The 72,089-nt window shown below is 42.7% G+C and overlaps 1 protein-coding gene across 8 annotated transcripts; it reads right to left on the bottom strand.

The window, feature by feature from the left end:
* Positions 1–19,450: 19,450 nt before the first annotated feature.
* LOC147254091 (cholinesterase-like) lies at positions 19,451–50,330 on the bottom strand. Of its 8 annotated transcripts, none has more exons than XM_086215608.1 (14): positions 50,128–50,330; positions 49,035–49,322; positions 47,342–47,576; positions 45,885–46,017; positions 45,614–45,765; positions 44,873–45,059; positions 43,400–43,710; positions 42,541–42,750; positions 42,298–42,455; positions 39,832–42,123; positions 25,075–25,191; positions 24,713–24,895; positions 24,235–24,622; positions 19,451–19,637 (listed from the first exon to the last, which is right to left on the bottom strand). In XM_086215608.1, the coding sequence occupies exons 2-10, from the start codon at positions 49,312–49,314 to the stop codon at positions 41,939–41,941; spliced, it is 1,851 nt and encodes a 616-aa protein (XP_086071734.1). In that variant the 5' UTR covers positions 49,315–49,322; positions 50,128–50,330; the 3' UTR covers positions 19,451–19,637; positions 24,235–24,622; positions 24,713–24,895; positions 25,075–25,191; positions 39,832–41,938. The 8 variants fall into 8 exon arrangements, with proteins under 8 accessions (XP_086071734.1, XP_086071732.1, XP_086071733.1 ...); XM_086215606.1 differs by having other exon boundaries at positions 19,598–19,647; positions 21,520–24,622; XM_086215607.1 differs by lacking the exon at positions 19,451–19,637 and adding an exon at positions 21,465–23,432.
* Between the last annotated feature and the right edge of the window lie 21,759 nt (positions 50,331–72,089).

Here is a 72,089-nt window from a genome sequence, read left to right as displayed (position 1 = left end):
ATATAGTTGGTTATGGCTGACTGAATGTGGGACGAGTCTTTGCAGCTTTACAGCAGCTTCTCTTAATCCTGCTGACGTCACACAGAAATGACTAAAAGGTAGATGTATAAATGTGCTATTGTCAGACCAAATAAGTGCATCAGCGAGCTCAGGATATATGCTGCTGTTTGAGAGAGTGTAGATGCACATAAGTTAACCTAAAGGGCCCACGGTGAAAAGTACAGCAATAACCAGGTGTGAGTGTGCAAGCACATTTTTTGGCTGAATGTGCTTGGATGCATGTGGAGCATGCACTATTTCCTGTCTTTATATTACCCTTTTTTTTTTTCCTAAACCAAAAGTGTCCAGTGTGTAAGCTTATTCCCCACGCCAAGCAGTGACCTGTTACCTCACACTGCTAATCTTTTCGCCGTCCATAAAGATATTCTTAGACTATATTGTTCTATTAAAGTATTTATGCTACATTAAGAATCTGCGCTTCCCTCAAATGAGCGACCTGTTGCTATATGAGCAATAAGCTTATGTCAGAGATGGACTCTAATCCTATTTTTCTTTGGCTGCTTTGAAGAATTTTTCAGGGTTTTAGAAGATTTGGTGTATGTGATTTAGCTGCAAGCTGGATCAGTGTTATTCCACAAACAACAGTGATAAATGTTATTTCCAAAATGTTTTTACATGCGTATGAGTGTGTGTTGGTAATCTGTGGGATGATGTTTATATTTCCAATTGTACATGAGAGCACGTATGAGATTTGCCAAAGTCCTTGAGACAACTGCACCTGAAATGCCTTTAAAGTGGAGGTTTATATTCACTTCTAAACTCGTACCTGAAGGCCGCCTGCAGAGGAAATAATTCCAGTCGTGGAAAAACCAAATGAAAGGCTTGGGGGTAAAGTGTTGTCATCAAACTACGCTTGTGCCTCCATATTTTCTGTATGCCCACGACAACAGAAATTCACTTTGAGCTCTTGCTGCTGCAGAAACAAATAAATCAGTCCACCATATTGTCAAGCAAATCCAGCCGGGTGCCATGGATGTGTGAGCACAGAAAATCTTTTGTTATTAACACAGCAATGTTGTGAGCGGCCTCGGACAGACTGTGGCCAGCAACGAGCCCGCTGTCGCCTGGTTCTGGTTCTACAGGTTTGCATGTTTTCACTGCACGGATACGAAAAGACGTGCTTGTCACTTTTCCCACAAAGCATTCGAACAAGTTGTTGCTATTTTAAAACTGGCTCCTCTTTCAACTTCTGATAATTATGATTAAAATATCATTTGGCAACGGCCTGTTTGAGGTGTTTATTTGTTGCCATCTGCACCTAAAAAAAACATGGCGTGGGATTTACAAGTAGGCCACACATCGCTGAAACTGCATTCTGCCTGCCACAGCAGCACAAAATATTTGCTCTGCTCATGAATTCATGGGAGGGTTCCGTGCAGGAACATGGAGGGAGATGTGCAAGCAAAGACAGAATATATATTTGGCCATTTGTGTGAAAACACACGTGTTTGCAGTGAAATATCTCTGCTGCCTAAAAGCATTTGTAGATTGCACATTAGATGTTTGAAGAGGAGAAATTCCCACTGTGGACTCTCTACCTTGATAAAGGCAACTTTTCTTCTTGTTTGCCTTTCTTCGTCTTGTCTTCTCGCTCCATCCGTGTCTCTGTGTGTAGATTACAGTGGAACTCGTGACACTTTTAATCCAACTTGAACCCTGACAAATTTTCTAAATCTAAATCATGAAACTTCTTGGTGCTTATCAGTTCCATGATCTTCTTGGGTTGTGCCCGAGATGCAGTTCAGCCGTGGGAACCGGAAGTTACACTCACATTACATTTGTGTACATCAAGCACAAGCGCGCTCCAAGATGCCGTCTGCACTCTTCAGCGTCCTTGCACGCTGACATGACATCTGCACATCAGTCAGAAACTCAGTCAGCATTGCTGGTAAACCTACTTGAGACCATTTGATTCGAATACTGGAATCAGCTTTGAGAATCCCGTACTTGTCAGAGTGAAGGCTCTCCTAAATCACTGGCTAAACACACCTCAACATTTTGTTCTCCGCTGGAAACTGTTGGTCGTGCCTCTGAGGCACATCCACTTAGCATTTACACACACTCACACATACGTATACATATATGGGTCATGTTTGTCTTCATTGTACACTGGTTATTTTAATGCCAGTGAACCTTTAAAGCCCTTGAACTCATCATTTATTTAAGTGCCTCTTGTTTGCCTTGTCAAGCTGCCGCCTTGCTTCTTGTGCCAACTTCTCCACTGTCTGTTTTTGCATCTCATGAGGCTACCCTGTATTAATATTTCACATCAGGGAGGCAAACGGGCCTCAGACCTCTCTGTGATTGCCAGTTGAGAAGACGCAGCATCAAAGGATCACTGATGATTATGTAGGTTGTTTGATACGGGCTGTTACAAACTGAACTCACAGTTCACTTTCACATATGGACCTCCACCGAGGCCCTCAGGACACTCTTCTATTACATGCAAATCCAGAACTGAAACCATGATATGCTGGGAAATATTTCCACAAAGACATGTCTGCAAGAAATATTCTGGTGGAATACAATGAAAATATCAAAAATATCAGTCTTGCCAAGTTAAGAAAAGTGGAAAACAAGATGTTTTCTGTCTTGGCCCGTGCTGCACCACTCCACTGAGTTACACTGGAATCAGCCTGGCGGTGTAATCCTGTTTAAACACACACAGACTAACAAACGTTAATCACAACACCCCTTGGCAGATGTACAGCACTATTCAAATACTCTTTTTTTTTTTTTTCAAACAGTTTGAAACTGGTGTGTAGAAAATTGAAACGCCAAAAGTAAAAACCCCAGTCGACCTTTGTGGGTTTTGATCTCAGAATTGAGTTGCTGTGATGAAGAATGTTCCCTCATTTATCGTGGTTGTGCTGATGGAGCTGATTCTGATCACCTTTATGAGTCACACACACTCACACACGCACACAAAGATACAATTCACACCTTGTGTATCGACTGACTACATCGTATATCGAGGTTATGCTGTGAGTGGCAAATTTGCTGCAGTACTACGGAGAACTACATAACTGCTACAAATGAGTTCCATTGAAAAAGGATTATAACAGCCAGCTTGGAGGGCTTTTGTTTGTTTGTTGTTTGTTGTTTTGCACAATGGTGGCTATAATTAGTAGTGAAAACTGTCATTGATGGGAAGCAGGGATTAGGGAGGACCTACATTTGGTTTGGAACTTCATCTTGGATAGCATATAATGAAAGTTAAGCTCTAATTCAAGTTGTAAACATTTTCAGAGTCAAATTGCAAATTGAATACGTCAAATACCATTTAAATTCAAATGAATTGAAATAAAGAGCTGTTATTTTGCCGGAGTGTGTTATGGAAAAATGACATGCCAGGTACAATTTGTAACAACTGAATTAAGCACGGAGGCATACATCACAAGAATAGAAAACATATGAAATTGATTTATTTTATTATTTCTACAGCGATATTTTTGAAATAAATAGCTTTTAAACTGAGGTTAAAGATGTATTTTTGGTCTCATGATGGATGCAAAGAACAGCGTGCAAGCACTGCATTCATGGGGGCTCATGGGATATGCAGGAGCCAGGGCTTGTCGTTTGGATGTCAGGGCTTATTCAGGAATATATACTCCTTTTTCTTTTTTCTTTTTTTGTATGTGTTTTCCTTTGTTTACCCAGAGAACTGCTGACAGTAAGAAGTGTGTGGCCCTAAATGAATCATACGCCAGGACATGAGATGTGCCAGAGTAAGTGGAACAAGGAAATAGGACAAGAGAGTGGGAGAAGAACTGTAGATTAAGACTGAAAAAAGTATGAAGGATGAGGGGAAAGTGAGAGAAGAATAGACGAAGAGGGGAGGAAATGATGTTATCAGGGTGTCAGCCTATTTATATATTGGTAGAAGGCGGCTTCTTTCAAAACAAAGCAAAGGGGGGAAATATTATTACATCCACATAGAGTGAGATATCAGTGTAGGGAGGAGGTCAGGCTGCTGGATGGACTACAAAACACCAGATGTGTTTTTCCTCCTTCTTCCATCTTCTGGTTTCCAAATGTTTGCTTGTTTCTGCGCCTGAACGCACACTGTTCTTCAACAAGGTGCACAATTACGTTGCACGTGACTGAAAAGCTCATCAGTGGCAAGGAAAGAGTTAATCAAGTTATTATTGCTCATCTATTTCATGCCACTCTACCAGCCCACGCCACTGAAGACTGCCTGCCCTGTTCACTGTCTGCCAATCTGCCTGTAAACTAGTCATCTACTTCAGAGCCCACGACTCATCTAGCACAGCCCTGTGGGATCCATCTCAGAATTAAATCATACCAGGCTGCAATAAAACTCATCAGCCATTTCCCGCGTCACGCTGCTATTCGGGCCAATGAGGATCCACACGAGCCTCACTGAGGCGTTCGTGCTGGTTCTCTCATCTACCGTTAACACTATCGTAGCTCATTACTGTAGCTTTGTTGCGTCAGTTTTATTTAAACCGCCCTTGTCTGAGTAACTTCATCCAAGCCTCTTGAAGCAGCTATTTTGAACGGAATGATTTCATTCTGCCACCTCCTGTGGTGACATAAAGTTAATTTATTAGCTAAGTGTAGCCCCTCTTCTGATCAGCCGTCCCTCATCACACCCATTCACCGTCACCCTGAAACACCACCCACAGTCGTCACGTCCATCCTAACCCTGGCTTCCATTATTCACTCCATCATCCAATTCCACCTCTCCTCATTAAACCACATTGTTGTAGCGTTGTCCTTGCCAGTGAAATTGTGCAAACTGCAGCCAATTAGAACAAAAAGCTGAGCTATACTGAACAAATTTTGGACTTCTTCCATTCTGATATGCATTTTTTTTTTCTCTGCACACAAACACAACAGGAATTCTCCCCTCACAAACTCATGTTGGCATTATCTTCTACTCTACTGTTCTTTCTTTCTCTCTGCTGCTATACTGGGACAGAAATAGTAATGTTTGGATTTGTTCATGCTGTTTTGTGGTCTATTTCCAAACTAATGGAACCTTGAATCCTTTTTTCTTGCGTCACTATTAGCGCAACACATTTTTCCAAATTACGACACCTCATCCTCAGCCTCGTTCATCTGGAGGGAGGGAAAATGATGATCCCGGTGCATTTACCATTACTTAACAGTTACCCTTTCAATGAAACTGCACGGTTATTTATGGTGAGTGTTGTTTATATCAGCCAGGCAGGAAAATGCTGACAGGTGCTGAAATTTCCATGTGTGGATGTATCGTGAGTTGGAGTGAATGTCGGTGCTTCCTCACATGAAGCCCATGTTGTTTGCGTGCATCTGTGCAGCACTACGAGGAAAGATAATCCTCTTAAACTGCACTGTTTGTTAATTGTTGCCTTCCTCCATGTCGCTGTATAATCTTATCACTTTATGACCAAATCAGTATCAGTCAACAAACATACAGACAATTTATTTCCTGATCAATTAAATTTGAAGAGAAATGAAATCTCCTCATTTTACTATCACCTTTTCCAGCAAGTTTTCAGTCTGTAAAGTAAAATGCTGGCTTTAGTTGGCTTGAACCACGCATTTTGAAGTTATAGGTGTGCACATGCGGCTGTGTGGCATTTAGCACAGCTTAGCCACATGCTAAATGCCACATGCTAAATGCCACATGCTAAATGCCACATTACATGACTGCCAGGAAAGTTTACAGTTCTCTCTGCCTCAGGAAAAGTCACAAAGACGACATAAGACACACCGATTCAAGAATAGGGAAAGAGTCACAGAGTCACATGATAATCAGCATCTCTCATGTTCTTCAAAAGAACCATATGGTTCCCTCGGGGCGTTGAACGTACAGCAGTACATCAGAGGGTTCGAGGACAAGGTGACTTATTGGGAAAACCCATCTGTTTGCTCCTCTCTCTGTTTTACTGACTCTGCATCACATTTGTCGACGTAAGCAGCAGTGGGAATCCTCAGTATGACCTCATCCGCCAGCATTTGTATTTGTATAATTGCCACGATGAATAGTAATTGTGTAGGCCTTGAGGTCTGTTATGCTAAATCTGCTCTCCAGTCTTGTGTTTCTATACGTTTTCAGCTCGGAGGATCAGACCAAATGACTTCTTGTTGCCTGCGTCAACCTTTATTTGACAGAAGAAATGGTAATTAATCATCTGGTTGAAAGCCAGCAATGCCTGCATTAAATGTTGCAACATGCATACATGAAGCATTTGTATTTAAGGAGAATAAAACCATCATTTAAATGTTTTTCTCCTTTCTTATTACTTCCAGAGATCAATAGTTGAATAGTGCATAAATCAGCTCGCACAGACAAGTTGATCGTTTAGATTTGGCGTTTATTCGGCTGCCGAGGTCGATGTAAGATCCTACGCTCCTTAGAAACTGATAAAAATATCCAAAGACATGAGTCAATATTTTTTTACATGATTTGCTGTTTGATCAACATATTTACGTTTGGGGAAGATGGAGGTTTTTCCTGTCCCTTTTTTGTGAAATTAGACAATTTTTTCCTGTATTTTGGCAAAAATTGTGCCAAAGTTTTGGCTGTGAGAAATGCCTACCACCTTCTTTTACTTAACCTGCGTGGTAAGTCAGCCACTAGATCCTCTGGACGTTTCATCGGAAAATGTCCAAATTTACGAAGGCAAAATATAATTTGTTTAAGTCAATCATTTGGATAGCACACAAAATTGAATGGGCTCCTCCTTGCGCCACCCCTCCAAGAGGCAGGGTAGTTTGTGTAATCCTGCCAAGATCCAAGCACACCACCAGGACGTTGGCCGGTGAAAGTAAAAATATAAACGAGGCTAAAGCTGAGAGAAATTGTGCTGATTTGTTTTGGCATTATCTGAACACACACACACACACACACACACACGTACCACCGATCTAACCTGTGACATGTTCTTCACCCCCTCACTTCAGTTGGGCGATCTTTCCTTGAGTGCCTCTGTGTGTCAGTCTTTGACTGCTGTGTTATTTCATGACAGACTGTGGAACCCAAGTTGAGTGAATAAGCAGGTTGCAGCGTGAGCAGTTATCAGCATCACTGGGCTCAATAAGCCCAGCAACAAGCCAAGAGTCACAAAAATACTGTCCTCCCACTTTCTCCACGTCTTTGTCCAACCAGACATCTCATCCTGTATTAGTCTAAATATCTCATTATCTGACTCAATTAGGCTTTCATTTTGACGGATAAATGAGGTGCACTTCCTGTGTCTGTCACAGTAAAAGCCAGGATAATGTGCCTTGCCACTTTATTTGGGTCCTGTAATCATTGCACCCATCAGCCAGCGTGCCTGTTGAGCAGGATATTGAGAATGACAGCACATTTTTATTACCGTCACCACGGAGGTTATATTTTCATCCGGTTTATTTGTTCATCTGTCTATGCAGGATTACACCAAAACTGGTTTTGATGAGGCTTGTTTGGCGTGAGGCAGATAAAAAGTCATTAAACAGGGGCTGATCCATTTAACATGGCTCCAAACAGGCAAGTGAGATGGACACCTCGATCAAGCCGTTGTAGCAGAGACGGGTACAATTACTGGTACGAGGCATTAGGTGAAACAACTGAAGAGTGTGAAATGAGAAATAAGAGGCAAGCCGGTGCATGTGCATCCAGCTTAATGCGTGCTTACCTGTGAACATGCGCCAAACAATATTTTATCTTCAGCATTGTGTTTTCAATAGTAATGAATAGCCCACTGAAAATGTAATTAGAGGCAATGTTAACTCCTGTTACTCCATGTGAGAAGAAAATAAAATCTTTATCGCTGCAATTTGTAGTTGTTGTTTTTCTTTGTGTGTGTGTGTGTTTTTTTGATTCTGCTTATCGGCATTTTCTGTTTTTAACATTTGCAAGCCAGATATTGAATCAGGTCGCACAGTACATCACTCGTTCCCCCCACCAAAGTGTCTCACAGGCTTCCTGCGCTAATGTGCCATCACTGCCTTTCCGGAAGATTCATTTTGGTGTCCAGACATTTGAGCCAATGCCGTAGGTTGATTAAAATCAATGCCACGAGTTACATAAGTTGCTGGTTTTAGTTGTGAGGGAGAGCACCCGAGGGAAACTCTTGAAATATGCTCGGTACATGTTCCATGACTCATGCTAGCCAGGGGCCTCAGGCATGAAGCTGCACATCCTGCAATGAAAGACTGAAGACTTGAAATGTATTGGGTTTTCTAGGATGAATATTAAGTTAGCAGTTGCTACTGTTGTTGTTTTTTTTAAATAATTGTTTTGATGTTTCTTTTGGGGCCTTTGGAAATGAAATGAGCAGACAAAGGGCAGGGGGTGTCTCCGTCATTTTACATTTGGAAAGCTGCATGTATTTGACATTCACAACCCCTGCAGGATAATTACAAGCACAGCACACACGTTTCTGTCTGCTGGTTTTGAATTGAGGATTCTATTTTGTCCCATGAACCAAAAATGCAACAAAAAAAACAAAAAAATCACAAGGGAGAGCCGAACAGGAAATTAAACATGTAAGCAACACAGATGAACAAAGCTGACAATCCTGCAGATCTGAAGACAAACTATACCACAGCAACTGCTCGAATTCACTAAACGTCGAGGAAATGTACCTCCTGTCTTATCTCCTTCACCATAAGATAAAGTGAATCCTCCTATATGGATGGAAAAGAGAAAATGCCGTCCAACAATTCTCTGCAGCAGCAAGATCTGAAGTGTCAAACCATTCAACCATTCACGGAAAAAGACACCATCCATGTGACTGACAGCTGATATCATCGTATAGGTCTTCCATGTTTCCCATCAATGAATTGCATGTTCTCAAGATGCAGCATTTTACCTTATAATTCTAGGGTTGTGTACAATCAATAACAAAAAACAATCGGTGAGTGTCATTGCAGATATTTGAAAGCTCCTCAGGGAGCTGTGAAATACCAGAGCACCCAATTACAGTTTGCCTCTGTTCCTCACCCTGCTGAGGACCGACGTGTTTATGGGGGAGAGTTTTGCTACCGTTTACAAATCAGGTATGTTTGACTGGAAGTGGAGTAACTGTCTCCCTGGGACAGTTCATTAAAAACAGAGGTGACATCTCATCCACAAATGCTTGCTTACAGGTAAAAAGAAGAGCAACCTAAACACACAAGAGCAGATGACAAATATATTAAGTCCAAAATAGGAAAAAAATTCGAAAAAGAAAAATGCACGGCACTCTTCTCTAAAAACATATAAATAAACTTTGGTTCCCTGTGTGACAGTTGCTCTGTTTTAACACGTCTGAAGGGTTTTTGTATATTTACCTGTCAGAAGAGCGCAGTTCACCTTCTTCTGTTTTCTGTTTTTAACTCCCCTTCTAAAGAGCGCAGTTGCTTGAGCTTTCATACACTCATTGCGACCCACAGACCTATTTTTGACCTTTTTCGTGTATATAAAGGAAGAAATCAGAAGCGCATCGTTCTTATTGCATTCTATGGATTTCAAATCACCTTAAATGTGGCGAGACAGTCAAACATTAAAATTACTTCCAACATATCAGTGAGTAACTGAAAAAAATCTGTGTCCTCAGGTCAGAGATGGGAAATAAAGTCATGGACTCCTGCTGCACTTTAGTCTCTCTCTCTCACACACACGCACACACGCACACGAGACTTGAGAAAACGTCTGTGCCAAATATCTCCACCACCTCTTCTGCTTTTTGATTCCATCTATTCTTTTCCCCACCCTCCTTTCTATCTGTGCCTCTCTGAAGTGAGGACAGAACAGTGCCTCATTTCACCCTGCTAACCACTTGTGATAAATAGATCCTGCATGTGTCTTCATGGAGGCAATTGCTCATCTCTGGCTTACGTCTGCGTAGCGAGGATGCGCTCCATTGAGCGATCCCCAATCTTCAAAAGGACACTTCGTTCATCAGCTCAGAACCCGTCAGTCTCTACTTATTGTGGCATGATTATCCTCGAATCAGTGTCAGGTGTGTGGCATTTGTGCAGACTGTTGAATGGGAGGTTTAACAGATGCAAATATTGTATGTGTTTGCATGGATTAGTGTGTGTTTATGTGTGTGCTGATCTTCACTTTTCTCCATAATTACATGTGAGGCGGATCATGTGTGCTCTGAGCATGTGAACGCACACATGATTTAGAATGCATTTATTCATAGAAACAGTCCTCACCCTGTCTCTTGCAGCCTCTATACATTCCATACCTCTTGTTTTCTTCCTCATCCTCTTCTCTAGATGCAGCTATACTCTCTTTTTTTCCATCTCCTCACGTGTAATTCCTCCGTCTAACAGCTCTTTGTTATTTCTGCAGCTGTAAATAGCTGGAAAAGATCACGTACGCTGGCATTCTTCTCCCTCATGGATTCTGAATGGCTGCACTTCAGCAGCTTTTAAACAATTTGTATTAACCTGTTTTAACTTTAAAAAGGAGAACAGTAAAGTATTTGACCCTCGACAGCAAATGCAGAAGGTGCTTTGAAGATTTATATCCTTTAACATGCAAAGCCCACTTTCACCCTGTAATGATTTGCATTTCAGAGTGGCAGACTTACTTGAGCACACTGTGTAAAATGCAAGAGTTCATAAAGCCATAATTTGATAACGGGAAGAGTTACTAACTAAACCCCTGAACCACTTTTTGGAGCAGCCTCTTGAACCGCAGTCACACACAGCTTTTGTTTTGCATGCTCTCTCTCTCTCTCTCTCTCTCTCTCTCTCTCTCTCTCTGAGCGGGTGTGTGAGCGTGTGAGAGTGCGATTGAGGTGGAAGTTTCTTCATAGATTTCTAATTTTCTATGCTCTTTTTCAGACTTGTTTTTTATGTTTATTTGAGTTTAGTTTCACTGATTATCACTGCCAGGGTCCGTGTTTTTTTCGGACTGTGTGTGTGTGTGTGGGGGGGGGGGGGTGTTTGTAAGGGATTTCGTGGTGAGCCTGGTGGCTCAGTCTGCTGGCTCCGGCCTGGAGAGGCTAACTCGTCGGCACGCCATCAAGATGGTGCCGACGGTTAGCTGCTCGGTGGAGGAGTGCGGGCTGGCCGTTGGTCAGGTAGTCGGTTATGACAGCGTGAAGTCGGCCTCCAGAATGAACAGCGCGGTGGTGATCTTTCTGGACAGGGTCAAGAAGGTGAATCAGGTGGTGCAGAGCGGGGTGGTGATCCAGGGAACTTTCAATCCAATCCATGTTGATGTGGAAGATGTGATGATGGGTCCTGTCAATGTCCAGACTTGATAGATTTTACTGCTTTAAATATCATTTAAATGTTTTTAAGAGTTGTCATATAAACCCAGTTGGGTTTTCGGATCACTCATTAGTAGAGTGTTGTATTTATATTAATAGTGTCAGGTGAAACAGTGCATATCGGCATTTTAACACATCACTCCTGGCTGATAATGGTTTTAGAAGGGCTTTTACTGTATTTTGGAAGGATTTTAGAATGACAAAATCCAGTTTTACTTCATTGCAGCAGTGGTGGGATATAGGAAAGAGCCAGATTAAATCTCTGTGTCTGGAATACACTGGCAATGTCTCCAGGGACTTGGCAAAATCTATCAGGAATCTGGAGAGAGAACTGGTGGAGTTGCAGGAGTTAGCAGACTCCACCGGAGAAACAAGACATATTGATGTCTTCAAAACAAAAAAGCGTGTGTTGGCTGACCTACTGGGTGTGCCCACCAGGGGAGCTGTGGTGCGCAGTAGGTTCCAGTATGTGGCCATGATGGATGCTCCCTCTCACTTTTTTTTGGGACTCGAGAGGAAGAATGGGCTGAGGAGACTGATCCACTGTCTGCGCTCCGGTGATGGGCAGCTGCTCCGTGAATCGGCAGAGATCCGTCAGCATGCAGCAAGCTTCTACCAGGAGTTGTTTGACTGTGGTTACAAAGAGGAACCAGACAAGTTGCTCTCCTTTCTCAGTGGTGTGCCAAAGGTGTCAGCAGATGCCAACCAGCGTTTGGAGGCTGATGTCTCTCGGGAGGAACTGTTGGAGGCGCTGCAGAGCCAGAAGCCTGGGAAAGCCCCAGGTATAGACGGCCTGCCAGCTGACTTTTATAAAGCCTTCTGGCCCGTAATTGAGGAGGACCTGCTGGATGTTCTCAGGGACAGCCTGCTGAGGGGACAGTTGCCCCTGAGTTGCAGGAGAGCTGTACTCACTCTACTGCCAAAAAAGGGGGATCTGCAGAACCTAAAAAACTGGCGACCAGTGGCCCTTCTTTGCACTGGCTACAAACTCCTCTCCAAGGTCTTAGCCAATAGGCTGAGGGAGGTGGTGGAGCAGGTGGTCCATGTGGACCAGACCTGTTGTGTACCAGGCAGGCTAATCACAGACAACGTTCACTCAGTTCGTGATGTTTTGAGCCTCTCCAGTTTATTGGGTGCTAAACTTGGTCTTGTTTCTTTAGACCAAGAAAAAGCATTTGATAGGGAGGAACATGGTTATCTCTGGCAAACGCTGGAAGCTTTTGGGTTCGGCCCAGGTCTTATTGCTAAGATTCAAGCCTTGTATGGAGACATTGAGAGTGTTGTTAAAATTAATGGTGGTTTGAGCGCTCCTTTTAAAGTGAAGAGGGGTGTCAGGCAGGGCTGCCCTCTCTCAGGGATGCTGTATTCCCTAGCAATTGAGCCTCTCCTCCACAAACTAAGAATGGGCCTTTCTGGTTTTAATGTTCCCAACAGGAGCTCAGTTTTTAAATTGTCTGCTTATGCAGATGATCTGATTATTGCTGTTCAAAATCAGAATGATGTTAACTTTTTGACCAGTAGTGTTCAGAGTTTTGGTGAAATCTCTTCAGCCAAAGTGAACTGGGGAAAAAGTGAAGCTCTGCAGGTGGGAGATGAGCTGCAGGAGGTCAAACTACCTGGGGGGCTCATTTGGAGGGAAGGAGGGATCAAGTACCTGGGTGTTTACTTGGGTGATCAAGATACCGTAGCGAAGAATTGGGACAATGTTTTAGAGAAGGTGGAGGGGAGACTTAAAAAGTGGAAGTGTTTTTTTCCAAAAATGTCTTTTAGAGGTCGTGTTTTAATAATCAATAATCTGGCTGCTTCCATGTTGTGGCATCGGCTCTCCTGTGTGGACCCCCCAGCGACTCTGCTGGCCAAAATCCAAGCACGAATTGTAGACTGTTTCTGGGACCGTCTCCACTGGATCCCACAGAGTGTCCTCTTCCTCCCTAAAGAGGAGGGGGGGCAGGGCCTCGTACACCTGGCTAGCAGGGGAGCAGCTTTTCGACTGCAGTTCATCCAAAGGTTACTGACTGGACCTTCAGACCTGGTGTGGAGGCCGCTGGCTCGGGCTGTCCTGGCTCAGTGTTGGGGATTGGGAATGCAGGAATCACTGTTCTTAATGGACCTTGGAAAACAGAACCTAAAGACTTTTCCAGATTTTTATCAGAGTCTTTTTAAAATATGGAAACTTTTAAAAAAAGAGAGGACTAAGACTTGCAGTTCATTGTTCTGGTTTCTGAAAGAACCCATCGTTTTTGGAACTCGCTTCGATGTGAGTCAGATTTCAGGCCCCTCTGTTGCAGAAAAGTTTCTGAAGGCTCACATCGCCACTCTAGGACAGGTGATGGAGCTGTGTGGCCCACAACTGGAGGATGCCTCTGCTCTGTCTGCTGCTGTGGGGGTCACTTCAGTGAGGCTCATCCTGAACATGTTAAAGATCTGGAGAAACCAGTTCACCACTGAGGAACTTGAGCGTTTTATCTCCCAGTCACACAATCTTTTAAACCAAAGTGACTCTGGAGCTTTTCCTGTGGAGAGTCTGTCTCTGGAGCTCAAAGAGAGTTCTGGCTGGTTTTTAGAACAGGGTGTGTCAGATGTAATACACCTCTCTGTTGCTACAGGAAAAGTCATGTATAAACTGTTGGTGAAAGTTACAAACAAGGAGAAGTTGAAAGGTCGGGCTGACACTCTATGGAAAGTACATCTGGGTTTAAATCCAGGAGTGGAGCCCTCATGGGGGACACTCTACAAACCGCCAGTAACCAAGAGAGTGGGGGACCTACAGTGGAGAGTCCTGCATGGGGCAGTGGCTGTCAATGCCTTTGTGTCCATCTTAAATCCCACTGTGGATGAGAAGTGTCCTTTTTGCCCTCTTAGAGAAACGGTCTTTCATTGTTTTCTAGAATGCAACAGGCTGCAGGTTCTTTTTATCTTTCTAAAGAAGCTCTTCTGTATGTTTGATGTGGTTTTTACCAAACACGTGTTCATCCTAGGTGTCAGATACAATCAAAAAAAGAAAGCAAAGTGTGACCTCCTTAACTTCCTCCTAGGGCAGGCTAAAATGGCGGTGTACCTGAGCAGGAGGAAGAAGTTGGAAGGGTCTTGGGACTGCGATGTGAAACTGAGTTTCCTCAGAATGATTAAGAGCAGGCTGACTCTTGACTTCAACTATTTTAGTCTGATGAAGGATTTGGGATCTTTTGAGAAGGTCTGGTGTGTGGCAAATGGTCTGTGTGCTGTGAAGGAAGATCAACTGTTTTTAGGAAGTGTACTTGGTTAAAAATCTAAAAAGATGGGGTGAGAGAAAACGAGATGAATGTGTTTTTTTGAAAATGACGTGTGTGGGTGTGGGTGTGTATTCTTTTTTATTGTAGTGTAAGTAAAAGATTTGACTGAATTGAATTAAAAAGACTTTAAAATCTCTCTCTCTCTCTCTCTCTCTCTCACGCCTTCGCCTTGGCACCTTTCAGCCAGGGAGCGATCGCTGCCCTTCATCCTGGACCCTCCACAATTCTTGATGCTTCTTTCGTTGGATGGCGCAGCTCTGACTGTTGCGCCTTCTCTCGTCAACTCTCCAGTGCCAGTCAGACTGTTCAGAGTTGCAGAAAAGTGATATATTTAACGGTGAGTTGGGACAGCATAAGTCTTCCACTTTTGGGATTTGTCGCTCTCCATTTTGGTGACGTTATCATGTCAGTGAGCAATTCATGCCTCATACATACCCAGATCCTGCCCCCCTCCTCAGCCCTGCAGCTTTCCCAAATTATTCAGAGGGTGGGGTTAGGCTCAGACCAAGGGGATGAAGTTACACTTTAAGCTGTTTATCTTCAACAAATGAAGGTTTGACATGGCAGGAGCAAGTCAGAATACCCCCTTTTAGACTCACCAATGTACCTCCAAGGGATGATAGTGATTCCACTTTCTGTCGTCTCTTTTCACGGACATGCTGCCGCCTGGCAGAGGACAGTCGATGTCATCCACAGAAGCATGTGGGTGTAGCAGAAGATGGAGGCGTGTCAGTGCCATTTAATGAGCTCTGGTAATCCCAGAAGTTGAACTCAGTGTTGTTGGGGTGGGGGGGTCAGCCTGGTTGTGTGGAGAATGGAATGGTAAAGGATGGTAAGCCCACTCGAATGACACAAGGCAATCTTGTTCATGTTCAAGGGCTGTCAGTCTCCCACTGGTGGCTCCATGTGCTCAGCCCTGATACATGGTGGCACTGGAGCATTTCCTCTGTCCCTGTCTGGTGAAAAACATATTCATTAACAGATATTTGCTTCCATAATTGTTAATGTTAAGGGTTATCAAGAATTTGAACAGGTTTTTAATTAAAAAAAAAAAAAAAAAACTGACCGTCTTAGTCAGCTCCAAGCATGGATGTTTTCACTGTCGTGTTCAACAGACAATATAAAAGAATTGGATCAATAAAATGTGTCATTTGTTGTTGAAATTGATGATCCTGGAAGACAAAGGCTAGATAGGCCACAGCAGACGCAACTTAGCCAAGATGAAAGTGAAAAATGAAAGGAAACACTAAAATAATTGAATGCAGTTTTTTGTTTTTTTCAGATAAACACATCTCTGTTACCTGTCAGCTGATTCATTATGAATCAAACATCCTCACATATCATGACCATGAGGAGTGTTTCAACTCTTCCCTCTATGACCCACGGTGACGATAATGTCCCTCATCCCCCCAGTCGGAAAGTCACAGAACAGCAGCACTGAAGAACCATTTGGCCCATATGGCTGAGTTGCATTCAGGGAATAAATCGAGCCAGAGCCCCACTGCAGCAGCAGTTTGGTAGAATTACATCCCGAGAGATTTCAATCATCTAGTTTAGTCCTTGAATACCAAACAATGCGAGTGAAGCTGTGGGCCCACCATTCCTCCTTTAGTGTCCCGTAAATACATTAGAAGCCAGATCATCATTTCTGATTACTCCCTCATGAGAGATACGTTGAGTTTATTTTTTTGTCCTATGAACGTCAGCTCACACAGGCCTGGAAGCATGTATGGAAATCAACCCTGCCTCATCGGTGATGTCATTAACCTCCTTCAACAGAACCTCAGACAATGCTTTCAGACCTGCTCTAGTCTGGGGGACGCTGATGAGCTGGATGATAATCATAATAACAATAATAATCGTGATAAACCACTGCAGTTTATCTTGCAACCTTCTTAACAAGGCTGCAAAGGATTTTACAGTTAAAAAGAACACCTAAAAAAAACAAACCACAAGACAACAGGATCAAACAGCATAAGAAAACAAAATCAAAAGTTTAAAAAAGTAGCAGATGAAACAGAGAAGATGAAACCAGCTCATTTCAAATATTCCAACTTTCATAACAAGAGCAAACTGTGGAGGTACTTGAACGATGCCAAAGAATCGGCCTGTCTAATTTCAACAGCGTTCCAGAGGTTTGCCGTGAGTCACACGCCGGGATCGAGGAACGAGCACAGCTGCAGCCACCGATCTCTGAACTCAGCATTTACATGGGCTGCTAGTCGCCATTTAGGGTGAAAGGTCATGACAGTTATTTCTTTTTGTATGAAGAAAGCAAAACTAATAATATATCACCAAAAATGTTTTATTTGTTTCGCTTTTTGCCTCTAATGCCAGTTTTTCATGAAACCAACCCTCACTGAGTGTCGGTGAAAGAATGAACGAACTTTTGGATTTTCCTTTTTGTGAAGAGGGCCTGCACTCGTTCTTCTGATGTCGTGATTCCTTTTTTTCTTAATCGGAGCACAATACACTCTGGGGTCTTGAAAGACGAATAAGATGTTCAAAAACACTGGCGATGGCTGTTTTATTTCTTTCTTTTAAAAGTTGGGGGTGAAAGAGTTAATTCAGCCTCAGCTGCAACATTCCAAACCAACAATGGAGGAACGTCTCCATCAACAATCACTGGATTTGGTTGAGGCCCTGCTTCGTGCTACACTCTTCTATGAATGAAGAAAAAGATAGTTGTTTTCTCAGTACACTGCCTCTCATTGATTCCTTGTTCTGTGGTCAAGGAACTAGAACAGAAGCTCAGTGCACTGTAATTTCACACTCTGTTGTTTAAATAACAAGTGTTTGTGTTGCTATTTATTAAAGTGTGCGTGAGCATGTGTGGACTCGGTGTGTATTTTGTACTGGTGTGTGTGGGCAGGCTCGTGCAGCGCTTGTGTGGTGGTGGGCGTTTGTGTAAGAGATTATCAGAGTGAGGCTGTGTGTTATCAGAAAGATTTGTGGACACGTGTGTGAGTGTTTAATTCCTGTTTTGTGCAGATGGTTAATTCCCTCAGACTTTGCAGTGATCGTGTGATTAATGACACTGAGCCTGATTTAAAACAGCAGGTGACAGGTTGAGGGCACAGACAATGTCTCCCTTCCTCTGTCACTCTCTTTGTCTTTTTCTTCTCCCTTATTTTCTTTCCACCTCTGCATCTCGAACCGTTGCCATCCTTTACCTGTCTCAATGAATCTATGTCTGTTTGCGTTCCTACCACTTCCCCCTACTAAATCAATAGCTGTACTCACTCTTTTTTGTGCTCCATCACATTTGAGTCCCCCCAAAAACGATCTGCTCTCTTTGTCCTGTCTGTCTGTACCGCTATCTTTTTTTTTTTCCTTGTCAGGTTTGTTGATTACCGCAACTTTTTCTTTTTCAGAGTCTGCAAGTCATTTTTCAGAAGACATTTGGCGGACTGTTGTGCATAAGTCTCTGCAGGGGAAAATAAGATGGGACTCAGTCATTGCAGTCACTCCCTATTGCATGATGACATCACGTGGCACAGCTTTACAACACAATTACATAAGTTATCCCCCAGTCTTACTGGGAAAGTGTCCCTGGCAAACCGTGTACGCCAGGTGCCAGTTTCACAGCACATGAACTCTGAATGACTTCCACTGATGAGTTTGAGTTTGTCAGCCCTCAGTGGTTCAGAAATCCAATGCACACAGGTTTGGTCCACCACCTAAGCTTATAAAGCAAAATTGATTAGTTTTCAGAAGTGGTGGGAAGGAAAAGGTGCTCAACCAACTGTCCTGTTTGAGCAGTTCTGTGCTGTTTGTTCCTCCAGCTTCTGATTCAGAGAAGCATTTGTGCGTCATCATTTTGCACAGGTCACTTCTTTTGGAGAGAAAATCAAACATGCTTGCCCGAAAGGACAACTGCCAACGTCTTTCTCCGAAGAAAGTCTTGATGGAGGGTCTAAGGAGACAGGAACTTGCATTGTGCTTAGGTGATCGATTGCAAACCCATCTGTAAAAAACAAAACCCAAACATTTAAACTCAACCTAAGGTTCAACTTGTGTGCGGTTGGTATCTGTAGGACTTTACAGTTGGGGGCTCATATCACACATGGTGGCATCCATGTGTGACGCTTAAGCTGGTTGGGTTGAAATTTCTGTATATTCTACTGAAGTAATACTACCGTCATACCCTAAATAAAACTACAATTTACCCCAAAAGCCCAACACAGCTTGAGCTACATAATCCCCCCCCCCCCCCAAAAAAAAACTCTTCTACTTGATAACTTGGCTCCAACATGATCTAAAAATACCAAAAGAACCAGTGGTGTGTTTCATGATCAGAAACGTGTTCAGGTTGTGGCCTTGTGCGCTACAATGTCACTGATTGTAGTGTCTCGCTGGTGAACGTGTGTTGTTTCTCATAACGTTTGTCTTCATCTGTGTGATTTGCTACACCACTTTCTGTCTTTGTACTCACTTCATTCTCTTCCCCTCCCCCCCCCCCCCCCCCACCCAGAATATTTTACGAATACGTGCTGGTGTCCCAGTTGCACATCAGTGTTGAACCAGTGTAGTGCGATGCCTGAGGATCCAGCTAAGGCTTTTCACTAGACAGCAGTTTACCCATTGTTTCTGTGTTTGTATTCTAATGAAGCCACGTTTGTCCAGTTTGCGTGTGAATGTCAGTACATCGGTTCACATGTTATGCTGAGGTGGGCTGCAGAGAAGTGCTTGTGGCGTGTTGTGGTTAGTTTTCCTCTCGCATCCTCTTTGCCTCTCCATTCCCATCACTTCAACAGGGGATGGGGTGCTTAAAAACAAGTAGGTTCAAATCTATTTTAAAAAGGTGGGAAATGAGGGTTTTCATGTTTAAATCAGGCAGAGAGTGGGGTGACACACCAGGAAACACACTATAAAAGTGGTACCATTAAAATATTTAATGGCCTAGGAAAATAAAACAACTCAAACCAGGTCTGCAAATGACAGAACAGTTCTGAGCATGGAGAGCAGAGTCTTGTCTCTTTGAACTAAGCAGGCAGAGCCATGCCTTCGGCGGAGGGGTTGGCGCCGGCTCCTTAGGGCCCATTTGCCCTTGCTGCCCCTCTCTTCCAAGGGACCCTTTCTCTTCCTTCGGGCCCTGTGAAACACTCACAAAGGGAGAGAGAACACAGTGGCAGTTAACGCTCTTGCTCCTCACCGCAAGCTGCACATGGCTAAGAGGGCTTTTGTAAGGCTACTCATCCAACATGGCAGCGATCACTCTGTTGAATCACCACTTCACTGGATAGTACAATCACTTAATCACCGCACACACACACAAACGCATGCATGCACATCTTTATGGTGACCAAAATTTCATTGCTTCACCAAAGACACAAAGTGAGTGCAGAAAAACTGTTTTACACAGATGTTTTTTCTCCATTTGTTCTGTAGCAGGGACACAAATAAAAAAATGGAATGTTATTTATGATGCTACCCTCTGAAGGCTACAACAGATTTCCTAATTCATCATCTTTAAAGTGACTGACAAGATAACTACATTACTTAGACCTAATCTGCAGGCTGTAGTGTAGCTCCATGACACGATTGTTAGGTTCTCCATAAATTATGCACGAGAATTCAGCGACTGACAGCTAACCTTATCTCTCATCTTTTACTAAATGCCCCATGACACATTCATGTAAATAAGCCCATGTTTAAATATCATCTTGTAGGGATTGGTAATCATTTCAAGCAGCGGCGTCTGCATGCACCCGGAGTTCTCAGGGACCCAAGAAAGAGACGCTCCATGCATATGGATTAGGTCAGATTTGAAGCTGCTCATCAGATGAGTCGAAACTCATTGACAGTTTGGAAATGGTGAAACTGGTTCCCTGGAGAATTTTTAACACTGATGAATAAAAAAGAGGCACAGGAGAATAGGAGTGCGACCTGCAGTGTTCTTAACGCGTTGATCCAGCGAAGTAACAAAAAGATTAGGGATGTAAATGTTGTTGAGGCTATTCAGCACAGGCACCTGGGTTTAAATCACAACTTTCATCAAGATGCAATATAAATTCTGAACAATACATTTGCTGATATCTCAAAAACATGTTCTTTCAATCTGATTAGATTTAGGGGCCTGTGAAAGAGGATACACGCACATTAATACACTCAAGTTCAAGTTATCAACCCACAGAGACACAAAACACTACAGTGCATCTTCCTGTGGAGATTCACTGAACAATATATCTTCTATCTTTCTTTGTTGAATATACCAAACATTGAAGCAACTGGCTATACAAAGAAAATAAAACTCACAAGAAAACTATCTCAAATACAGTTTCCTGTGTGTGCAGGGGGCTGGGATGTTTGAAGGAAGTTCCACACTAAAGTTACATATCTACAGTGCACGCTGCATTAATTTCACTCATTCCAAAAACATCCAGGAATAAAAATATATATGTACCATTACAACCCCTCAGTATGTCCTACACTATGTGGTCTATACGAGAGGAAAGCAAAGTATTCACTGCCCTGAAATACTGCTCGTGATTTATGACATTCATTTTGTGGACAGTGCAGACAAAGAAAAGTCAAACAAAGCAGAAATGACAGTTTGTGATGTCACTGCTGCACTGCCTGAAAGTCGATGGGAATCTAACTTTGTGTGTCATTTTTGTTGATGGCCAGGGGTCATCGCTCCACCACCGAGTGAAAGTGGAGAAACAAAGCCCATCGGACATGTCAGGATTCCATCCTGCGGGGTGGGGTCACAGCTGGGAATTCAAAACAAAAAAAATTAAATCCCCCCCAAAAAGTTACACCATTTTAAAAGTTATGCACAAAACCAGTCAGGGTCACTGCCAGTAAAATAATGTCATTAGAATCCTAGGAGATGAAGGCAGCAAACCAAGTTTAAGTTGGAATCCAGCATGAAGTGAATAAAACTTTGCTTAGGGAGGTAAAAGGGGGGGGGGGGGGGGCAAAAGAAAAATTGTAGATCTGTGCAAACCATTTAGGGATTTGAAGCAACTTACCCCAACTAACTTGATGTCGCTATCTCAGTTCCACAAAGCAGATGATCGCGTTCGGACTCAGTGTACCATTGGAGGAGAATGTGGGTGATTCTCCTCGTAGGAGAGGTGGATGGTCACAGATAATTTCAATTTTCAGTATTTATTGTTAGCTCTAATAATGTTAAATGTGGAGTATAGGGAAGTGTATCAACATGAAAACAACCCTGGATCCAGAGGGTTCGGTCAAATACAGACCAATATCAAATCTTCCTTTTCTCTCTGGAGAAAGCAGTTGCTAAACAGCTCTGTGACTTCTCCACAGCAACAGCCTATTAGAGGATTTCCAGTCAGGGTTCAGGATCCATCATAGCACTGGTCAGAGTTACCAGTGACCTCCTACTAGCATCAGATGAGGGACTCGTCTCTGTGCTGGTCCTATTAGATCTCAGTGCAGCTTTTGATACCACTGACCACCATATCCTTCTACGGAGACTGGAACATGTCATTGGTATTAAAGGAACCGCACTAAATTGGTTTAGGCCATATTTACGAGGTCCATCTCAGTTTGTACTGACTACAAACCACTTCAGTCAGTTACGGTGTTCCACAAGGGTCTGTGCTTGGACCAGTCCTCTTCACCCTAAACTATCTTCCTCAAGGTCACATGATAAGGAAATACTTGATTAATGTTCAGTGTTATGCGGACAATACACAGCTGTACTTATTAATGTCCACATGAAACAAAATAACGTAACATTGCTCAGATCAGGCATGCCGTCTCAAGAAGATGCAGAAAAACTAGTCCATGCTTTTGTCACTTCCAGGCTGGATTACTGCAGTTCCCTCCTATCAGGCTGTACTAATAAGTTCCTAAGGACTCTCCAGCTGGTCCAGAACACTGCTCCCTGCATGTGGTCTAGAACTGGTAGGAGAGACCATTTCTCCTGTACTGGCTTCTCTGCATGGCTCCCTGTCAAATTTAGAATAGAATTCAAAATTCTCCTTCGAACATACAAAGTCCTCAACAGTCAGGCACCTTCATATCTGACAGAGCTCATAGTCCCCTATTATCCAAGTAGAACCCTTTGCACCCAGGATGCAGGGTTATTTGTGGTCCAAAGAGTTTCTAAAAGTAGAATGGAAGACAGAGCTTTAAGCTGCCAAGCTCCCCTCCTGTGGAACCGTCTCCCAGTTTCGGTCTGGGATGCAGACCCCCTCTCTATGTTTAAGAGCAGACTTAAGACCTTCCTTTTTGATCAGGTTTATAGTTGGGCTGTTTAGGCTGGCCCTTAGATATGCTGCTATAGGCTTAGGCTAGTGGGGGGTCTCCCATGGTGCACTGGGCTTCTCTCTCCTCCTCTCTTTCCTCCTATATGTGTCATATATAAATCATACTCATGTGTTACGAACTCGTCTTCTTCTCCGGAGCCTTCAGGCTCCCCACATTCCAGATCCGGGTGCTGCTGGAGGAGGCTGCAGACCTGAAGAGGCTCAAGCTGCCACCCTTAGCACCACCTGCTCACATCCCAGTCTGTCGATCAGTCTCTTCCCCTTTCTCTCTTTCTTGATCTCTGTCCCTCTCTTTCCTCTGTATATCTGTCTTCCTCCATTATCTGTCTTTGTCTCTTCCCTGCTCTCTTTCCCCAAACAGTCAAAGCAGAAGGCCGTCCCCACTGATCCTGGATCTGCTCCACGTTCCTGCCTGTTAAAAGGAAGGTTTTCGTCGCCGCTGTTGCAGGATGTGCAATTGTTGGGTGTAGATTCATTGAAGGAGTGTGGTACTGGACCTGCTCTACTTGTAAAGTGTCATGAGACAACTTTTGTTGTGATTTGGCGCTGCACAAATAAAACTGACTTGACTTGAATCGCAGGGTCTCCATCTGACACCAGCTTCCTGCCATGCAGATTGAGATGGTCTGTATGTCCTTACATACCTAGGATGAGAATATGTTTAGATACTCGATATTTTACCATGGTCAGGCTGAATACTCGTTTCTGATTGGTTGGCTGGGTGTTGACTAACCTCTGCTACACTCAGACGTAGTTCGGTTCAAGCTTAATCACTTGTGAAATTACTTGACCAGCAATGATGTTACGATGGCAAATGTAAATTGTCAAAGCTTCTCTTCTAAAGGAGTGTTCACACCAAACGCTAAAACGAATTCTTTTGTGCGATAAGATTACGTGTGAAGTCAATGTAGAGAGGCAAATAGGCGCAAGTTGGCAAGAATACAAAAACTTTGAAGAATAGGGCACAGCTGAGGAGAGAGAACTGGAGAAGAAAAGTAAAACAAACTGAAAAACAGCAAAAAGTCAACTGACAAGTGAGGAACTTCAACTCATAGAGGAAGAGAGGAATGAAATAAACACTAAACGGCAACAAAATGGGCAATTAATATATTCAAAAATTATTTAAGACTAAAAAAATGAGCACTGATTTGAAAACATACTCGATTTAAACGACATGTTTTGTTAATTACATGCCTCGGTCCAGTCCAAGCTTGGCACAGACTACGGTGTGGCAAGTCTCATTAGCATCAGAGCTGGTACCAACTATCATATGCCTCAGTTTAATATAACAAGTGATGCAGAATTTTAATCTGGCAATGCTGTCTTTGAAATCTATGATAAAATCATACACAAACAGCAGTAAAGACAGACACATCCATCACCCACGCCTTCATGAGTCTGACCCGCAAATCATCAAATATTCAGTTGCGCTATCCCCTGACACACCTGCAGGCCTGGTGAGAAAGGTCTGGTTTGACATCCAGCTGTGCTTTGCATGGAGGGGCGGAGAGGGGAACCGAGAGCTAACGAAATCATCCTTTGTGGTGCTGCGTGAAGAGGATGGTGGGAAATATGTCGGTCTGGCGCACAATCCAGGGACGAAACATCACAAGGACCTCACTGCATCAGAGAAACCCTGAGTGGTTTAATGTTCGCCATGCCTGGGACTCCCTTGTGTCCATTCAAAAGTTTCAAGAAGTACATCCCCGAGTGTCCGGACAACACCAGCACAATTTATCTTCACCCAAAGCGCATCTCGGACTCACACCTCACTGTCAGCCAAGTATGGTACACCCAGGAACCAATGGGTGTTGATTAACATCCTGACAATGATCTGCACAGAGGTAAAATATCAAGGGTTACACTAAATGTATCGTTAAATTCTCTGTCCTCCAACTAGTATTCACCCAAATGAATGTCTTGCCTTCAGGTGAGTCTCTCCGCACCCCTCTGTCACATCTGTACGAACCACAGCCCGAGGAGCACTGTGATGGGTTGTCACGGTCTTCATCCGTTCCTCCACAACGGCCTTCAAGTAGGAAAGACTGAGCATCACCTGGTTCTGCCGCTCCATCAGAGCTTCCAGGGCAGGGTCATTGGGTGTCGCCTGTGATATGGACAAAGAAGACGCTTAGCACACCGACAGGTGAACAGTTAAAAACACAACTGGGGCCATAGTGATAGACAACATTGATTTACTTTTAATGAGCCAAACAAGTGCTTCACCGATAAAGTTCAACACAAATGCATGCACGATTGTACCTTGAGTGTGTGTGGCTGTCCTACCTCATCGCTGGGGAGATCATCTTCAGACCTGGCTTCATTCAGGTGAATGGTCTGCACAGGAAGTAGGTTTTGAGGATCCTCGTCCTCCATGGGATGACGGACCTCCACTGTGTGGATCTGATGGAGAGGTTGGAAAGTAGGGAGAGGTGGAAGTCAGAACTGAGCACGTTAGAGATCGTCCAGACAGGTGATTGGAGGATGGACGCCAACAGAGAAAAAGTCACTAAAACTGAGAAGGTGAGAGGGAAAATCAGGGTGTGGTCAAAAGTTGTGATTTACATCCATCGTCATCGTCATCGTCATCATTAATGGCGTTTCCCAAGGAAGCCTGGCCTGGCTTGGTCAAGGAACTGAAATGATGGGTGTCTGCCTCACATCGAGACATCTGCTGTTCTTCGTTCACCATATAGTCCTGTTTTTGACCCCCCAAAAAAGTGAAATGCAGCTGTGAGATGATGATGGCACTTTGTGAATTCGTTAGTAGTTGGACAGTCAAGAGAGATCAAGCGGTGGAGGATGGATGCAAAGAGACAAATGCAGGAACAGACCAAATCTTAGAAGGTGAGAACAAAGTGGAAACTCAGGGTGTTGTCTAAAGCTGTGACGTACCTCATCATCATTTCTGGGAGGGACACAGCATAGAAACTTTCCTGCCTTCTGGGTCAGGGAATCCCAAATTAGCATGTTCAAGCTGGTTTGGTGGATTTATCACCAACGAGTTCTGGATACTGGTGAATCTGTGAAACGTCACTCTTAAACAATCCGGTGTTGTCTCAAGTTGCTCATGGTAACTTCACCTTGTACATATGTGTTCCTATTCAGTGACTTGACTACTGCTACGCTATGATCCAGCACAGTTGTGTTAAGGGTTCTGATCCTGGTCCCAGACTGACAGATTTTGCTGGCTCTGTCTTTAAACGGGAGAGTCCAAGTGATTAAAATAATAATAATTAGCATTGCTTTGCTAAAGCATTTTATGCCATCTATCCAACATGGGTTACATTTTAGCAATCACTTTCCTGACAGGGGTCACGGCAGTGCACACAGCTGCAGGGCAGAGCTTACTGATCTCTACTCTAACTCTCAATGGTAGGCATTTTCAAAACAGCCTCCGAAGACATGAGTTACAAACCCAGAAGAGTAGGGAGTTTAGGATGTAGTTGATATTATTGATGGGCTGTTAGGGCACCAAGAGCCTCCAAGATAAAAGATGTGTCAAGCCAGATAACCTGAGCGTGTTCTGGAGAGGAAGACAAGTGGAGAGGTAAGTGATGGCGACGGACGTCACCGGAGGAACAAGAACCGTGACCGTCAGATCTGTGGTCTCTTCATCCCAGACTGGAACAGGTTCCCCCAGCACACAGCCACCGCACTCATCTGACTCCTCTCACCTCTCCCTTCCTGAGAGGTTTGTCTCTCAAAATGACACGCTTCATATTCAGTCACAAAGTGATTCTCACAGATACAGAAGAGCATGCACCCCCAATCTCACACGCTTTCAAAAATTAGCCACTCAAAGCAATTCACTTGCTTTGACTCTGTGTGTTCTATTATTCCTCACTTCTTTCCCACTTTCCCGAGCCCTCTTTAGAAACCTTTGCTCAGGGAAACTAAATCTGTAATCAGCTTAGTCGTGTTGATGCATCAGACATTTTTAATCAGCGGTATTGAAAAGAGAGCAGCTCAACGCTAAGGCGCTTGGCAAAAAGAAAGCACTGAGAGGAGAGGAGTAATGGAGAGTGGGAGAGCTTGGATGGAGGGATGAAGAGAGGAGGGCATATTTGTTTTATTATATAAGTTTTATTAGAAATATCACTGAAAACCATCTTTACAATGTTGGAGTGCTGGATTACAGTTGGTAATGCAAGGAGGCTCTCTGGAGAGGCACATGAATATTGAACTTAAGTGATTGCAGTTTGATTTGTGTTTTATTTTTCAATAATATGCAGGTTTGAGATGAGCATTAAGACACAATGTTACTCAAACAGCAGTCCCATGAAGTTATTGTTGGCAGCATGTCCCAGTGTGTCCCAGTCGTTTGTAATCGTCAACAAACTGAATGTATTGATTCCTGCTCATGGACATGGACTTCCCATTTTGCTTGTGACAACAAGACTTGCAAACTAATGCATTTCATTTGAAAGTGTTTATTTTTTTTAAATTCCTTCCTCGTGACCTTCTTTTTTTCCAAGTTGAAAAAAAATGTGGTGGACACATGCAATCCCTGGTTGGAACAACTTATTATTGGTTTACTTTTTATTTTATTTTATATGATTGTATTTTATCAAAATTCACTGACAAACTGATGTTTATTTTGTCTGCATACTGTTTTGTTTGTTTTTGGATCAAAAACACTTCATTGAGGTTCAGTTTTGGTTGCAGTTGTAAAATGCAGTGTTGTACATGAGACTTGAATGCAACTCAACCACCAGTCTGTTGCTGCAGAATTTGGCTTCTATCGTCAACATATTGAACCCAATACATTACATTTTTTGAGTGTTACACAAACTTCAGACACTGGGGTGGGATGTCATGTGATTATATATATAGGATAGGATGAAATTATCAGAAAGATTCAAATCTTCAAGAACATGAGTTGCTTTCTTAAAAACAAGACACTAATAAGCTGTTTGTGCAGACATGAGCATCAGTCAGATTGTTTACTTTTGCTTACTAGTTACTTTTTCATTCCTGAGCAGTGGTTATTTATTTCCAGGAAAATGCTAAGTAATGCCTCTGAATATGCTGCGGATGCAGGTTTATCTTCCTTTTTATTCGATTTAAAGATGCACAACTTTGGAAGCAAAAAAAAAAAAAAAAAGCATCATTCTCAAATCCCTAGCACTGAGTTCTAATATGACCACATATGTTGAAGGAAGTCAACAACAACTCACGCGTGTTCCTCTTGGCATTGTAAATGCAGAAGGGGGGCTACCACCCTGACGGGGAAGCTGCTGCTTCACACAGCGTCTCAGGGATTGACTTCTGCTCGTGGAGCAAATTATTCTTTACCAAAGTTATCCCACCATCTAGACTTTATTTAAATTAACCCAGAATCATCAGTTTCTCACTGACAGGCTGTGATCCATGATCATTATTTATACACGAATATTTAATATATCACATTTTTTTTAATTGCTTCCAACATGTTTTGATATTAACACAGTATTAACCAGCCATTAAAAAAAAAAGTTATATTCATAATTTGTTCAACTAATGCCTTATAAATGACCCATTTAGAGTTATTATTATAAAGTGACACCTATAATGTTCTTTTTGGCACAACTCAATTTAACCTTGGTGCCCCTAATAAAGTTGTAATCATTACTAGTATAACATAATATAAAACTCATTTTCAGGTGTATTTTTTCCCCTCAATTTGAAGCTCTACTTCAATAATAAAACTAAACAGGTACTGATGTCAAGCATCCATCACAGCCATGTGGTCGTTTGTTTGACAAGACAAGGACACATCACCTCCTCATTAAGCTGAGGCCAAGAGAAGCAGTTCAATCAGGAAAGAAATGACAAGTGAACAAGAATATAGAAGCTTTATTTGGTGTCGACCCTCAGGAGTATTTGTTTATTACTCAGGGACACTTCAAATTGATAAACTTTACTGTAAATGTGCCTAAATTAGTCCAAAGGCCAGTTTCAATCTGTAGTCGCTGGCCAAATGTGAAGTCAGCAGCCTAAATTCAGGAAACAATTTAGTAAAAGCCTTGTGCCTCGGATCAAAACAGAGATGGATTGGGCTTGGACACCAGTGGACGTGAGATCATGAAGGGGTGAAGCAGAGACGCAGTACGGACTGCAAAGAACGAAAAAAAGTGATGTAATTTCTTGAAGCTAAGATGATCATAGTAAGACAGAACAACCTGAAAAGTGTTTCAAAAGAAATAATTGGAAAATAACCGATAGATGGAGCCCCACAGTGACAATGAAATCTAATTTTAATTGTTTTCCTCCTTCAACTTGTGCTAAAGGCTTCATGAGAGGAATTAGAAACCTGGCGTGTAGGTAAGTGTCTAATTCCAAATCACGATGCAAATCAATTTCAGCTCTACGGCGTGAACACCCCCCACGTTTTCCCAGATCTAATTCTCTGCACCACCATCCCCCTGTACTGAACAAGGTCAAGCCAGGAGTTTGTGTTGTGTTAACACTGGCCTCCAAAAGAACACAAATATTTGATCTGCCTTTGGTTCATCTCCATTTAAAAAACCCCTGAGTGGTAATTACAAATGTAATCTAGTGCCAGAGCTATTTCTGACCTTTCTGTTAGCACACAGTTCACATGGGATCGACTCTGGTTTACACAACAACTTACACGACAGTCTGTTGAGGAATACCAACGCAGTCTGATGATTATTCATTATCTGACCATGGTGTTGCTATACTTGCTACCCAGAGGTTTGACTCTCTTTCAAATACATTGCTTGTTAGCTTATTATTCAAGCTGTGTCTGGAAACAATCTCTGACCCCTGAGGGTTTTAACCCCCTAATGGGGAAGTGCTACAATATGGCTTCACCCTCCGTGCTGTTAACATTGATAAAGTGGAAGATTGAGTGAATCTGATGTAGTTGATGTCAACAAACAGTTAACATGCATGTGATCACAACCAACACAGGGCATAATGGTGCAGGCAGGCCTTGCTGTGCCATGGTAACCATCCCTGAGAGGCAGAAAGAAGGGACAAGTAATGACACTTCCACTCCACATACAGCTGTTAGCTGTGTAAGGGAGGGCAACCGAGAGCAATCCCCCCATGTGCCCACTAAACCATAAAGATGGGATTAAGGGCGCCCCGTTTGGTGCACGGATAAATGTCAGTTCTGACCAACACGTCATCTGTCACTTACCACACATAAAACTGAATGAGTCAAACTTGAGCACATCCCCGAGATAGGAGGGGATGAGAGGGCATGGGTGATGCCCACGACGGAGGAAGGCTGAGTGAGCCTGAGGCGCTCCGTTCACATGTATGACGGCAGAGTGGATCTTCAGCCCGACTTGGTTTTCGCTAGCGGTGTGCAAAAGGTCAAATCTCACGCAGCACTGGACGCGTGTTTGATGACATAACCTAACATGTGAGACAGACGGAGGACAGGAAGTGCAGGATGACAGAGGAGAACCAAATGATGCAGGACCTCTTGACCACAGCCGGGATGAAAACACATAAACAAACAAACAAACAACCTCCCCCAGCCAGCGTTCATGTTACTCTGGTGAGAACAACAACAGGTCCAGCCTTCCAGCAGGGTTCTGGTCGGGCAAAGACTGTAGGACCTCATCCTCTTCCCTTACAATCACATGTGGACCTCTCTGCTGAAGAAAAGTGCAGGTATGGACCTGAAGAGGAACAAGGATGTGAGAAAGATCTGCCCCTGCACGCAAAGGAACCCAAAAGTGACGGCTCTCTGCAGTCTTAACGGCTAACAGTGCGTTATCGTGATGTTTACATTCCATGGTTCTAATGATTCTGCATGTACAGTTCCAGGCTGAGGAGACTGGCGCTGGGCTCTCCATGAGATATCTAATCAGATGTTCTCCACCATCTCAAATAATTAGGAATGATAAACAACAAAACTGCCTAATGAGAACGGGAAGAAAAATCCCTCGACTGGAAATCTGAGTTGAATTGAACTTCCGTTGGTTCAGTCACCAACTACTCTGCAGCTTTAATCTCTGTGGCATGCCACGCCTCTCTCTCTCTCTCTCTCTCACACACACACACACACACATACACAGGCAGTATTTTTACCCTTTCTAAATCAGCTCAGGCAGACCAGTGCCCTGCCATTTGAAACGCACAAAAGAAGCTCCACAGCTACTGAGAGTGTGAATATGCAGAGTATGCAACCCACTACAGCACACTGACAATGTCTGTGCTTGAGGGTGAATCGAAAATAGACGCGTTCAGATTGTTGCAACCAGAAGACCTGAGGTAAGAGAAAAGTTAAGATAAGACAAATGAGAAGGTTGATGTCGGCTTTTTTTGTGTTTTTTTATTATATTTTGCTCCTTCGTGCCTGAAAAATATCCACACACCGCATGATAAACCACATAGTTGGCATAAGAATGATTTTTTTTTTAAAGAAAAAAATTCCAGTACTTTTTTCCATTTTCATGGAATGATGCTGTTATATTTCTCTGCTTCCACTCATCAGTAACCTGATAAAAACCATCAGCCTCTCCTTGTATCCTTCACCCCTCCTCATTTTTGAAAGTCTTCTGTCTTTCACTCCCCTCTCTTGGTGTCTCTTTATCATCTTTTCCCCTTCTACTCCTCTCAGTGTTGTGTTTATTTTCTTCATGAAAATCGATTCATCATCCCTCTTCTTTTTCCTTGCATGCTAGGTCTCTATTCATGTAAATTACCCCTCCAGACCTCTGTTGCTCTCCCCCCTGTGTCTGAACCTTTTTTCCTTCTTCTCAAAATATTCATTCTAGGGTGACTGTGGTCAGAAGAATTTATGATACTAGCATGATACATCGGTAGGAAATGTGATTAAAAAAAAAGATATTATTGTACAAAAGAATGGAACAAATACACTGCAGTAGAGGGCTGTCATGGGAGTGGGCTCGGCCAACATGAATCACACTGGCAGTCTTCATGACGCTGCAGGAGGAAGACTTAAAAAAAACAACAACCTGCAGTTACCACTCATACAAAGATGTGGATGGACTCTACAAAGCTGAAAAGAAGATAAAAGCAGACCCACAAAGTATGCAAGGATTACTGAGCATATTTGTCTGGACAGTTTTCCTTAAAAGTACAAGTTCACGCTTTCCCAGCAGGACAGGACTGGTGACATTGTTCGTGGGTGCAGGTGGGAGTAGGGCTGGGCGATATCACAATATATATCGTCTGGACGATAGAAAACGTCTATTGTTTCATGTTAAACTTAATTGTTTATATCGCGGTGCTGCAAAACAGGCTTTACGGCAGTATTTTACGTCACCGACGCGCCTTACGGCAAGCCCAGGCACGCGGCTAAAACATACACAGCCATGGAGGAAGACGGTGGACGGCACACAGAAGAACATGTTACCAATTCTCAATCCAAACAACACCAAGATGACGAACAACCAGCGCAAACCGACGAGCTTGTACCCAAAAGAGGGGGAACTTCTGTCACATGGCGGTGGTTTGGATATGAAAGACCGACAAGGATCAGACTACTGCACTTTGTAAAGTATGCAGCTGCCCGATCCAACAACAGGCTCGAACACGAGTAACTTTTTTTTATCACCTGAAAAAAGAATCATGAAAAAGAATACAGAGAGAGTCAACGAGAAAAAGCAGCAAAAGCTGGGCCGAGTGACGCTGACGTCAAGAAGAAACTCCAGACGCAGACATTGCAACAGGCTTTTACCCGCGGCTCACCGTATAGCCATACCTCCCGCAGATGGAAGGAAATAACCATGGCCGTTAGGGTTGGCACATCTGTAAAGATATGATTCCAATCTACACGATCGAGAAACGGGGGTTTCTTGAGTTGGTGCAAACACTCGACCCTAGATATGAAATGCCCAGCCGAAAACACATCAGGAGCGTTGTGTTACCTGCTTGATATGATGAGTGCCGGGCAAAAGTGGAGGAAGAAATAAAAAATTAAATAAACTGTTCATTCATTGAATTTACCAAAAATGTGCTATATCAGGATGTATATCGTATCAGGATATAAAATGAGCTATATCGGGATATAAAATTTTGGTCATATCGCCCAGCCCTAGGTGGAGTGTAACACCCATGTTGCAGCCAGTAATGGTCAGACATCCACCTGGAGCGCTCATTCAGAACCAGTCCCTCACAGGGCTCCAGACTACAGCGGGTCCCAAACTTAGTCTGAAACATTCTTCTTCATGCCGTGTACCCATCAGATGGCGCTAGCGGGACCAGCGGCTAGGCTAGTACTGCCATCAGTGGTTCTAGCTAGATTCAGTGCAGGAAGTCCCCGAACAGGTGGTTCCAACAGACGGGACTCTGACTTCACTATTCTGAAAAGACTCCTGGGTGCACAATCCCAGAAGACCCTCCCTTGACTACCCCTGATTGGCAAGTACCAGGAGCCTTGAGCGATAGATCGTTAACACAGCCAATCAGAGGAGGGGAAAGAGTGGCTCTTTATGGGGAAAAGAACAATAACAAACAGGATTATTTTTGATGGAGAATTTTAGAGGATGGTACTGATAAATGACAATAATACCAATCCGATGGATTATTTACACGATATTAATATTTAATTTCATGTTTTTTGAATTCTCACACTGCTGCAGACCATCTCCCTCCATGCCCCCCCCCCCCCCCCCCCCACCGTTTCTCTTTAGCTGTCTGGATTTGTCCTTCCCTTAATCGTCTGTCTCATTTGAATGATGGGTGTTTCCGTCTCACATGACAGGCGAGGTCAGACTCATTCTCACTTTGCCATCGTGTTAAATAGCATTTTCTGGTTAACTCCACGCTGCACTGAAATAGCTTGTTATGGGATTAACCAATTGAGCTCAGCTCCTTCTCGGCCATGAATTCACGCTCACACATAAATTGAAGGTGATTCAGTTCTTTTTTCTTCCAATGACTGGGGGGGGGGGAGGTATGTATTTATTGACATTTTCCAAGAAAGTTACATGGAGGCTAAATTATACATTTCAATTCAATTAAACTATTATTTCTGCAATTACGTAGTTGCAAAAGAGCATCTATCCACTTAATACATTTTGCAGTTCAGTTTCATTTTTGAAGATAGCATTTCATCATTTTGAACTCAAGCCCAATGCTTGCTGTTTAGTTTTCATTAGCAATGGCCAGCACAGATGCATGGATAAATAATTTCATAACTGATGAAATTATGATTATGGCACATTTGTCTGGAAATAGGATACAGAATAATTACTCAAACACAGCCATATCAATGCATCGTAGAGAGTGTCTGAAATGTGCGTGGAAACATAACATAAAAGGAAGGCTATCAGCTTCTGAAGTATTAAAGCTTTTTATGCATTTGGCTGTGAATCAGTAACATTTTTCTTTGAATCTCCCTCATTATTTCATTTTTGATGGACCAGAGGGCAGCGAAACATTAGAGCGGGCGCATGTATCAGCCAAACTCCTCATGAAACAATGCCAACAGCACCATCCCCTCTTCTCCCTGTCTGGATACACATGCAGCAGAGACGGAGCCAAACGCTCCTCTAAAAGACACGGCTGCCGTTATACACAGGTCACACAGAACAACAAGTATTCACGGAGGACAATCGCCTTTGCTGTAGTTGCAAAAACAAATGGATCAAGTACTACGTAAAAGTCCAGTTTCGGCAAAGTTCAAGGATCACGTCCAGTCTTGGTGTGAAAAGAGAAAAAGGTGAATCAGCATTGAGACCTGCTGCCTGCTAATATCATTAATGCCTTTTTAGGTTTTACCTAAATGTGTTTGTTTTTTTTATGCCACCTTCAAAATTCAAAGATTAAGTTAATTTTAGGCTAATTTCACAGGGTAATACATAAGTCTCAGCTATATGATACTGTTAGAGAGAGAAACGGGGACATTGGGGGGAATTTCCCATTTTTGCACTGTCTTTTAGTTTCAAGAAACACTTCAAAGTTCTAGAAAAGCCCACACTTATTTTCGCCTGACATGAGACAATAGCAGTCTGTTTCATCAAGGCTTGTCTATGACAGTGTGTCCTGCCTCGGCAGTGCCTGGGGGCTGGTAATACTGATTTCTCATGACATGCTGTGGGAGGTGTTGTCCTCTTAATTAATGAAGCTGTCACTGTCATGTACATTAATCACAGCTCACCCCTGACATCTGTCTCACAAGTGTCATGTCAGAGAACTCAATTGAAGCAGTGACATGAGTCAAAATTACTATCTTCCTCTAGAGCAGCGGTTTATAGTTGAGAAGGAACACGGTGATGCAGTGATAAAACTATACAGGCGGTCGCAAAACAAAGCTGCCTTAAGTTGTCTGCATGCTTATGACTCTGTAGCCCGGTACACATGCATTGGAACTTGAACGTTTACTAATACGACTAATATTCCATCCACCCAACCATCTTCTATACCGCTTATCCGTTAAGGGTCGGGGGGGGGGGGGGGGGCTGGAGCCTATCCCAGCTGACATTGGGTGAGAGGCGGGGTTAACCCTGGACGGGTCGCCAGTCCATCACAGGGCCATCAGGAGCAATTAGGGGTCAGTTTCTTGCTCGAGGACACTTGGACATGGTCACTGGGGGAAGTGATGATTGAACCAGCAACCCTTCAGTTGCGACACAGCCATGCTACCTCTGAGCCATGCTGCCCCCCAGGACTAATATTATAGAAGTAAATTGTAGTATCCATGTGACAACACTACTGAATAAAACTTTATTAAACATCATGGTTTACAATCTCTAGAACCTTTCCTAGTATTTCGGGGGTAAAAATACTTTCACAGCGTCAGTCACATATAACAGGGTCCCTGGCAAACTCTTGACCTTGGAAGCAACATTCTTCAGTATTCCAGCGCTGCAGCAGTTTGGTAGTGAGCAGCTAAACCTGTGTGTGTAGCTGGCTTATCATTTAACAATGTGGACACAGCTACCAAGTGAGGATTTCCGTCATCCCAGACACTGACACATACTGGGGCGGTAATCAGAAGCACATTGCGCCAGCAGCTACTGCCCAGTCTCAACTCTCACCTCTTGTCCTGCTTATAAAAATGCTGCACACCTAATATTAGAAAACTTCAGGCAATGCCTCTTTAGAAATCAGTGCTGATTATTTCATTGCAAAGTTTTGAGTAACTTCTAACGATGCTTCCTCACCCACTGACAACTTTTCTCTTGCAGTAATTGTGATCTTGTGGCGACTGGTGGTAAGCAGTCAGCTCCAGGTCGTTTCTACTGCTTGACTTTAAATGAGAACCATCATGTCTCACCAGCATGGTCCGTCAATGATAGTCCTTGCATTTGCACTGAAGAAGTTATAGGTTAATAACGAATTAAATTCCTTACGTAGTTCCACATTTATTTTGGTAGTAATCATGAAAACTGCCACATACGACATTATGTGATGCAAAATACTATGTGAGAGGGACTAAAAATCGTAGGAAACTGAAAATTTTCTCCGCTCATTCTTAGTACGAGACACATCATGTGATCAATTTTCCCCAGAGATTTCAAATAGAATCCAAGGTCATTAAACCGCAGGGGCTGAGTTTTCTTCAACATCTCATCGGCACTCTGACCTTTGCTTGATGACTGTGTTTTATCACATTAGTCTTTAAGTGACAGAATGGGGGACCATAACAATATGCCTAAGTAAACACATTCCATGACAAGAATTCAAGACTGACGGCCCTTCTACTGTGACATTACACTGTTAAGAAAAAAATCTGTAAAATATACGGTGAAATACTGGCAGCTGTGGTTGCCAGAAAGACAATGTAGAGGACTTTACGGTATGCTGTTCTGGCAACTGTAAATTTTGCAGAACAGAACTGTTATTTGTTTATGGACTCATGGACTCAATTTTATATCGCGCTTGTCTACCTTAGCGGCATTCAAAGCGCTTTACAGTGTCATCTCATTCACCCGTTCACACACACACTCACACACTGATGGTGGAGGCTGCCATGCAAGGCGCCACCCAACTATTCAGGAGCAATTATGGGTTCAGTATCTTGCTCAAGGACACTTCGACATGGTCACCTGGGTCGAGGATCGAACCAGCGACCCTTTGGTTGCTAGACGGCCACTCTACCCCTGAGCCATGCCGCCCACGTTTACCGTTTATGGTGATTTTCAAAAATAACAGCTAAAACATAACCTGTTTACAGTAATCTCCTGTCAAAATTACAGTCTATCTCAGTAATAAACACGACAGAAACTGTATGATATATTACGGTACTTTATTGCAGCTAGTTCAAATTTACAGTAAATTACTGGCAGCTTTTGCCAGAATTTCAATGCAGATAGTGTACTGTTAAAAACAAAAAAGTTGTTTTTAAGGTAAAATACCGGCAGCTGTGGTTGCCGAAACTCTACAGTTAAATTGCGGTAAATCATTTTTGTCATGTACGGTAAAAAAATGTATTGATATTGTTGATTTTATAGTGCTTAATTCGACATTATACCGTAAAAAATAAAGTTTTTACATAAAAAACATTGTTTTACCTGAAAATTTACATGAAAAGTTGTAATTTTTTTTTTACAATAAAATACCGGCAGCTGTGGTTGCCATAACTGTACCGTTAAATTACGGTAAAACATTTTCTTCTTTTATAGTAAAAAATATATTGATACTGTTGATTTTACAGTTAAAAAATGTACTTAATAAAAGTAATACAAATAAAGAAAATATCAGATGTGCATATTCAAAATATACTTTTAATTCAGCCAAATCAGCATTTCAATTGTTTTCAGATGCAGAACTTGCCAGACAGTGTAATCTGTCATTCATTCTATTCTGTAAACTTAATAGACAGAGCATGAATTCATATTGTCAAATTACTTCATGTACCAGAACGGACAGAAAAAATATCCACCTTAAAATTTTTCAAATACAGAAAATCTTTATTTTATATTTGTGTTGCAACCATCAAATATTTGAAGTTTAACATATCACAAAATATCTAAGAATGAGAACAACATTATGTAAGAAATGTTCACAAGTTCACTTTCTGTTCCAATTTCAGAACCAGTGTCGTAAACTGAACACACTTTACTTACAAACTGTAATGAGAAACCTTTACAATTAAGTTGAGAAAAATTCACATGCATATTTTGGTACAAATCTGACCACAAAGTGATATCAGTGTACATACAGTAACATATTCACATTATCAAAATAAAATAATCCCTAAAGGGAAACTTTGGTTTAGTTCAACCTGTCTCCTTTCATCATAAATGTGCTTCATGTGTCTAGTAGTAGCGCTGCTACTAGCTTCAGGCCCTTTACAAGGTAAGTGAACGAGCATACCGCCTCGCATGGTTAGGATAAATGTCAGAGAGCATATAGAAACCACATGTAAATGTGTTGTGTTAGCTTACCCGTCTTAAGCCATCTTTGTTTACATGTTTGAGCTAATTACCTCCACTAGGTCTGTATTAAAGCTGGATGAAAGCTGCACCGGGTAACAGGTAAGCTACCAACACATTAACATGTCTAAATGACTTTTTTTCCCCACCACGACCGCCTCACATCGTTAGTATAAATGTCAGAGAGCATGTAGAAGCCACATGTAGATGTGATGTGGTAGCCTATAGCCTTACCCGGCGCAGCTTTCATGATTGCAAGTGGAGGTAATTAGCTCAAACATGTAAACAAAGATGGTTTAAAACGGGTAAGCAAACAAAACACATTTACATGTGGTTTCTATATGTTCTCTGACATTTATCCTAACCATGCGAGGCGGTATGCTCGTTCACTTACCTTGTAAAGGGTCTGAAGCTAGTAGCAGCGCTCAGGGTGCATCTAGACAACGGCTAACATGACAACTAATCCACTGACATGAGGCCCTGCCAAAAACCAGACTTGTGCACACCCTTCAAAGTTTTTAGTACAGGAATATAACAGGCGCACTTCTCTGTCCTGTTCTCATCTCTGCCCAACACGATTTTTTTGGGCTCCACATATTTGAACATGTCTTTAAAGCACTGGGTTCTTGAGTAAGCCGTTCTCATTGGCCCTGTGTGGCGAGCCGTAAACAGGTCAGATTGCGTCACTAATTTCTACAATGTCTTCATCTGAAACTGACATATCTTTTAGGAGCAAGTTTAGACGATTCGAAGTGTACAGTATGTCTGTCCCAACTCGTGTATATTCTGTATTTCTTCAACAATGTTTTGGATGGTAGTCACTGGAAGAAGATGCTGTCCCTGAAGTTTCATGTAAAACATGCATATATTTCTCAAGTACAGGTCACAAAAATTAGACCCATCCCCTACAGTGTCTTCAGCATCTGGCACACTGGCAGCAGGCTCCTGTATGGTAGCACTTGTGGTGGGAGTCTCACAGTGTGTATCTGGGATTGCTGCACAAGTCACATTTTCTGACCAATGTCTGTGCTTTCTAGACATGTGAGACGTAAAAGACGTTTGTCCAGTGAAAACACTTTGGCATCCTCTCACTGGACAAGCGACATGGCGCCCTCCTGCTCTGTGCTCCTTTAAGTGAGCAATCAGCGGTTTAGTTCCCTCACACTGGGGTTCACAAAGTGAGACCGTGCATTTTAACGACGTCATGGTCACATCCTGAATTTGGTCGGTGAACTGTTGTGGTGGCGGTAAAAAATAAGTCGGGGTTCATGGCGGTGCAGTTTGCAATGCAAAACATTTGCTTTTACAGACTGAACGTTTTCTCCACATATGTTACAAGAATACATCTTCAATACACAAATACGCCGCTGTTATAACCACAATGAGCTCCAGCACATAGACTGATCCTACTTTAGCCCGCCAGGTGGGTAAACTCACGCGCAAGCTAACCACAGGCTCCAGCACATAGACGGATCCTACTTTAGCCCGCCAAGCGGATAAACCCACACCGTATTTTTAAAAAGCAGTCAAAGGAATGAAACGATGACTAATAAGACACCCTGTCTCCTAAACACGTCTGCACCTGTATGATAGGTGTTTCCAGGCTGTTATGAGAGTCGAATGTAGTTCAACGTAAAGCTACACAATGTTAGCTGTCTGCAATGCAACCCTCTTGATAACCCTAATAAACACAATTCAACTAAAAGCATTTAACTTGTGTTCATTTACTTACCGAAGTATCTTCTGGCTGAGGCAAAGTCCTGAAAGTCCGCCGGTGAGGACCGTGGATTCTAACGGTGAAGTCAAAGACAAACGTGAGTCCAAGACTAGGTTGAGTCCCGAGGGTCCCAGACGGGAGACGGACACCGTGCGCTGATTGGCGGATTTGAAACTCGGCGCTAATGTCAACTAATGCACAATCCCCAAGCTGTAGAGGGGAAATACAACTTCTGCTCAGGTTTGAGCAGGTTTTGAGACAGTTTTAAAATAATCCCTGTAATTTGAGATGCTTTTAAATGTAGCAGTTTTGAGATGCTATTAGAATCCATCAGCTTTTTTTTTTTCAGATGCTTTTAAAATCATGTTTCAAGATGCCTGGACAGTAAAATCAGTCAGATGTTTTGAGATGCTTTTAAAATCATTCAAATGGTTTCCCTTGTACAAATTGAATGTACCTCTGGACCATATTTTTTAACATGTTCTTCCTGTAAAGATGAAGGTATGATTTTGCAGAATGTCTAACAGTTTTATGCTGTCAATTAAAATGTAAACAACAGCAAAATCTTTAATTTAAGCAGAATAACGCCGTCAATTTTGCAATGATTTCTCTTTTGTGACTTGACGGTATTTTCCCATTTCCCTAGATTTACTACGGCGATATACTATTTTAGATTGTACGGCCTTTGACTGTTGCCATTTGACAGTTTTTTTACCGTAATTCCTACGGACTTTTTTTTTTTTACAGTGTACGTATGCCTCCCATTAGCAGAGTCACCACTGCTAATGAAGATTTGTTCTCACACTAATCTGTTGCTTTGCTTGTTTGATTGTCCAACAGAGATATGCAAAAAGTACTGGAACGACTTTCAGGAAACTCTGCAGATGGAAGAAACTAAATTTTGGAACCGATATGACACAGTGGATAACATGATTGTATCATATCAGCCTGGGTGAACTAAACCAACTCAAAGGGCACGACTGCATAAAGACGACTGTGACTATTCTCCCAAAATTTAGAGGAGTTTTTCACGGACCAAAGAGAATGGCAGAGGTAAATGTTGCCAAGGGCCTTTAGTTATTTCTTGTATCCAGTGATGAAACATAATATCTTCTGATAACAGTTCCCTGTTAGGTTTGGAGTTCTACAGAAAATCTTACAGAAAGAAGGAAATTACAAAAAAAAAAAAAAAATGCTGTTAATACAAAAAAGTTTCTATAAAACTTTTCAACATTTTTTTTTTTTTTACACTCTTAAAAACAAAACATTAATATTTTCATTCTGGCATCAAGGAAGTCCTGTTCAAAAACAAAAACAAAAACAGAATATTTTGTCACCATGAGCATGTGTGTTACAGTTCTTCATAAAGAAACAAAACATTTTAAAAAAATAGTGCTTTAAAAATGTCAACTGAAGGAAAAATAAACCTCCAAACAAGTAAAGGTATGGACTTTTGGTTCAATGTGCGGAAGTTCAAAAGCCTTTAGTGACCTGGCCAGTGCAACTGATTACTACCAGTCTTAATTAGGACCAAAAAACTTGAATGATCAATACATGGACTCCAGCACACATAATATTACAGTACAGAGACTACCACAATTCAAGTCCCTGATTGCTGTACCTACATTTTAGTGGCTGTAGTACCACAGCACTTGTTAAAGTGACACATAAAGAATTCCTTCAACACCGCAGTTCTGATTTTGGCATCCTAAAATATGCAGCATGGAGCTGACTGTGAGTTCCGGCTATTCAAGGAGCAGATGAAAGCATTTAAAACGATGATAAAACCAAAAAAAAAATGCATGGATTGATCACATAAAATGTGAAAATTTGATTTGTTCTGAATACTATTTAATCAAATATGATTTTTTTTTTCTGAGTAACGTGGTGTCTGAAACAGCCCAGTTTTATGGAACACAGGTCGAATAGGTTAATGTAAGAATTAATATAATAATGAGGAACAGGCTGTTACAGCAGAGCATAATCCCATTTGCAGCAACACACGACTGGAGATTATCTGCGGACAAAGAGACACACACAAGAATTATTAGACGCAAACTGATTTTTGTGTCCGCGTCTATGCACGTCAGTTTGTCTCTGTAACAACCGTCGGTGAAGTTATTCAAATGCCAGAGAGAGAGACCAGACAAAATAATACCACAAACATTAGACGGAAAAGCTCCAGAGGGAAATTTGTGTGTGAATAATGAGCTCTGTGAAAAGGTGCATGAGTGTTACTCTCTTGGTGTGTTGGTGTCCGGTGAAGTGATGACTGGCCCTCCTCTCCTCCCACTGAGATCTCCAGGACTGTGATGAAATGGTGGGGGAGAAAGCTGGGATACGAATCTCCTCCACAGGCTAAACATGAATAACACCTCCCTGTCTGACGCAATACCACCTACTACAAACAACTGTACCGAGTGTGTGTGTAACTCTGTGTATGATAGATAGACAGATTGACAGATAGATAGATAGACAAACCTGAAACTTTCTGAATGTTTGGTATCAATTTCCTCCAAAGATGACACTCTTTGGCTCTCATCATCCTCCTCTGTTCAGGATGATGGTAGTTCAGAGTGACATACTCCTGGTGTTCAGGGGTGAATGAGGGCCACGCAGCTCCGTCAATTCCTGGATTGCTGAAGAGAAGGAAAGCGCGTTAACAGCTCTCAACAGTGCAACGAGGGTCTTACAGTGAGTGATTCCCTATCTGATCAGGAGTACCTGGTCCTGGCAAAGTTGGCCCAGTGCTTCATGAATTTCTTGGTCATGTTCACTTCATTCTTTGAGTATTTCCAGGAAACATTCAGAGGCCTTCCGAGGACAAACTCTATCTCGTCGCCGTGCATAACACCCATCCATGCTGGCCAGGGATTAGTGGATGACCGATGGTCAAATAAATAAAGGAAAGTCTTCCCGCCCCGTTGTGAGTACCTGAAAAAGATATGGACCCCACTGAGTAATACAAAGTACACAAGGCGAGGTTAGTTCTAGTAACCCAGGGTGAGATAGCGTCTTCCACTTGAGCAGGTTTTCAGCGCTAGTATGTAGCTCAGATCTCACTACGTGCAATAGGAGTAGGAAACAGGCTCAGCTCACAATTACAGTGAATGCTGCAGCCAAGTCAACCTGCCATGACGGCAAGGGTTTGTTTGTTTGTTTGTTTGTTTTTTGAAGATGAGCCAGACGACAAACTGGGGTTGTGCACTCTCTGGAGGACCATGATACGGGTGTTTAGTCTTGCCCTTGGTCCGAGGGAGCTTTCAGATCTGTACGTTTGGTTTGGATCAAAGTGAAAATCTGTCAGTCTGAATGAACCAAAGGAGGCAGGTGGAAAAGGAGCATTTGTGTCTAGATTCAAGTGTTTTATACTTGTTTATTTAGGATATCTTACTTTCGTCTGACTTGGGTTTTAAACAACTCGCCACTAAATATAATCAGTAATTCTCAGAGATAAATTCATTGTAAGCTCTAAGGAGGGACCTGGTCTAGCCCAGACTGGCCCTTGTTTTTTTATGGTGCAGAAGTGCCATTGATGACCAAGAGTCAGACCACACAATATTACTGATAACTGTGTCTTTACCGCTGAGCAAAGTGGAGCAAAGGACAAACAAATAGTTGGTCTCCAACCAGGCTGCCCAGGGAGTCCCGGTTTGCCATCCTGTTGCTCTCATCTGCCCAGTCGGTGTACTGGAAAACGGCTGCTTCTCTTGTCACACTGCCAGCATCTGCCATTATGAGGGCCACGCCTTGCTCAAACTCCTTCCTGGTGATGAGACTCTGACCAGTGATGTTAAATCCAGGCACTCCATATACTAGGAAGTAGGTCCCTTCATCCTTGTTTAAGCCCAACAGCAAGTCTTTCTTAGGGAGCTTGCTGGTTTGCAACAACACCTACAGGGAAATTGGAAAAAAAAGAAAGAAAGTTGTCATTATGAGGTTCCTGATCATGAGGCAAAAAGCAAACAATCAGACTCAAACTAACTTGGGGGGGGGGGGCAGTGCTGAGATAATAAGAGAAAAGCAGCTAATATGAATACGAACAAAGCTAATACAAAAATAACAACAGTGACGAAGACAGCCTGTTGTTGTTTCACCTTGGAAGTTACAGCTAGGAGTGGCAGATCAAATGAACAAAGGCCATTTCTAGGATATTAGAATTCAAAGGGTTTATTATACATATTTCAGCTTGCTGAAATATAAAAGACTGAAATCAAACTTTAAAATCAGTTCTTAAATGTAAAGGAAACGGGAAACCACTGGTTGTCTTGGTCACTGCACTGCTGCAGCCTGAACCAGTTGTAGACGTGAGAGTTTCTTTCAGCTGAGGAAAGACCACAGACAATCCAGCAGAATGGGTTTGTATCAAGCAGGGAGCGAGAGAGCCCAGCTTGTGTTTGGGCACCTCAGTTCTCCAGTGTGGATTGATTAGTAATGCCTGATTAGTTACTGCTGAGGTGCAGAACTTTTTGATACGCAGGAGCTTCAAACGTTCGTGTCTCATACAGTATATCTGAGTGCCATCTGCATGATCACCATGAGAGACATTATCTTGCTGCGTTCGGCACAATTTGAACTCTGCAATGTGACCTTTACCTTTGACCACCCAACTCTTTTCAGTTCAATCATTTGGTCAACAACAGCCAACGATCAAGAACGGGACACGTGGAAGCTGGGAGGAGCAACCTGACAACCTAGCACCTCTGGTCTGAGCTGAGGAGGGTGACGCTCCACTGGGAAAGTTCCATTAGACAGAAAAGATTAAAGCCATGCAAGAGCATGAAATAGTCTATATCTCAAACAGCTGATGAGAAGCTGATGATCTGTTGTATCACAGGCAGCGCCGATAACAAGAGGAACAAAAATTAAATCAGCATCTGCATTTAAAAAGGCATTGGTTGATTGTTCAGCCCAGCCAAAGTGTCAAATATTGTGGTAAATGCATTCAGAAGAAATCTGAGAGAGAAGCTCCAATTCACAGATAACACATTCACCAAATGACTCTGGACCCAAATCCTCCCTTCCCACCCGCAAACACACAAACACACGCACCTACTTCTGGTTTGTCTGGCAGAAAGTCCCCATCGACAAGCGGGCCAAAGGAAAGTGCTAAGAATCTCGGCGTCGTGAACACATCGTATTGCTTGGATGTTATTTTCCCAGGATCAGCTTTCTGCAGACAAGTTTCCAGGCGAGCTGGATGAGACGTGGGACACCCCAGTAATGTCGCCAGCATCACGGACCTGGAGAGAAGAAAGCCAGAGAAAGAAAGAACGAATGGAAAGAAGATAAGGTGGAGGGAAAAGGACAGCAAAAGCAGAACTATTCAGAGGTGGGATGGGATCAGCAAGTGGGTGAAAGGTAGTCGAAAAAATATCAGTCGAAGAGTTAAAGTCTAACAAATACAGCATACTGAAAATCTCTGTTCTTATCATTTTCGAGCACAGACACAAATTTTAAATAAATATTTGTTCTTTAACCTAAACATAACTTCAATGAGCGGAAAGAGATTCTTGGACTAAATTAATTATCCACTGCTATTTACACAAGAAACAGCAACAAAGCAGCAGGACAAACTGAAGAACATTTTCAAGGTCTGCAGACAAGGATGGGACCTCACTGTCAGTATTTTGTGTGAGAGGCAACCTTTCACTTCCAGGATTGATGCAGCAGGGGAGCCATCGAAAGGTTTCTACTTAAAGAATGTAACTGTAATCGGACAGTTTAGCTTCTTCTGATGGGCAAAGCGGTGAATCCAGCATCTGCCGTAAGAGCTGTGGAACCATGTTTGTTGTACCTTTCCCAGGCGTCAGTCCGGCTGATTGTGGCCCAGGGTGCATTAGGAGAGCCACTCTGCATGACAGCCTTTTGAAAAAGATCATGGCTGCCTGGAGAAAGTAGGTGGAAGCCCACAGATGCTGCGCCAGCACTCTCACCAAACAGAGTCACCTGGAAAAAAACAAACAACAACAACAACAACAACAACAAACAAACAGTGACTTGAAACTCAACAGCTTGCATCAGTTTTTGGTGAAACCACTCTTTGATAACAGACAAACACCTCAGACCTTTGAAGGATCACCACCAAAAGCAGCAATATTGTTGGCAACCCAGCGGAGGGCCAAACGCTGGTCCAGCAGTCCTGCGTTTCCCCGGATTTTGTGATTGTCAGGAAGAGACAGGAATCCCAAGGCTCCGACTCTGTCATAGACCAGTGCAAGAAACAGACCAGCGCTGTCAGGGTAGAACTTCCACTCATTTACCTCATGCTGCTGACACACTGACACAAATAAAGTGATAATGTTCATATCACAACATATTTTTCATGATATCCTGATATATCTTTCTGGCCAAACAGTCTAGATTTCCTTTTAATGAGATATAAAAGACGAGAAGAGTTGCAGTGACTGTGGCCAGTGACTGATAAGTGGGCTCTTTCGTGCAGCAATTGGAGGAAAGAATGCCAGAGGCTTAAAAAAAAAAAAAGAAAGTGAGAGAATGAGGAGCTCAGACCTCAAGAGCTGGCATATTGACTTCTGACTGGAGGTGAGCCAGTCACCGACAGAGAGGCCCAGCACCCCCACCCCACCCGACCCGTTTCAGAACCTGGAGACAACATTCAAAGGAGGCATCTCATCTCCCCTTTCATCAGTTAGCCACCCTGATTTGACCTCATGTTTGCAGCCCACTGTCACAGTTACACTCCCACTGTTTTTAATAAAAAAATACATTTCTTTTTGTTTTACAGAACCTTTCATAACACAAATGCAGCTCAAAGTGCTTTACATGGAAAAATAAGACACTTTAAAAGTCTACACCAAAACCAGAGAGGCTACCAGACTGCACACTGGAGCTTCCAGTTTCACGTGAACATGAAAAGTTTCACTTCCAGCGGCACCGTGGCCCTGAACTTCCTAGATGTGCAGCCACACTGGCTGTCCCACACGCTGCTGGACGTGGAAGGCCATTCAGAGGGGTTACACAAGAGTGGAACTCTGCTGTTGACATGCTTCTCGCTGATCCCACTTGAACTCACATCGTGAGGAAACGTGCAACCAAACTATCCCCCTCCTTCTTCTTCATGGCATTAAAAAACAATTCACATGAAAAACCTCTTTGATGTCCAAACAATGAATTCAAACGAATGCTCAAATAGCGTCACTTCTCATCCTCCGGCGCCCCACCAGCAGGCGTCCGCTGATCCTTCTGAGGACTGCTTAAAATCTTCTCTCTCAGAAAAATGGACGTCTGTTTGTATTGTCGTCAGTCCCTTCATCCAGACACTGGGGCTGGGTCGAGCTCATTCAGCCAATATAAACTTTATTGTTATGAGATTGCATCAACAAAGACCACACCAGAGGCGAGATGGGAGTATCAATGGGCTGCGCACGTGTAAAAGTGCAAGGTATCTTCTTGGAAAGACCCCCACACAGCTCCTACTAATTACATTAAATTATTCGTAAACTGGGCAGGTTTTTTTTCTTCTTTTTTTTTTTTGCAGTAACACACACACATAAGTTCTTACCTGTAATTCATTGATACCACAACAACACCTTCAGATCGACTCAGGAAGCGGCCATCATAAACGTCCAGAGAGGACGTTCCGTCCATGAACCCGCCACCGTAGATCCAGACAAGGACGGGAGCCAGCGATGAGGCCTGAAGCTGGGTTTGATTTAGACGTGGGGACCAGACGTTCAGATACAGACAGTCCTCACTGAGAGGAGTGTTGGGGTTCCACATCTCTGCCCCCTGGAAGCCTGTTAGGAAAGATCACATTGATAAATGTCAAAACTGATTGATGGGACTCTTTTATTCTGGCAATTGGCACTTTATTCTTTATTCCTCCGGATCTTGTGAGGTGAACATGGCTGTTAATCATTCATAAGCTAAAGTTCAGCTTCGTTTATACGACCCTTTATTACAAGCAATACATTTAAATCCGATATGAGCTGTGTTAAAATGTCACTTTGATTTATCAATATAGCCATTTATCACAAACTTGTTTCAAAGATTTACAGAATCAACACAAAAATAGAATCACTGCTTCATTTTCTAAATAAGCAGCGAAAGCTGATGTCAATGCTTTTATATCTATAATTAGAGTATATTTTGGTTATTTGGCATGTACTAATGCCTGGCTTCCAAACAGACCCCTGACAGGTGGCTTAGTCTATAAATAGCATGGTATCCATGCCCCTGACTCCAGAGAGTAGCATGTTCAGCTGCATGTTAGTTAACACACATATCATTCATTTACTTAACTGATTCAAAAAGAGCCAACATATTTAAAGCATGAATTTTCAAGGTGTCCCCTATATCGTACCAGATCGTTCTATTAATCGCACATAGGGAGTGTGTGTGACAGCGTGAACGACCCGCACCACACCCACTGACATGCCGGCCTGATGGAACTCCAGAGGCCGTTAATAAGATCATCTGTCACTCAAACACATGCTCAGATGTGCAGCTGGAGGTGACACTGATCCCCAGTCAGCGCAGGTTTCAACAAAAACAATCCACTCTTTGCTTCACCGTGCAGATGAAAGGTTCCAGTTTTCCGTTCAGTTCACTTGCGTTTTGTTTTTATCATTCCAAAAGATAGCAAGTATGACAGCAAGACATGCAGAGTAATGAGCCATTGTTTCAAGTGTTTTGAGAACTGATCCTGGGAGTGGACTTTCAAGCTGAAATAACCTGCAACTGTGACATAGTTTCCTGGAATATTCCAGAGAGTGTGTGAATGTGTATGGGTGCGTGCGTGTGTGTGTGCATGCGCAGGGGACCCAAACAGGCTGATATAACTTTGTTTTCCTGTGGAGCCAAGACATTGTGGTAAACATGCATATTTAACCTCTGGTCAGTCGATTCTCATTTAATACGTCAATGCACATGCAGTTACACTGTCACGACTCTACATTCCCTCAAGTTTTCTATCTGCAAATCTAGCAAATGAAAACAATGATCTTGAGGGTCAAAGTCTGGGATCTTTCTATCACGTGAAATAAACTAAAGCAATTCAGGGTAAGAAATGTGTAAACTACCCCAGATGTGATAACAAATTGTGACATCAGTGTACATGTTTTTATTGTGTCTGTGTCACTGTGTCAGTCCACCACCACACAGCTTAGCTGAAGATGCTAATACGATGCTTCTGACCGCCACGCCTTCGTAGCTGATGAGTTGAGTGAGAGCAGGTGTGTGAAGGTGTGTCCTACCTGGGAAGAATGTGTCTGGCAACTGGTAGCAGGAACTGGAGAACTTGGTGGCATCTTTCACGCCATCCCATCTCTCTGCTGGCTCTGGAGCTCTGAATCTCAGTTGGCCAACTGGTGGTTTTCCATAAGGAATACCCAGGAAGGCTCGGGTATCACCCCCCACCACTGACAGCAACTTTCCTTGAACTTTCCCGCTCTTAGTGTTGATGAGGAGGTCATCTTGTGCAAGTGATGCTGTCAGGAGAGGAAGCACCAGGAGCAGAGCGAAGTGAGTCGCCATGGAAAATCCTGGGAGAGGAGGAGAGTCATTTATTCTATAATACCATGATTTCTTCCAGCTTTTACTGATATAACAATACACAACATAAATAAAACAACACATAATTGGAATTTAAAAAAAAAAAAAAAAAACCTAGCAGGAACAGCACTTTTAAACTGATAAATAATTAATGAATTTTATTTAAATTGAGTGTGCTGTCTCTATTTATTTCGGAGACTTTCTAAATTGATTTATTTGATGATGTGTTCGAGTTCAAGGATCAGTGATCTGGGATGACGCCAAATGCTTTTACTGTATAGTCCAAGTGTATAATGAGAGTCAGGAGCATTCAGGGACGTTGTGTAAAAAAATGCCACCACATTTGTCACAATAAAAGCCTCGAACAAATGGTGAATATTAATGAAACAACACGGATAGGTGGCACTGAAAGCGCCTATTGTTTGGTATGCAGCTGTAGATTTAACAGCTTGAACTACTGAAAGTGAAATTGTAGAATCTCAATGAAGCTTCACCACAATGGTCGACGTGCGTGAGACACGAAAGTAAAGTAGCCAGACTCAAGTGCCACTCTGGAAGCCTTTATTTGCTAATTAAATATTGTGCACTAAAAAGATTGTCAGCGGATAATCCAATGCAAGTAACTCTAGTCGAGCATCTGGCTCGCGCGTGACGTCCGTCCGTCCGTCCGTCCGCAGCTGGATTTAAGGAGACGCACGCGGCGCTCACGCTCAAGACAAATCTCCTGAGACATTTGCCGTCCAGCGAATTCATCAATGGTTGTACCAGTCTACTAAACCTCGAGTGGTGTCTTACCTTTAGCAGCAGTTTGTCTGAGTGTGTGTGGAGTCAATGACGACTGAGGTTGAGTGGCCCCGCGTGGGGCGGTCGTCCGGCGGAGCAGTGAACGGAAAGGAGGCGGTGGACTCTTTCTCAAACCTTACACACGCTTCATTCATGCATGAGAGAGAAGTTACAGCACTCACAGAGCATCAGAAGTTCTCTGATGTTTCTGAGGAACAGTCAGCTGTTTATCACCGTGGGGAGGGGACACACGGTTTGGAGTCAGAGTCATGTCACGTTCAAGACTTCTCAAAATAGGCGCCCGGGTCGAGGTCAAATAGCTCAGATTTCCCAAAACAAAAGGTACCAACAGGACATCTTCAGTTGCACGGATCCTATTGGTATTGTATAGTATATTTCCATTAGCTCTTTTCTTAATAACTCACATTAAATAAAAGAAAAAGATAAACAATAAAGATGTTAAAAAAAAGATTCTACATTTCCCCCTTTTATTCTATCGGAATAATTACGTACATTCAAATGTCCTAGTCTTTGTCATGTCCATAGTCAGAGTCCTTGTCATCGTCAAGATTCCATGAATAAAGTTCACTTAGATCTGGATCATCAGTACCATCTACAGGCGTGAAAGGGGTCTCCATCGTTAACCAATCCACTTCTACGGACACAGGCACGTCAGGAGCTACCTGAGCTGCCATTGTCACTGAACCAAACATCTTTGATGTACATTTCTTAATAGCCATCAAGCAACACTGAAATTAAAACCTGTGCTCTGCCTTTTCCCCCAACCTCCAAAAATTCCTTTGAGCCAATCTAAAATTCCTCCAAAATCATTTTCTTCCTGGGGTGGCTCAATATCTAATGAAAACTTAATTGGTGCATCCGCCAGGTCGGTGATTTTCTCATCATGAAATGGAATGTAAGTGCAACATTCTGCTCCAATCATTGTACACACACCTCCCTGAGAGGCGAGCAACATGTCAAGAGCCATTCTGTTCTGTAGAGTCACAGTTGATGTGGCTTGAAGCTGCCAGTTCAAGAGATGGATAGCAGAACCCGTCATGCTAGCCAGTTTACTCATGCCTGGAGCTAAATTTCGAATCCCGTCCACTGCTGCCATAGCTCCATACTGAGGCAGTACTATTGCAACAAATCTCTCCCAAGCTGTGAAATGAGTACCGTAAATGACCAATTAAGGCACACACAAAACAATCAGAATCAGAATTTGAGATTCTGGTCACATTAGCCACTAATTTAGCAACAGTAGAATACAAATTATTGCTATCTTCTTCATCTAGGGACTTTAAAGACCTTCTTCCATAAGAGCGGATGGCATAAGGAGATGCAAAAGTAGGAGGAGGACTTGACTCATGGAATACTGCTTTCCGTATATCTGCTTCATTTGCTTCAGAGGGCAGAGAAACCCATGTTTCTGGCAAGGGCTCACCTTCCAGCAAAGTGGAGTCTAGACGACTTCCCGGGTGCATTTGAACTGGCTTGCCATTAAATCTGTTACGAAAATCAAGAGTTAATCCATTAAACGATAAACGTGAATTCACTGTTTTAGTAAGTCGAGGATTCTGAGGATCGATTGACAGGATAAATATTCTTTCATACCGTTGTTTCTGAAAGCCTGGAACTGGTACTCCAACTGCTCCTACAGTACGAAAATTTCTTTGATAAAAACATTCCCTACATAGTAACAGCCTCCCCCAAACACAGTCTTACCGAATAAGCGGCATAAAAATCGACTGTCTGAGGTTCATTTTTATCATTTCACAGTTATTGTATGTTCGACTAACAATGTGAGTCAGTGGAGTATAATCAGTTACAGCCAATTTTAACTGTCCTTTACTAGGGGAGTGAATGAGATCATTTTGATAATAAGTCATTTGTTCAGTACATTCTGAAATGGTCGGTCTGGTTGGTTTAAAGATACCATAACCCGAGGCAAAAGCTCGATGATATCCTGTTTTCTGGTTTAATTAACAAGCTTCCCGATTGTGGTTCTATAAGGTCGCCTTCACTTGCCCTGACAACTACATCTGCTGGCATCTCTGCATCCAAGAGAGCTATTTTAGTCCACGTGTCTTCAAATACGGGTTGAAACCACCATACTACTTGACCAGGGGCTTCTGTAGTCTTGTTTGTCCATGAGAAAATCGGTAAGTGGGAACAGACGGTTATGTCCTTCCCTTGCGTCACTGTCGCGTGAGAATTTTCGTCCAGGTCATCAGCAAAGGTAGTCATGGTCACAGGTCCAGAAGCAACATCACACATTATCAAGCTCAGTATTAAAATCATAAGTATAACAATATGGATACAATATCTTGAACATGACATTACTCCCTTGGTCTGTTGTACGGTCATTCCCATGACACGCAGGCATGGATACTTTAGTAACAGCACAGCTCGACCTTCCTTTGTTGTCCAATTCAACACATTGTCTGGTGCTTTCATCGCCGTCTCTCTTTCACCAGAATCTCTCGTTGTTTTGTTTTTACCCGCGTCCATCACAGCTGTAGATTTAGAAGTCGCTTCAGTTGTCTTCCTCAACGGTCCAAAAAAATCTTTGTTGAAAAATAACAAATCAAAAACTATTCAGATGATCTGACTTTCTTGCGATGGGAGGCGCGGATCCAGGTTGGCCTTCCCTGTACTTTTACTGCGGTATGCGTGGTCAGCAGTACTTGATACGGCCTCGACCAGCGTGGTTGGTTCTGTAAACAAAGTCAGAATGCATTCATCATCAGTTTCAGAGATAGGTTGGTCATATAGGTGCTCTCTTACCATCTTTGTATTATCAGTTATCAGAATGCAACCATGTGGGTCCCCATCCTCCGATGTGGGCAGCAAAGTGAGGGATCAAGAGCGGTGTGAACGATGTATCTTCAAGTTTGGCAAGGAAGTTAAAGCTAATTCGTACCTACTTTGTCGGGATGCAGTGGAAATGCTGAGTACCTGCCCGCAAAAGCATAGCCTGTACAGCATGAGGAACATAAAGATGACACTCATAATCCAACACTGTGTCAGATGTAGTTTCTACCATAAACGCAGCAGCCGCCACAGCACCAAGACAGGGTGATAAACCCAGCTCTGCTGTATCAAGACGCTTTGAGTCGTATCCGATGGGACGTTGCTTAGGTCCATGTGGTTGTGTGAGAACTCCAGAGGCAAAACCATTCTTTTCATGTACATACAAGTGAAATGGTTTTGAATAGTCTGGTAATCCCAGTGCAGGAGCAGATGTTAGACCAGTCTTTAGGAAAGAAAATGCGCTGTCAGCCTCTGGGGTCCATACAAGAGGCTCAGGTGCGGAGGTCAACACCAAATCATAGAGAGGTCTAGTCAGTTCAGTATAATTCAAAAGCCAGGGGCGGGAATAACCAGCGAGTCCCAGAAATGACTTCATCTGTTTCTTTGTCACCGGGCGTGGAATAGCCATCAAGGCTCCGAGTCTCTTTGGAGATATTTCACGATTCCCTTTGTTCAGCTCATGTCCCAAATAGTCCACCTTTGTTTGTACTGGCTGTAGCTTGTCCAAGCTAGCTTTGTGTCCTTCTACTGCGAGAGCAGTTCACAGTGCCTTTGTATCAATCTCACGTGCTTCTTTGCTGGTGCTAGCTATGAGCAAAGCATCAACATACTGCACCAGTGTGCTACCACCGGGCAGAATTATGTCTTCTAAGTCATCTTGAAGTGCCTTAGCGTAGAGGGTAGGTGAGTGTACGAATCCCTGAGGCAAACGCGTAAAAGTATATTGTTGTCCCTCATAAGTGAATGCGAACAAATACTGACTTTGAGGATGCACTGGAATACTAACGAATGCTGAACACAGGTCCACTACCGTATAATATTCAGAATTGGGTGGTATAGAAATTAAACTAGAATGTGGATTTGGAACCACAGGGAAAATAGGAGCCACATAATCGCTGACACTTCTCAAATCTTGCACAAAACGCCATGCATTAACTTTGCTGATTTTTTTTACCGGTAAAATGGGAGTGTTGCATGGACTCTGGCATGGGACTATTATTCCCTGTTCCAATAATGAATGCATTACTGGTCTGATACCTTCTATAGCTTCTTTGGAAATTGGATACTGCTGTTTCCTAGGAGGAGGAACATTAGGTCTGACATCAAGAACTACAGGAGCTACTGATTTAATTAGTCCACACTCATTAGAGTGGGAAGACCAAAGTTCAGAATGAATATCCTGTAACAATGGGTGCAAAATAAGTTGAGACAACCGAGGAACTGCCACTGTAGGGGGCAGTGGTGCAACAGTGCAAACAGGAAAGAATGAGTCATTATACCACTTACCATTCACAGTCACAGTCAACCTACACCTTTGGAATGGCTGTACATGATGTCATGATAGAAAAACACTTCCTCCCTCCGGGGAATTGTAAGTCATATAATGTTCTATAGGGCCGAATTGTTGTGGTTCTATTCCTTCTACAACAGCCATGGAAATATGGGACGAAGTTTTATGGACCTGAAACAATGACAAAGCCAGATCTCCAATATTTGTTAAATAAAAAACACCTTTTGGGGTTGTTGCCAAGGTATCTGAAAACACAGAAAACTGTAATCCCAAATATGGGTCTAACAGTTTGAGGAAGCAACATTCGTTCCTGTAATATCAACATGCAGAGTTATATGGAGATCTTGTAAACCTATTCACCCGGAATGATCCGGCAGGTCTGAACCCAGGACACCGTCTGAGACGCCACAGCGTCTGACTGCAAAGGAGCATACATGAGAGAATAATAACATCCTGTATTTACAGCCTGTAGCATGTTGAAGAAGCATTTCCAATCATGTTCAGGAACTGTGATATAAACGCCAATGAATGGCAATGAATAGTTGCACGCCACTTGGTTAACAAATCCCGACCCAATAAATTACATGGTGAGCTATCAGTGATTACAAATGGATGCTCGCATGAAATACTGTAAATGACCAATTAATATCCCGGTGTCAAACTGCCGCCGGGTCTCATATAATGGCCGAGGGTCCGACCTCATTTTGTAAAATAGACGCCTGTCTCAAATAAACACCAGGTTCGTTTAAACGCCTGGGGGCCATTATTCGAGATTAATTTGATCTTAGCTTGGTTTCATGTAAGATTTTGCAATTTATTTTAACTTACCAGTAATTTATGTCGAATGACGTTCGTGCACCGCAAAAAGCAAATCTTCAAGCTCACGGTTCCATGCAAAAAAAAAGAAAAGAAAAAAAAAAGATCTCCAAGGTGATAACGCCGTCGGCGCGACGCGCTGTGAATGCGTAGATGTGCTGTGGCCGCATGAGACTGTCGTGGAAGTCAAAGTATGCGAGCCTCAAGTTGTCACGCCCTTTCTCTAACTAATAAAGTGTTCTTGTGTAAAGTGTTTTGTGGACAATCTTGATATTTGCACCACAGTATATTGTTATACCTTATATACCTATTGCTAAAAAAAAAAAATAATGGCCCAGTGCTGGCCAGTGCCAAAATAAATAAAAGCCTGTTACCAATCGACGCCTGGTTTCTTTTAAACGCCCGGGGTCCACATCGATTTTGCAAAATAAACGCCCGGGCTACTAATTGGTCATTTACGGTAGTTACTCCAGCAATTCCTACTGTTTTTAGATTTTCAGAAGTAGGAATTAATCCTATTCGGTTAGCATCAGACTTATTAATGATGGAAACTTTTGCACCTGTATCTACTAATAGTTCAACAGATTTTCCATCTACTGATAATTCAACTTGAGGTTCAGCAGTTATTTGAGAGCACTCAATTACAACTCTCTGTTTTTCATTGTTGCACACACTGGAAGACACTGATCTGCTGTCCTATTGTTGAGGGGGATGCCACAGGTTCAGAGGCGGCCCTGGTCTGGGGCCCTGTTGAGTCTGAGGTCTGGACTGCCAGTTTCCTCTTCCTATTGGTCGTGGGCCTTCAAACCCTCTTCCTCCTCTGTAAAGCAATCTTCTTTATTAATGCAGGGCTCCATAGAACAGTAGGAGAGAGTGAGGCAGACAAGTTCTGCTCTATTCTAGAAGGCTTAGACAGTTCACGATGTGACGTAACATGAAGCGGAGGACTGAGCAGGTTTGCTATTGCAAGTCTGCTGCTTTAACACACACCAGTCATCATCGCTCTCACAGGGTGGGGGCACCGAGGGGGACAGCGGAGGAGCGGAGGGAGCAAAAGGCTTATTTGGAGACCAGCTGTTAACATCTTTCTCTTCACCCCCCTTTTTCTCTTCTGTTTTATTCACCATGAGCAACACCTTCTCTGCATCTTCTATCTGCTTCTGCAAATTTTTAGTATTCTCTTGACTTTCCTTTAGATTTTTGGTTGCTCCCAGGAGTTCAGCTGCTGCCGACTGTTTCTCACCTACAGCTTTCACTGAACCCCATTTAACATCTCCCTTCTGAGGAGGATACGTCCCTTCTTTCCCATCTCTCCCAAAATAGAGCTCTTTTAGTTCTTTATCGCATGCGCAAAGGACCTTAGGATCAAAGGTCCCTTTTTTTTTGGGCCAATTTCCATTTGTTTGTTTATTCCACAACCAAAACAATTTGGGCCAATCATGGTGCGGATAGGATCCATGTAGTTTTTCTAATATCCCTTTTTGGGAGACAATCTCATTTTTACTTTTGCCCGTTCCCATTACGATTTAATGCGTCTCATCAAAAACTTCTTTTTAGCACAAGTTTTATTTTTATTTATTTATTCATTTATTTAATTTTAGGAGGTTCGGGCTCCTATTCCTCCAGAACTCATAATCTTTTCTTTTTTTTTTCACGGGATACTGTTATTTCTTTATTAATAAATTTTATCAAATTACTCCAACCCCAACCAACATGTACCACAACATATAACACAAAACATATACAACATACAATCCCCGAGACACACCACAATTATGCGGTCCACAGAACACTGTTAACCACAAAAGTTCCCGTAGTAACTGCTGCAGCGCTTTCGCAATCCCATGCTCTTTTCCGCCACTCTAGGTCAGGGTTCCTTGATTCCCTATCATGCAGTGCCTGGAATGGGGAAGCAATCCTCCGTCTCCAGACACAAAAAAGAAATCAGCGACACGACAGAAAGGATGAACACTAATTGTTCGTACGCACTGATTATAGATAACACTGTGCGGTTCTCCTTTAGGTTGCGAGGCTTCATAAACTGGGCACAAGGTCAGTGTCACTTTCTGCTTCATACTACGCCGAGTTGAAATGCCCTACTCCCTTTTATCCTTTTTTCAGCCTCTTTCCTTTTTCTATTTTTTCTTCCTGTCACGACCCGCAGGGCTGTATCCCCACAAATGAGGGGCCTTGGGCCACTCTGTGCTCTTTTCCTTCATTTATTTATCAGGCATCCAGTAACCTTTGGCACAGTCAAGAATGCAACTCTAAATTATCCACACTAAGCTTGAGAAACTTTAGAAAAGGTGTTCTCTTACCTTCGTCTATATCCGGGTTCCTCCATTAGCGGACCGCGCAACTCTCTGCGGACCCAGGGCAAATGGCACTTTAAAAAAAAAACAAAACTTTTTAACATATATTCTTTGTATTAACCGCCGATCTATCGCAATGCGCTACTATTCTATTGGTCAAATATCTCCCGTGTTCCCACTTCTGTTGTATTCGATCACTGCGTGCGCTCTGCGCACTGTGTATGTGTGCGTGTGTGTGCGTGCATGCATGTGTGTGTGCGTGCATGCATGTGTGTGTGTGAGAAAGTGTGTGCTTCGGGAGACAGCGCTGATTGCCTGTTGCCTGGGTGACAGGGTATTATGGGCTGTCATCTCGATGACAACGATGCGCTGATTGGCTGAGAGAGCGTGCATGCTACTAGCTCGACTGGACGGACCGCAGCAGCGTGAGACACAAGTCGTACCCGGCACTTTGCTATGTGTTTGTTTACATGCCACCAGTAGGAGACCGAATCTAACAAAATGAAATGCTCGAAGTTGACCAAGAGAAGAAAAGTGGACAGTTTCAATGGGGAATGGACTGACAAATATGCGTCCATTTTACCACCTGCAAGTACCAAACTTAAGTGCTTAATATGCTTTAAGACGGTTGCTCTGATGAAAAGTGAATATGTGAAATGAGCAAGAAAGTGTTTTGTTCATTTATTTTTATTTCATCAGAATGTGCATTGTATTTTTGTTTGGACACAAGAAAACAACTTTTACCACCTTCAGCCTGCCTTGTTCTTGACCGACATTAATAAATGGACCCATGCTTGTATGAAAAAAAGAATTGTGGACCTTCAAGATTTATATTTGAGGACCCCTGGCCTATATGAGTGGAGTAGTTGCATCGAATCTGTAATCAGGTGTTTAGTATCCCATCCTCGTCGCCATTAATCGTGGTTGAGTGGCCCGGCGTGGGGCGGTCGTCCGGCGGAGCAGTGAACGGAAAGGAGGCGGTGGACTCTTTCTCAAACCTTACACACGCTTCATTCATGCATGAGAGAGAAGTTACAGCACTCACAGAGCATCAGAAGTTCTCTGATGTTTCTGAGGAACAGCCAGCTGTTTATCACCATGGGGAGGGGACACACGGTTTGGAGTCAGAGTCATGTCACATTCAAGAATTTTCAAAATAGGCGCCCGGGTCGAGGTCAAATAGCTCAGATTTCCCAAAACAACATTTGCGATCATCAATCTGGCAACAACAAAGTAAGTTCACAACTTTGAAACCTGGAGCATGGGGGTACACACTTAATATATATTTTAAAGTCTCTGCATAAGCATCCGACTGCATCAATAGCACACTTGCATCACAAGCAAACATTCTCTAAGGTACCAACAGGACATCTTCAGTTGCACGGATCCTATTAGTATTGTATAGTATATTTCCATTAGCTCTTTTCTTAATAACTCACATTAAATAAAAGAAAAAGATAAACGATAAAGATGTTAAAAAAAAGATTCTACACGACACACACTCAGACACACACACACACACTCATGTTGCAGCGAAGTAGGCGGGGAATCCTTGTCATGTCATGCTGCTGTCACCAGGAGCCCAATAATAATAATAATAATAATAATGATAATAATAATAATTCTAGGATGGCCTATTATGGTATTTCCTGAGTAATGAATGGAAGGGAAGCAGTATTTTTCATTTCCATGTTAGAATGCAACTCAGTCCTCCCAGTGATAGCGCATATGTTTGTTTTTTCTGTCTCATGCATGCTTTGCATCAGTGAGGCGTGAGTGAGCAACAACAAAGCGCTGGTTAGCCAGTTATTTTGAAGAATGCAGAGTCAGAAATGGGGTGCAGAGTAACACAGTGAGAGTCAAGCTGCAGGGAAACACACGGAAACTGTGGATTCACTTTCCGGCATGTAAACAAATATAGATTTGTGTAGATTTTGTTTATTTGGCGGATAAAATGTGTTGGTTTTTTTGTTTTTGTTTTTTTTCTGCAGACCCACGTCCTCAGCAGTGCGGTGCTGAGCTTGGAGCTCAGAAGACTTGTTGGCCCACATCTCCTACAGTTAAGACCCGTGTGTGGATGATGACCTCGAAGGGCCCTGCTTAAATAAATCTGATACATCACTTGACGCAAGACAATTCAGAGACAGAGATTTTTAGTTTTTATAGTGAGATTTTGTGAGCATAATCCAAGATCTCATACAGGCCCAAAGAACAAGACGCTGATTCAAATGTATTTTTGCATCTTTTGACCCAGAGGAATAACTAATACAAGATTAGTGCAATATAGTTAGCTGGCTGCACCTGTGTGTTTGCATCCCAAGCAGTCATTGTGAATCTGGACCCACTCCATAACCAGCTGTTGAGTTCACCATTGATACTTCCTGCGAACACGCCAGCCTCTGCAGCAGAGCAGCTGGTCTCCCTGGTCCCCAAGGCCTCCTGTCCACGCCGAAGTGTCCTTGAATCAGACACTGAAGCGCACATGCTCCTGATGGGTGGCGGCGCTTTGTTCACTCACTTCAGCCGGGGAATGCGTTTGTTAGAGGCAACAACTGGCTTCAACTTTGAACACTAAACTGCGGCTTATCGTCCCTCAATGATTCCATCAAAGACATTCATAATTAACCTTTTTTTTCATTTATATTTGATATATAAATATTACCATCAAATAAGTGCTGCCAGATAACTTACACCATTATACATATATATATATGTGTATATTTTTTTCATAAGTTGTGATTCCAAATCAAACTTTACTTTTTGCCAGAAATCCATGCTTCTTGATAGATGTCCTTAGAGTCATAGCTTTAAAACCACAGCAAAAATCTTTAATCGTATTCCCAATGCAATGAATCTTTTCATTTCTCGGTCTCTCTGTCAGTCTCTCTCTCTATCTGTCTCCTGTCTTTCAACACATCAGCAAGCTCTAACAGTGCAAACCAACCCAGGAGAAAGAAAGGGAGCCATGGGAGGGCTGACTCTTTAGAGACATGTACAGCCCAGCAGGAAGGCCGGATAGTTGCACAGACAGAGGCAGGAAGACGGGCGGCCCGGGAAAAAGACGGCAAACAGTACGGGTGAGATACGAGACAGACGCCTGTGACACATAACCACACGCCACCAGGGATTAGGAGGTTAAATGGAGAAATGACAGACGTTTGATGAAAGCCTTTGAGAGAATGTTTTCTCTCCCTCATTCCAGCATCATCAACACACACGCACACACACACACACACACACACACACACACACACACATATGCACAGACAAGTTAATTTCATCCGTGGTCTTTTAGTGTCAGTCGGCTGTTATGAAAGCAGGGATAAGCATTAAAAAAGAAAAAAAATGATTTTTTTTTTCTTTTGCATAAGCTTGATGCAATGAGATGGTAAATATCTCATCATGATGTCACCGAGGGGAATGTTGGTTTAGGCTATGATCGTTCTGTCTGACTCTGTTTGAATTGTGGGTTTGTGTGCACACTTGTCAAGATGTGCGCCATTATTTGCTGCTAAGAGCTGTTAAACAAATCATTCAAATGTAATATACATGAACATGTGCGCTTGTGTGTGTGTGTGTGTGTTGTCACGCAACTTACAATCCAGCAAATATTCCCATGTATGTATGAAAATCCAGGATACTGGAGAAGCAAGCCTGAGCGAAAACTTTTGAGCACTGCCAAGGTGATGTGATGTCATCAGTATACGTTCCAAAATCAAGTCAATTCTTCTGCAGTTGAAGTTCTGTCGTCCAACAAGATGTCCTCCTCCAACCTGCTGGGTTATGAAGGACAGTGACGGTTACAGAGATGATATTTATCACAACGGACTTCCTGATTGCTGCTGGTTGCAGTTTTATGAGACAACAGGAAATTCCACCCATGTAAGACTGACGGACTGCAACTGGCTCCCTTCGTCAGCGCCCCATCTTCCTTCTGGTCTGCGGGGAAGGGGTTCAGTGCCTGTTCATCGTCCTCAGTTTCTGCACATTCTCACACTCCATATGTTTGTTCCAAACCCCCCAAAACAGGTTTGCGCTATAATACTTCTTTTTGCTTGCAAACATGATCATGTGCCATCGGCCCCACCTCCCCTCGCTCCTCCCCCCTGTCTAGGGTGGTGACGCAGGTGAGAGATGAACACGTGACATATACAGCCTAGGACACACCCAGGTGTGTTGTGCGAACTCCGTGAGAGTCAATGAAATGAATGATTTTTGTCTCTCTTTTGTACATTACATCACTATATGATGTCTCTTGAACAAACAGACAACATTTTTTTATGACAACAAAGTAGAAGAGGGCTGACAAAAGTACTGAACGCTCAAGCAACTTAATGAGACAATGGAAATCAACACATAAAATGAAACTGATGCATGGAAGGTAACCAACCAACTTGTTTTTATGAAAGCTGCTTCCTCAAAGGCAGCGTGAGATTGTGGGACCACAAGGATAAGAGGAGAGCACGTCAGAGACCGGGAGGAACGGCGTGACAGGCAGAGCCGCCTCAAGTCACCTCAGACAACAGATTCATAGCATCCAGCGTGGGATTGCACTCTTCGGGTGAACACTTTTTTATCTTCGTCTTGAGCCCTCCTTTGGAGACCAAATCATTCAGTTGTAGTTTGTTCTGAAGGTTAGTCCATGACTGGCGTGCTGAGTAGGAGAGAGCTGTTCTACAAGTCTGAGCAAAAGGTCCCTTTTGGAGTAGCCGTGTGATGGAACAAGTATAAAAGCGAGAGATAGGAGACCACCATTTTGCGGGAAAACCTAAATAATGTACTGCAGGTCAATACAATAACTGTGGCAGCTAGGAACTAAACCTGGTGATTCCCCTGATTACCCCTATTTTTTTAGTAGTGAGGGTTTTTTGCAGTAGGCCTACTGTGGTCCCCTTGGTTGTGGTCTGCGCCCTTCAAGTAGTGTCGACTACTGCAATGTGTTTTTATTAAACTTATTCCCAACACTCTGCTCATCTCATGTATGAAAATGGGTGGGCATGAATATTAGTTGTACATCTCACATCTCATCTTTGCAGTCAGCTGCAAACCAGAATCACAGTACTCAATCAAACGGACCGTTATGGTAAATCTGACATGAAGGCAGAGTTGTTGTATCACATCACGCTGAATTATTAGCCAGTGAGTGTGTGGACGCAAATTTAGATATGCATACACACTCTGCAGAGGAAATGAACACACAGGGAGTGTTGCCTTCTCTTAACCTCCACAGGTAATAGAGCACTTGTCCTTGGCTGACATGAGCCTCCCTAATTGGTCTAAAAGAGAGAGTGGAGGGAGGTGGCGGCTGAGCTGAGGGATGTTACTTATAAGCTGGTGGACTGGGAAGCAGAGGGAAGGAGGTAATTGATGGGAGACAGCTGGTTAACTGGTTTCACAACCCACGACTCTAATTAGATAACTCAGTAAATGGAGATGGACAAGGTCAAGTGGAACCAAGGACGTCTCACTGTGTGTCTCTGGTTGTGGTTTTGTTTTGGGGTTGCTGGCTTCGACCTGGAGGGGACAACAAGGACAAGTAACTGAATCTGAGAAGTGCTAAACACAACAACAACAAAAAAACCCTGGTAACACCAGATGTGCAGTAAAGGTTTCACAACCTCATCAGCAGCAGTTCAGTTCTGAATTACAACTACAATAATGAGAGGAACTGGAGACTGAACACCTACCATGATACCGCAGGTCAAAATGAGGGACAGACAAGTGAACGGCAGCGCTGAAGCTGATCCCGTAGGCACGCGTTTCCTCAAAGCCCTCAAAAGTCGGTGGCACTTATTTTATTTTTTTAAACCAGCATTGTCAGCCAGGGCAGTGCAAAAAGAATGACGCGAAATAAATTCCCTTTCCTGTCTCTGAACTTCAGTTGAACTTTGCAAGTCAAAGCTGCACGTCAATGCAAATGCGAAGTGCAGCCGTTACCCACAACTATAGGACACATTTAAACACTGTACTTGGAATTTAAAAAAAAACACACACAAAAAAAACGCATCCCTTTTATGGAATTCTCAGCCACAGTTTGCACGGCGTTTCAGCGGCGCGTGTTTGCGTGCATGGAGGTGTTTCTCTTCAGTCACTCACAATCATCAAAATTGAAAACGTAGTGACCCAGACAGACTGCTCTTTTTCAAATCATCATTATCAAATCATGTCCCACTTATTAATGTTATTAAAATATGGACTTGTTGTAGAACTGCAGAAAATAAGTAATAAGTTTAACTGATTTATATTTTTTGGAAAGTGTGCCTATTTGGAATAGAAAAACAAATCTGATTTTTTTTTTTTTAAATGACATAAAGAGGTTTGAGATTGATAGGAAATTAACACAAAATCATAGTGAACGCAAAGACGTAGAACAATTGTCATGACATTTATTATGATTATTATTATAAAAACCTCATAAACAAGCCCTGGACTCTGGCATGAGAGAGAACAAATGCATTTGTCCTTTTAGAAATGAAGAATGAATATAAAAAGGGTGTTATTTATGGATGTACTGCTTCCTTTTATCACAGTTTTCAGTGTCGCACCTGTTTTCAGCTGTTCGTTTCCTTCAGTATAAAAACTTTTAAACATGTGGGAAGGTTTGACTCATTTTGATGATTCGCTATTGTATCGCTTTTATTGTCTTATCAGTCCAGTGATTATAAAACTATCCCTCCATCTGTGTAAGTGCGTACCACAGTGGATTTGTACAATAAAAGCTCAAGCAATTTCACATGAACTCTTTAATCAGTAAATGCTGTTCTGTTCTTTACGAAGCTGGCTTTGGTGAATATTGCCACAAAAAATATATCTCCCCGTTAAAAGAGTGGGTTCTCCAGCCAGAGGGAGCTGGATCGGTCAACAATGGTAGAACCTTCTGCATTTTTAAATCCCCACCAGGATATTGAGGTCAGCTGAGTGTCCACTTTGCTGATGTGACTGTTTACAGTGTCTAGTTTATTAAGTTCTTAAGAGGTACAAGTAAATGCAATCATCTCCCGTAATCCATGAGGTTTCTATGTCCTTTTATCAGCCCAAAAATTGATTTTTTTTTAAATTCATTTATTTAATTTTTTTTTTTTGTCTTCATACAATCACGCACGCCACCATATTACTGAATAATAGGTCAGCTTCTTGGCTCAAGCCCACATCCATATTTGGGTCAGGCTTTGGTCATCAGAGTAAGTCAGCATGGTCCTCGTGCCTGTCACAGACAGATTACCAGGGATTTAGTCTATGTATGCTCAGGGGCGGTTCTAGGAATTTACACGTGGGGGCGGTCCAAGAGTGGCAAAGTGATGTTTAGAGGAGGCCAGAATATGCTGCCAATGTGCACACACAGTAGACGTGTGAACGTCAACGGTTCTTGCTGCTCAACATGCAAGTGAAAGTGTGGCTGGGTTTATAATCATGTAGGCCAATATAATCTGGATTAAACCATTCATTAACTCTACTCATAACCTGGAAATCAATAAGGTCTGGGCTGACTGAGCACCATGCAGGTATCTGTATGCTGGGTCTTACCCGCAATCTGCAGACCGAGGTCAGAGGGATGAATGATGACATCGTTGTCCACGACTGGTCAGTGGGTGGTGCTACCCCTGCTCTGGAGCGGGTGGCATTCGCCAGCCTTCACAGTAAAGAAAACTGTGGGTTGACTCTGAAGTGACCTCAGTGTCTCCCCCATCCCGCCTCATAGTACCTGGTTTACATTTAACGGATCCAAAAATTTCCACTTGTGAAAACATACAAATTAATAACAAAACTGCATTCGTATGACTGCTTACTCAAGCTGATGCTTCCTGTTAGCTGTGATTGGCTGGCAGCGTCACCTGATACAGGAGTATAGAGTCAACAATGTACTGAGCAGTAAACCAGTGGGACAAAAAGAGATTAAATCTCTTAAGTTTCATCGTGGATTTAATGGTCAAAGACTCCTGGAAGTCAGTGAAATTCCGGGCTGCCATATGAGGTTTGTGGGAGGGAGCTTTTCTGTCAGGCCTGGGCCGACAACGGAGCAGCGTTCAGCTTGCAGGTGTTTTTTTACTGGCAGTAAACCCATCATTCCATTGCAAAATAAAGATATCACGAAAAACAAGAGGTCTAGTTGTCACATTGCAGGTGGTAGCACATCACTGGACATGTGACTGCTATAAAGTAATATATTACCGTTTCCCCACCGAGACCTGAGGCTGGGCCTCTGACCCTGACACTTGGAAGCGCGGTTTGTTCCACTGATCGAGAACATGTTCCAGCACAGGTATGTTTACTGAGGGGTTCTACAAGATGACAGTATGCTACAGTGATGGAGGCTAAAAGGTCAGAGATGTGCGTGTTTTCTGTTTGTGTGTGGGCGTGTGAGCGTGTGTGTGAGAGGGAGAGTAAGACACAGGATGATAGATTACATAACCATTTCACTGGTGTAAAATTTCATTGGAAATCCTACTTTCGATTCAATCTTAATAAAACACTCAACTGCCTTGTGACCTATTTAAAGGCCCGCTGCACCCATACCTATCCCAAACCCACTTGTCTTCCTCCCTTGCTCACCCGCACACAGACACGTTCATCCGCACGCACACTCTCTCACTCACTCACTCACCCGTGCGCGCGCACACACACACACACACACACACACACACACACACACACACACACACACACACACACACACAAAAGGGTCCTATCTGGCTGCTGTGTGTCAGAAGTGTTGTTTTTTTATATTGCAGTCATATTTCATTTTGGCCTACTTCCTTTAAATTGCCTATGGGGTTTTGTATGGGGAGAGGAAGCATCACATTCATATATGAGATTGAAGGAAAGAGGGAAGGTGGGAGACTTGTTTATGTTCTTATTCATTTTCTTTGCCTGCTTCTCCCTGTCCGTGCACCATCCTTTTTTTCCTATTATGTTTCATTTCCTCCACTATCCTTTTCTTTCATGTGTCCTTAGCCTCTCATTCTCTCTCGTGCTTCCTTGCCCGGCTCTCTCTCTCTCTCTCTCTCTCTCTCTCTCTCTCTCTCTCTCTCCATCCAGTCATGCGACTCAATACATGTTGGATTTAATTGCTAATGGCTTCAGCTAAAGGGGAGGCAGAATGTGGGGTACATTTATTACAGAGTCTATCAGATGAAGGGCATTTAAACTTGAGGTCCAAGTTTAATATTAAAAAAAAAAAATGGAGTAAAAATTTCCTCCACAAGGTGATGCACATAATTTATTCTACAAATACCATAACGTGTATCTGACACAGGTTTTGCATAAAATATTACCTTAGAAGATCACCCACTCCTATTTTTGTGTACATGTAAAGGTTTTTTTTTTTTCCATTTTACATGATTAAGTGCAAGAGAAAAAAATGTCTCTTCTTTCCACTTTCTACATTTATGTAATGGATATTGGATGAAGGTTGGCTTTCTAAGTACTCGTACGATGAAAAATCATGCTTGAAAGCCTCCTTTTAAAATCAGACCTTCAATAAACTCAGAGAAAATGTAAACTTTTATCAATGACTGTGCAAAAAGTCTATTAGTGTCGAACTCTGCGCATACATCATTTACAGGAAAGTTCAACAGCCTGTTCTTGTTCACTCTTTTTACTTTTACCTAGAAAAATAATAGGCAGCACCGTAATTAGGAGCCACAAGAAAGATGTCAGGCCATTCATTTTTTTGGAAAAGTTTTGTGCTGTTGGTGAGACATCATGTTTCTTCAAATTCGGAGCTGTTTTCACTCGTATTTTAACCACACCCAACAAAACGTAACCACGTTGTTACAACTGCCTTTAAATATTGCATTTTTCACTAAGAATACGATCGCTGACCACAGGTGTTGCTGCACACTCACAAGAAGATGCATGAAAAATGTGCATAACCTTGCAGAAGATATCATACAAAGGTTTCATGAGAACATAGAGAGCTCAAACAGCAAGAAGAAAAACACATTTTTGTCTGAAGGAGGATTCTGTGTGCTGTTCTGAAAGAAACGAAACAGGACGGGGGGGATGACTACCACACAGTGTCCCCCTTCTGTCTGTTTCAACATGTATGAATCATAAAACGGTATTTTTCCCACCACTGTTCATCGCTATATTGCAGATTAATTGTGAAGAGTGTCAGATATTGCTGCCTCTTCAACAATTGATTTACTTTCCTGCTGTTGCATCACAAATTTCAAAACGTGATTTTTGTGCTGTAACAAATGGCAACTCCCTGCAAATGTAGAGCATGTCGATGAGTGCATGTGTGAGAGGGTGAGCGAGAGAGAGAGAGAGAGATCGCATTCATTTTTATTCATTTTGAAGTTGATATTGACTTTGATTGATTAGGGGGGAAGGCAGAACATAATCACACACACACACACACACACACACACACCAAGGTGCACACACAAGCGTGGTCCAACCCAACACCCACAAACGCTCCAATCACTCAAACATTCAAGAACACAATGCCTCTTGTTGGCCACTTTCAATTTGTTGCTGTAAAAAAAAACTCATTTTAATATCATTTTGGCCCTTGACATGGAAGATTCTTATTTGCATACAGACTATATGTTTCTGTGTGTGTGTGTGTGTGTGTGTGTGTGTGTGTGTGTGTGTGTTAAGCATGTTTATTCAAATCATTCAAACCAATTAAAAAAACAACACCACAGGCATCTCTATTTCAACACAGACATCAGCGATAAATGACAGCAAACGAATGCAAATCAAAGTGCAGATGTAAGCCTGTGAGATTAGAATGAAGCTGTACTCATATCCAATCTTATCAACCCTTAATGGAAACCACTGAAGCCACAAATTGTCACGTGCTCTTGACACGCAAAGCACAGTTAGTTATATGTGCATGTGTGTATGTGGCGTGTTTACGCAGCAGAGGCAACTTTTGCTCCTATTAACTGGTGGTAGTTTTAATGGGACCTCATCTTTAGCTGGACCAGGGTATTGAATTGCGTTATGATCGCAACTGTTCAGACAATCTTGAATATGGGTTCCTTTTTCGCTTGGCCTTGTGGCGAAGCCCACAAATCCTCAACTGCGTCGACATAATCTGTCACTTTTTTGATTGATTCTTAATCAATGTGATTTTGTTTTAAAAAACAACAACAACAACAAATAATATAGATGATTTTGAATTGATGACAGGTCTAAGACCTTTCCAAGATTAGGAGAACCTGCGGTGATGTTTTGGTGCCAGCAGCCACTTCATATTGACTGTATCATCAATGTATTTCACAATGACTTAGATTTGAGCTAAACAACAACAACAAATAGCAAGCTAGAACATGTACAGTTCGGTGAAGGCGACCATAAATGAGCGTGAAACGTAAAATGACATTAAATCTATGTAAAGTCCCCTGGCATGACTTCAGTGAGAATTCCTTTGTGTGTATATGCCTTGAAAAGAGAGTTGGAAGTGTCCAGTGTGTTTCTTTTCCCCTCGAACAAGGCTGACCTGCTGGCACAGTGGAGGGGTTGTGTAAGGCTGGTCACCCAGCAGGATGCCATTAATTAGACACCAGAGAAGGACCGGAGCTCACCAGTAGCATCTTAAAGGTTTCACTGCTGTACACGGAGGTAAGGGAGGAAGAAAAACGCAACTCGTAAGACTGGGGACAGTCAACAAGAAAATAAATGACAAGGAGAAAGAGAGGACATTAAAACAACAGAGGGAGGAAGGCTTAATAGGGGAGGTAAAGAGGGGCTGAGGTCAAGTTGAGATGGTGTGACAGAAATGGAAACTTCACCTGCTGGGAATATTGATGTGCCAGACATATAAGGGATGATACACAGTGCGAGGTGACAGGGACAGTTGAAGGAAAATGAAACAGAGAGATATTTTATTTCCCAACCTGAGACCTATTTTCACTGCCTGAGTTGAAAGTGATTAAAAGAAACCTACATTATATTAATCATGCCAACATTTAGCAATATGACCACAACTGAGGCACATAAAAAGGTTTGGAGGAGGGATTTAGTGACGAAAAATGAGACACTTTCATTTTAGAAGAAAAAAAATGGTGCAAGGAGATGAGATGACGGAAGAGTGGGAGCAAAAATAGTAGAAAAGTAGGAGGATCTGGTGTGCATGTGGGCGCTGAAGGTTCAAAACAGATTCTCAGGTAGCAAACAAACAAAAAAAACCAAACATCCAAAGCCACTTCAGTCAGATAAAGAATAAGGACATGTCATTTGGAAAGTGAACATCTAAGCAAATTCTGCATAATGACTGATTAAAATAACGTTATCTGGAGTAAAAGCCAGCAGGCTCTCATCAGAACCCACAAACATGCGCATAAATGACAGCAAAGATGGTGGCTCTGGTAGCTTTAACACAGACAGAGGTTTATTTCTTATCAGTGCAGTTCTTTTCTTCTTTTTTTACCACTCAGCTTGTAAAACAACCTGGTGTAGAGATATAATGGTGAGTAATGAAAGGCTTGTAAAATATCAAGTGGCAATCTGAGATGTTGCTCTCTCACAGAAAGCAGAGGTTTGCTGGGAAGTTGAGGAACGACCGAACAACTCTGCCTCATTAAAAGCTCCTTCAGTATAGAAGGGATCTTTTCTTCTCTGGTGAGTTTGATGACAGGACTCAAGACGGAAGCAGAAACTAAATGCAACCAGAGGTTTTCTGCTCTATGGTTGGACTGTATCATAAAATACACACACAGTTGCTTTCTCCTCCAAAGAAGCTAATGTGACTGTTCCAAAAACACCCCGTGTGAGTCAGCCCGCCTCCTCTACGGCTAAGGTCACATGCTTGCTTACTGTTAGAGCGAGGCTGTAGTAATGGTTGTATTCAGGGAGAGATGAGGGCATGATCATCCATCCCGATCGCCTCCATAAATACTCGTACAAGGATATAACGCACGTATGATATTTCGGACTTGAAGTGCACATTATCACATGAGGTAACTTGCCAGAGCACATTCACGGGTGCTGCTGAAGGCGTGAGCCTTGTCAGGACGAGGATTGAGAGCCTTCACGATGAAAGACGACGGGTTGATGCCCACCACGCTGGTGAGAAGACGAATACTGGGTGAGAACCACATCGCCGGGACTCGGACCCTTGCGCATCTTCAGTGATGGTTCCTTCTCCTACCCATCAATGACTCATGGCTACTCAAGGTTAAGGTTAGACATATAAGAGACATTGGTCTGGTAAAGGGAGAAGCATTCACCTGCCACTGTTGGGACCCCAGCAGGACACCGGAGGAAGTCACCACGCTGAGGGTGTGACAACGGGCTGCTTCGCAACACGTGAAACACATTGTACACACAAGATGTTTTATAGATTAGTTAAACTTTTTTGCACGCACAGCTCTACACAAGCGCACACATCGACAACCTTACTAAACATTTTCATTGGGTGTGTACTTGTAAAGTCATTTGTAACTCCTCCTGTATTACCGAGGACAAGTGGAGTGAGAATCCCCGAGAGAAAGCCTGTCTTGCAGTGACAGCACTTTTCAGCACAATAAAAGCTCTGTGCAAGATGCCAAACTGTGCGGCTGCATAATGTGTCTTCATTTTAAATGGAGAGAAATGTATATGGAGAATGGGAGTATGGGAGAAGATTATACCAGACAGGATTTTATTTTTTTTTCTCCTTTTGGAAGAAGGACTGCTTCGTGCTTGGTGCTAATTAAATTTACTGTCCTGCTCCTTCCTCCCTTCTATTATTGCCCAACCTTGGAAATATCAGTCTTTATCATTTCCTGTGATACAAATATTATTAACATTATCTTACACAAACAAATGGAAATCACCAGTTGACCATATGACAATCTATTAAGTGTATTTCCTATACCCCCCCCCCCCACACACACACACACACACACACACCACAATATATTTTGTGCTCACATTTGTAGTTTAGGATGAAACTTTATCTTCTAATTGCTTCAGCAAACTCTGAAAGTCAATTAACTTTTAGACAAATCCTGAATTGACTCCGTTGTCATAATTATGCTAGGCTTCACCTTGTAGCAAATGTCAATACAGTAATCTTGCTGTGCTCAACAATCGGAGTGAATCCTTTTGATATACTTGATATATTTGTGAATTTGCAGATAATAAACAGAACTGAAAGAGAGTTTCAGGGAATCAGCTTATTGTTTTCACCCAGTCGAATCACATTGCTCGTGCCTTTGTATTGATGAATCTTCATTATTATGAGGTGAATAATCTTGTGGCCTTCAATGTGGGAGGATTGGGGGATTGTTTTGAGAGAGCGGGATGAAAGAGGAGCCAGTGAGGCTAAACCTCCACCTGGGATTCCTAAACCTAAACCTCCACGTGGGCTTTCAAGACACATGGAGGTCCTGTTGAAGACGGTGGCCTGGTTGGATTGCTGGACATGTATTTCTATGTCTCTGACAAGAGTGATTGGCTGCTGTCGTAGCAACTGGTCAAACACCACTAACCCTAACCCCTAAAGAGCACTCAAAGGAGTTTAATCAAAATGGAACCATCCTGCACCCAACAACCATCACCTCGTATTGAACAGAACTTCTCCAGGA

The sequence above is a fragment of the Aulostomus chinensis genome, chromosome 10, assembly GCF_037954235.1.
Source record: "Aulostomus chinensis isolate RoL2024-O1b breed Wild chromosome 10, RoL_Achi_v1.0, whole genome shotgun sequence".
Lineage (NCBI taxonomy): Eukaryota > Metazoa > Chordata > Actinopteri > Syngnathiformes > Aulostomidae > Aulostomus > Aulostomus chinensis.
Note: the sequence above shows the minus strand (reverse complement) of the source record. Positions and strands in the feature narration are given on the sequence as shown.

Coding starts and splice junctions, on each gene's coding strand:
- LOC147254091 (XM_086215608.1), bottom strand. CDS start 49,314: ATGGCGACTCACTTCGCTCTGCTCCTGGTGCTTCCTCTCCTGACAGCA. Junction 46,018..47,341: donor GTGGTATCAATGAATTACAG/GTAAGAACTTAT, acceptor GGTCTATGACAG/AGTCGGAGCCTTGGGATTCC. Junction 42,124..42,297: donor AAACATTCAGAAAGTTTCAG/GTTTGTCTATCT, acceptor ATTTCATCACAG/TCCTGGAGATCTCAGTGGGA.